The following is a 71787-nucleotide window of genomic DNA, read 5'->3' as shown; positions in this document are numbered from 1 at the left end:
CCAGCTACCCTGCTAGAATCACATGAAGTACTAGCTTTATTAACAACTTCCCACCCCTAGGATTTAGCTGCTGAGTTTCCAGTTCTCGCAGTATTTGGATCCTAGCAGACAGCGGCCTTACTGTGCCCTGATTGGTCCATTTGCTTTGCTAAAATAAATAAATTGTGATGAATTAATACTTCATCAGTTGGGGTTCCCTCTAGTTCATCATCCTTGCCAGTGATGTAGCCCATCATCCACAACCGGCTTGCCTTATATTCTGTCTTCCTCAAAACCAATGCAAGGAGTCCTAGTTTGGGGAGTGTCCTGAGCTGCTTCAGCCACTCAGGCAGCTTCACCAGGCCCTAATGTTAAATGCCACCTTTTAGAGACAGCCACTTCTGCAAGGGGGCTGGTGGCCTGATGTTAACTTGTACCTCTCCCCACTCACACACATTCAGCTAGTTGTCTCTGCACCACGTACCTCCTCCTGCTTTTCCCTGCACTTTCATTGTCTAGTTCTACTTTCATTGTCTAGTTCTACTGATGATTTGGAAAATCATCAACATTTTCACCCTGTCCTTTTTGGATGGTGTATTATGAACAATTACTTTTCAGATCCTTTTTATACATACCTAGGTTTCCCCGCCAAAAAAAAAAAAAAAACGTCCAGTAGTGTCGCTTATTACTTTGACACTTGCTCCTTTGGGCTGAGATGTTTGCTCTTCCCTCTTGCTTGTAGAGTAAGCTCTCTTCTCCTTAGGTTACCTTCCATTTATAACCCTGGCTTGCTTCTACCTCCTGCTGCAGCAGCCAATTAGGTAAGGACACCTAGATGGTTTCTATCAGCTGCTGAGCATCGATAAGATCACGACTTCATGGTTTGAAGAACACTAATATGTGGTGGCCAAGCTACTGAACTGCATCCAGTTCTAGTGAGTTGTAGTTTAATATTGGGACTTATGACAGCTCTGCCCCCAGAGTATGGGGAGTTTTGTCAGTGGAGTGTAGAGTGGATTGTTGTTGTTGGTATCCATATGTCTTGTGAGACAATGGAGTGTGCCTCAGGGGGCAAAGTCAAACCGCTGTGTTAGCAGCACTGAAGTGACTTCCCTGGGGTGCAAGCATGATTAAAGGGACGGTGTGCTTAGTTACATACATACATGGGCGCGGGTGGCACTGTGGTTTAAACCACTGAGCCTCTTGGGCTTGCTGATTGGATGGTTGGCAGTTCAAATCCACACAACAGGGTGAGATCCCATTGCTCTGTTCTAGCTCCTGCCAACCTAGCAGCTCCTGCCAACCTACCTAGGTTCCGCTACATGGGGGTGGAGGAAGGGGGTGCGGTGTGTGTGGGCCGACCCAGGTGTCACCACTGAAGGGGTGACAAACTGGCAGGCAGCCCTCACTGTGGGGCCTGCAACGCACCCGAGCCACACGTCTCTCCTGGGAGTGATGTGGTGGCTTGGGCGCCCACAGGTTCCGCGCTGCCCCAAACAGTCCGCCCACCACCTCCCCCTCAGCTGTAGGGTGGCTGAGTGGGAGGAGGCAGGCAGACTCCTCGGAAGCCCAGTGGTGCATCCTGCCCCAGCTGGCCCTGCCCCCATGGGGGGCTGCCCCTGCCCCTGGGCACAGGGTAAGCACGCTGCCCCAGGTGCCCAATCGGCTTGCTCCGCCGCTGAAGCTGCGGCGGGAAGGTAAATGGCATTTACATGCGCTCTGGCACTCATCCCAGCGTTCCATTACTCCAGAAGTGGTTTAGTCAGGATGGCCACATGACCCGGAAAGCTGTCTGTGGACAAGCGGCAGATCCCTCGGCCTGAAAGCGGGATAAGTGCCGCACCCCATAGTCACCTTTGACTGGACTTAATTGTGCAGGGGTCCTTTACCTTTACCTAACCTACCTACCTACATGCATAGTTGTATTTGTATCCCACCTTTGCACAGTTCAAACCATGCTCAAGGCGGCTTACCATAGCCCTTCTGTTAATGCAATGCTTTCAACTTTCAGTTCAGTATAAAACCAATTGTAAACTAGCTTGAGTTCTAAAGCTTCCATAGGAAATTCTTTAAATTGGACCTTATACGGTACTTTATGTTCAAATATCAAGGAACCTGCCAGCCTAAGATCAGAACTTTCTTGAAAAGAAAAAAACTGTTGATTTCTATGTGGCCAAAGTCATTCCTGAATATAATATGACCAATTATCAAGTGTTATATCTCAGGGGGGGAAACCAGGATCTTGTATGTTTGTCTTCCCCAATTGTAGAAGATAAGGCAAGCATTGATTTCAGGGATGTTGTTTCGCAGTTGCCATCTCTCCAGTGCTGTACCTGTACACCGATGGGCTTCACTGTTAAAATTACTTTTATGCTTTCTGACAAATTCCATATTTTTCCTCTGTGTGGATATACCGTTTGTAGGCATCAGATGGACACATGCTAATTTTGACTCCAACTAAAGATCATTTTGTAGGGAGCACGTCTGTGGGTGTCTGTTTCACCCAGGGCCAGCAAATACACATGTATGTTACACCATTGTTCCATTAACGATGACCACCCTCGGGATAAAAGTGATGACAACTATCTGAAAATATCTCAAAGTAAAATTGACTTGGGCAGAACATTCTCCTATCAGGTTGTTTCAGCAGCTGGCAGCAATAATGTTTTATTTTCCATCTTTGCTGTGCTGCTTACTGAAGGATAAGATTACCACATTGTGCCAGCTTTTGTCAAGACGTGGCTTTAACCAAAGGAAGGTCAACGGGCAGGAAACAGAGATTTCCATCATTTCCTCCTGAAGCCCAGCAGAGCATTAGTTAAAGATGAACAAGTTCTTCTAAAGATTTCTTTAAAAAATACTTCCAGGTTTGCTGCATTCTGGAGGTGATTTGTTCTTCAGCTAAGCTGTTCAGGAACCAAGGTACCACTGTATATGAAATAGGTATACCATAGAGTTGATTGGAGGTTACGTACACAGAGAGAGAGAGAGAGAGAGAGAGAGAGAGAGAGAGAGAGAGAGAGAGAGAGAATGCACTTAATTATAAATCTTACAGTCACATCTTAATCTTCTTTAGAAACTGTATTCATTTTTTTGAATGAGCTATGGCTGCTAAAAGAAACAACCACCTGGAGCTCAGCAAACGAAAGGCAAGAAAAAGTAGGAAGCAAGCAAAGCAAGAGGGGTTCTTCCTGAAATACCTTTGTACCCAGAAAGCAACTGAAGAATAAGAATTTGAGTATACTCTTGTTGAAACCAGCACTGAGGAATAGGACAGGATTTGGAGATATTTCTGGAAAACATACAGAGGGAAAAGAGGATGTCAAGGAAAGTGAGATTACTGCAAATGATGATATAAACTAGCAGAAAATTAGGCAGGAAGAACAATATTGGTGATAAATCATGGAATACTTTATTGCCTTGGTCAGAGTTCTTGCCACCAAAACTTGGCATTCCGTGATAGGGCGTGTTGAATTTTTAATTTTCAAATTCCGGAAATGGGTGAAGGGTGCAAGATGATTTGGGAATTCAAAAGATTGGTTAAAGTAATATAGTTTTGCTTGGTAAATAACTACTTTTTAACGTTTTTGTGGAATTAAAAAAATGTCTCCTTTAATTTTTGTGAAACAAATGTGTGCCAAATTCCATAAAAATCATGAAAAATGATTCCCAAGTACTTGCAGTTACATTATATATTAATAATTATATTATTGTTATTCTTATATACGCTACATGCTTTATATTGAATTGCATATTACAATTACACAACTACACACACAACTAATATTGTGCTATATCTGCATTTGCTTCTTTTACAGGTTGAAGACTCTTCATCGGTGTGTTAAAAATTACTTGTCGGGCAATGCTACTACTACCACCATCCTAACCAGTTAGGATTTACCAAGCTAAATGTTGTCCAGTCACAACAATAATAGCAGATTTGAATTCCTTATGCCCAAAACGTATTTTTAACCCCTCACTGAAGAAATTTGCAATAAATTCCACCCCCGAAAATGGCATACCCTAGTGGCGCAACTGAGAACTTGTAAAGTGCTAGCAATGGATTTTTATTTTTATTTTTTTAAGATTATCTAGCCCTTTTTGATCCTATCATGAATGAGACCACAAGCTAAACATGAGTCAACAGTGTGAGGCAGTGGCAAAAAAAAGCTAATGCTATTCTAGGCTGCATCAACAGAACTATAGTGTCCAGGACAAGAGAAGTCACAGTACTGCTTTATTCTGACCACACCGGGAATACTATGGCTAGTTCTGAGCACCACAATTTAGGAAGGGTATTGATAAGCTGGAATGGGTGCAGAGGAGGTAAACCAAGCCTCATGAGGAACGATTGAAGTAACTGAGTATGTTTAGCCTGGGAAAGAGGAGATATCATAGCCATATTCAAATCTCTAAAGCGGGGGTCAGCAAACTTTTTCAGCAGGGGGCTGGTCCACTGTCCCTCAGACCTTGTGGAGGGCTGCACTATATTTTGGGGGGGGGGGGTGAACGAATTCCTATGCACCACAAATAACCCAGAGATGTATTTCCCGAGAAAATCAGAGGCTCACTATGTCAGGTTCCTATTGGAAGACCGGACAAACGCTAAAACATGAGCAGTGGCAAAGTTTTTATCGGTGGTTGCAAGAACCAATGATCCCTATCTTTAAGTCTGAACAAAATGCTTGTTTAACCTGGAGGTAGGCTGTCTGAATTGTGCATTGCTTTGTAACAATTTGTTGGGTCTCTGGACCGTAATAAAGATTGATGATGATGATTTTAAATAAAAGCATACATTCTACTCATGTAAAAACACCAGGCAGGCCCCACAAATAACCCCAGAGATGCATCTTAAATAAAAGGACACATTCTACTCATGTAAAAACATGCTGATTCCCGGACTGTCCGGGGGCCAGATTTAAAAGATGATTGGGCCAGATTTAGCCCCCAGGCCTTAGTTTGCCTACCCATGCTCTAAAGGGCTATTATATGGAAGATGGTGCAAGTGTGGTGAATGGTTGACACTGCAGTGCATTGTAATTCACAGAGCATTAGAAGGAGGATGTGGGTAGTTGCAGGCCCTCTGGGAATGCAAGAACTCTATATGGAAGCCTTAGATCTAAAGCTATATTTCTGTTGGTTGCATGGAGAAAGTCTACTAGCATTTGCTTGAACATGAGTAGAACTCTCAGGGATCCCAGTTAATCAGGTTCCCCAATCACACCCTGGAGTTTACCTGCATTCAAGTGAATGGGAGTAGAAGCCTCCCACACATCTGCATCATTTTCAAGTGACCTTTAAAAAAAGGTGTTCCTGACACACGTGTTACCAAAAGGACCCAATTGCTATGTGGTTCCTCCCACCCAGGAAGAATGGCAGATGAAGTTGATGGATTACATGGAACTGGCGGAAATGACTGGCAGAATCCGAGACCAGGGAGAAGGGTCGGTGGAAGAAGATTGGAAAAAAATTAAAGTTTATTTACAGAAATACTGCAAAATTAATGAATGTTAGAAGGATGCTGGAATGAAGTTATATGGCTTTAGCAGAAATGTTATAAAGAATTAAGTAAAAATAGATTGTTAATGGGTCAAAGTGGAAAATTTAAGGTTAGATTGTGTTAAGATAAATTATAGAACAAAAATTGAGAAAGATGGAAAGGATTTGCTGAAATAGCTAATTGATTTAGAATACAAAAAAGGGAGGTGTGAGGAGGTCGATGAAACAAGTAAATGAAAGATAAAGATATGGAAATATTGGATGTGCTTTTAATTGTTTTTGTTTTTCTTTTTGTTTTGCTGTATTGTTTTTTTTTAATGTATTGTAAGGTATTGATTTGTTTTGTTTAACTTTTCATTTTTTCTTATTTTTTCTGTAATCTTTAAACCTTTAATAAATATTATTTTTTTAAAAAACAATTGCTACGTGGTTCCTGAAGATTTTGGGAGATTAGAAGAGTTGGGAGATGCTTCTGAGAAGCTGGACCTGGTAGAGCCAACCAGTCTAATCCCAATTTTCCATCTCTCTTACTTTTATGAGGTTGCCTTAGTTCTGACAGTATTTTCTTTGCAGTAGGGCTCTGGCTCAGTGATAGAGCATCTGCTTTGCATACAAAAGGTCCCTGGAGGCTTTCTTATCTATAGGACAGATATGGCAGCTGCTTCTGAGAAGCAGGAAGTGGCATGACTAACTTGTCTAACTCCATTTCCCCATCTTTACCACCTTTAAGAGAGTGCATCAATAGTTCAGTGGGAGAGCACCATGACTGAGCACTTGCAGAAAAACTATGTGCTCATCTCTTGATGACTTTTACTGACAATTGAAGGTGGCGGCCAGAACATAAAAGGGAAACTGGTCTGTATCCCATGACATCAATGAGCCCTACAGTCTTCCCACCACAAAGCCAGAACAACATTGTAAACAGAGCTGTGGGCATTGTTTTATCTTTGGTATTGCCTGGAGAACCTTGACCAAGAAGGAGGTTATTTAGCAATTGTGGAGAAGCTTAAGGAGCAGGATGTCTGGACAGCATTGCCGCATCAAGGATTTTCTCTTAGACCTGCTTCAAATATGATGAATTTTCCATATACTGAGGTCAATTCTGGATAGAAGGAAAAGTGTTCATCCTTCCACATGCGCAAACATTGCAGAAGTGTCTGTAAAGCTGCAATTGTTTCTTTGAACCTTCAGACAGGGTTATACCTCTGGCCTGAGAAGCTCCATTAGTAACAATGCAGGGTCTTTGGTTCAGTTCTTACAATATGATGGGTTGGCCTGATAGCCTACCTGATCCTTCCCCAACTTCTCGCCAGGACAAAATCATTTTGAGTCGTCTTCTCAGAGGAGTTGGGGTGTGGCAAATTCATCCCCACTTGAGGTTGGGAACAACATTGTACTAGGAGATTTTTGCCTTCATTGTAAGTATCCCTCATGAAGAATAAATGAGAAAGCTATAATTCTTAATCAGTTATTAGGAAAGAATTCGGCCAAACCAATAACACATCTACTTGGGCCCCGCTCTAGCAACCCTAATCCATGTTTACTTTAAAGCCCCTCCTGCAAATCATTGTGATTGGAATGCACTGCTAACATAATTCACTGTGATTAAAAGCTAGACCTGTCCTGTCAAAATGAAGGGTTTCACCTGCTTCACCTGTTCCCCTCTATAGCCCTGGGCATTTCCTTAGTCAGTGGTTTCGTTTCTTAGAAAAGAAAAAGGGCAGCAATGAATTGTTGGGGGGAAATAGTCAGCTCAGTAGACTGGACACTCCCTGATCTTCCTCTACACTCCTTGTTAATTGTGCAATCTGACTCAGTAACATGAAATCACACAATTTTTCCATGCTACGCAAGGAGCCAGGGCACATTTATGTATTTGCAAGGCAGTTTATATAAATTGCTCCCAAAACAATCCTTTTTGTTTGGCTTGTTGATCAGAAAATCAAACAATAGAAGCCATTATTTAGATAATAAATAACTTGAGAGAACCAGCTTCAACTTCTAAAGAACAGCTTACATGTCCTTTCTCTTGATAAGGAGAGCTTCAGAAATGTTCTGTGTTCAAAACAGATATGCTACCACTGAAATGGAGCCTTTACCCAGAGGAAAAATCAACCGTGTCCAGAGCCACTGAGCGAGTCTTAGATCACCACCTGTCGAGTTGGATGGCCCAGAGAGATTCAGGGCTGCCAAGGGGTGGATTGTCAAGCAGGAAGAAAAGCTAGTCACTTTCAGGAAAACCCAGAAAAAGGCCAAGGCATAACAAACCACCGCTTTTATCTTCTGGGAGAATGTAGGCATGGGGTGTGTGTGGCAGAATGGGGTATGAGGTTCTCCTTTTCTGCCTGACCATCCTCGTTTCCAATCCACCCACCTACAACATACACCTATGCATTTTAATCATTCATTCATCATTCCATTTGTTTTCTCTCATTTTGTTTGTGCTAATGTCTCTTGGAGTCCCATTGTTCCCACCCCACCCCACTGCATGTGTGTGTTAGTTTCTTGCTTCTCTATTTTAGTTTGCATGCTCAAAGTTTCATATCAGCTGTGGCACAAATTTTTATAATTTCTCTAGAGGGGAAACTAGATTGTTGGGGTCCTGTAGGGGAGCAAGGAGGGAACCAGCCAGTGGACTGATGACCTAAGCTTGGAGGGTTGTTTGTTTGCTTCTGCCCCCACCCCAATGGCTTAGCTTGAAAGAATAAGCTATAGCTCATGGTGTGCAAGTGGAGATTAAATATATTAGACCAATTACCAGATGGCATACTTCGAGAGCCATAAAACAAAGGTGGGAAAACTTTCTCTCCCAAGGGTTGAATCCCCTTTGGGGTTCTCTCAGTGGTGGAGGGCACAGGGCCAGAGACGAAAGTGGGTAGAGAAATGAATGCAAGGTTTGTCTTTGTACAGTAGGCTAGTTTGTACCCCACTTTTAACCGTGGTGTGTCTGGGGCATGGGTGAATCTCCTGCCCATCACCAGTGCTGATTGCCCAACAGGACCAGCTGGGCATGGCCCCACCCAACTCTGACAATGTGGCCAGGGATACGCATGAAGGGGGTGCCGAACTCTGCCCCCGCGCTGGAGCACTATTGGGTCCTGGATGCCCAGCCGCAATGCCACCCACTGGAAAAGGTGAGCGGTCCTCTCTTTATCCTCCAACAAAGGAAGAAAAAGACCCTATAAGACATATAAGGGCACATTCCAGCCAGTCCAAACCATTAAAGGAAGGTACAAAGGAGATCTGGTAGGGGGTGTAGCTTCGGAGAGAGTGTGACCTTGGGAGAGTCCCAAGAACCAGATAGAAAGGATCTCAGAGGCTTACATTCAGCCCCATGGCCTAAGGTTCATCTTCCCTGGCATAGAGGAAAAGGGAATATTTGATGGCACTGCTGTCCTTCCTCTGATCTACAAACTTGTCATACAGTGACTGAGATGCTGCTGTCAAGATCATACTCCTTTCATCCAATTAATAACATGTTTTTCAAGACTGAGATCTTAGGGATGATATGCACCGCACACTGGTTAGCATGCATCTTTTGGGTTATGCGTTTTCTGCTGCAGAAAGAAACACAAAATGCTTTAATAGATTTCCGTGTATCACATCAGCATTTGATTTGTTTTAGAAGGTGTGATAGTGACAGCCCAAGCATAGTAAATGAAATCTAAGTATCTTTTCATGCATGCTATATATTTAAGCGGCACCCAACTGCCAGCGCTGCAGGAAGAGCACTAGGTGACTTCTTAGTTCTTTGTGGGATCTGCAACTTTCCCCAAGAATAAGATGGCCTCAGTAAGCCAGTCCATAATTAAGAACATGAACGGGTAATTTAGTTTAATTTCAGGTGGGAGGGACGTAAGTCCACTTTCAATAAAAGTGACAGCTGCAGCTTCAGTGCCATTCTCATGGACATTTAAATAAGCTTGGTGAATAGCCTGTAAAGAAAGCAAACAAACATTAGTACAGACAGTGACCCAGAGTTAAGTATATGAGAGACTCCTGCTCCTTCAGAGGAATCCATTGAAAGTCTTTGTTGACTTTGTCACTTCTTACTCTCCTGATCTCTTGATCTCACCCTCCCAACCAATCATGTGTGTGTGTAAAGTGTCATCTTGCACCTGTTAGCCTGGAGGAAGAAACTGGGAAGGTTTCCTTATGATCTCTCCTCTCCAAAATGATCCTTAATGATGTGTGATTCCAATGGTCTGTGTCCCATGACACCAATGAGCCCTATGCTGCTCCCAACACAGAGTCAGCGCAGCATTTTAAAGAGTTGTGGGTATTGTATAGAAGCCTGAGGAGCAGGGTGCCTGGACAGCCTTGCCTTATTAGAGATCATATCTTAGACTTGCTTCACACATGATTTTTCATCTATTGAGATGAATTCTGGATGGAAGGAAATGTGAGCACTCTTCCACATGTGAAAAATTGCACAAGTGTATCTTAAGTTGTATTTGTTTTCATGTAGAAGACACTGTGCACATGAATTTTGCTTACAAGGGAACGATCTCCATGTGTGGTGCCACATTCAAGTACTCTAAACCTCAACTTTATTTGAACCCTCAAATATATATCTGACCCAGAAAGCAACATATCAATGTGGAGTCTTACGTTCAATTCTTACACTATGTTGAATTTTGATAAACCTACCTTAGTAACCTTCACCTCAGGCTTCCCAGTAATTCCAGAGAGGTCTGCTTGGTCTGTGAATAATTCAGTTATACCCATTCTACTTAGTATCTCTGTAAGATCATAGCGTCCACGAATCATTAACTTTGGAAGGTGAAGTACTATTCTCCTATTGAAAGTAGAATCAGAGGCTATTAAGATTTCACTCTTAGAAAATGTTTAGATGACACAATTTGTAGACACTTTACAGTTTGGCTAGATAAAAAATGTCAAGACTAAAGTTGTAAAAATAAGCACAACAGTGTAAAAATGCTACCTAATATTCACACAGCTTCAAATTAAAAATGTGTATTTCCTTTTGAATTAAACATTTCCCCCAACTTTTATTATGTTTCAGTCAGAGGAATGGAGTCAATATGGTGGATTTAAGCACACATAGGCCTCTGCTGAATATAACATTTTGTATGTGACTACTGTTCCTTCTCTCAGATGCTAAGTGCATCAGTGGTGGTAGTGGGAGCAATTCTCCCTATGTGGTGCCAAAGGAGACAAACAACCCATCTACAGCCTCAATACACAGTTGCTGTTTGCTTGAACCAGCCCACCGATCCAGAATGCAGTACAGGCTTAGATTATCACAAACAGGCTGCATAGACCACTCCCCTGAGTTTTATTTCAGGGCAGGTTTTCTTTTGGTTTCACTGCCAATCCATGGGTGAATTTATTTACTCTGCAGTGTTTACTAAGGGACGAATCAGGGATAAAAATATAGGACTCTTCTTTTGATTTAGACCATTGGCCCTCCTAGCCTAGTATTGTTGACAACAGGGCCAGCCTGCCCATGCAATGGGCTGAAGCATCTGCATTGGGCAGTGGCACCCAAGAGGTGGTCCCCTTGTGGGCGCTGTACCCACCCTGCCACCGACGGAGAAGAGATGGAAGCAGTGTCAGCAGCTTTCGCCAAGATCTTTTGAGAGCTAACTAGAACCCAGATAAGGAAGGTTTCGCAGGGGGTGGGGGTGGGTTTTGGTGTCAAGACAGCTGTGGGAAAGCACCTTCCCATTTTGCCTCAGGCATTGAAACAGGTTGGGCAGTCTGGGTAATGAAGAGGTGCCAAGAAGGTGAAAAGGACTATCATAGACAATTCAGGGGAGATGAGACTTTGGGACTAGAGAACTTTAAGCATGGTTGGGAAGATTAATAATTGGCCAAGTAGCTACTTTTCAGTCTCTGAACTGAAGCTTAAGATGATCCACCACAAGAGGGAGGGAGGAGGCCTCATCCCCCCCCCCACATTGTAATTCAGTGTTCATGGCAGGTCTCCTCTCTTAAATGTTAATAAAGTTGTGGTCCTGGTGTGTCTTCCTACTTATACTAGGCGTGCACACTATTTGTGTCGCCTGTACATGGCATCTTTGGGTTTGTTTTCAAGCAGTACTAGCAGATGGTAACACCTGTACTCAAAGAGAACTTTGAATATTAAACTCCATTAGAACCTCATTTGTGCCTATTGAATATATATTTATATAACCAGCCTAAGGTTAGTACACGCGCGCACACACACACACACAATCGAGAGTGGTTTTAATGCTTGCTAAATCTAATATTTTAAATATTAAATACATTGTAATTTGTTACGATGTGCTTATTAAATACAGTGGTACCTCTGGTTACATACTTAATTTGTTTTGGAGGTCCGTTCTTAACCTGAAACCTGAAGCACCACATTAGCTAATGGGACCTCCAGAGGCTGCCGCGCCGCCGGAGCACAATTTCTGTTCTCATCCTGAAGCAAAGTTCTTAACCCAAGGTACTATTTCTGGGTTAGCAGAGTCTGTAACCTGAAGTGTCTGTAACCTGAAGCGTCCGTAACCTGAGGTACCACTGTAAAAGGTTGGGTGTATTTTCCCCCCAAAAGAATAGGAAAGTGTTGTCTAGTAGCTTGCATTTTCTATTCTCTGTGAAGACAACAGAAAGCCCTAGATTGTATCATGTTCCATGGACACATTGAATAAGGACTTGAATCTGTATTCTATGCATTTCGCTCTAGAATCAGAAAACATCTGTGCAAGAGATGTGGGCTTATTAGCACTGATGGATTTTGCTTTTCTTCCCCAGAGATCAGGGTTGAACAAAGGGTTTTCCTCCCTGTTATTTAATCATACAAGATGATAACAGCTCTGAGGCTGAAAGATGCGGACTTGCTTCAGGTCACCCAGTGAGCAGGAATGGCTATCAAAGTCCTGCTTGTTCCAGGTGTAATGCCCCCTTTAAAGGTGTGGTGATTTGTCTGCTAGAGCGCACAGACTTACTGTTGCCTCACTGATTTCATCCATTTTAGCAAGACGTCTCTGTTCAGACCGTCTTCCACTTGCTTCAGTTTCCCTTGATCAGGCAGAATGAAGAATGCTATGGCACCGCTTTTGTAAGGGAGCTGCACCACCTCACAGGACAGACTTTCATCATAGTACGTCTTAAAAGTGCTGTCTTTGATCATCATGGGAACTTTCACTGTTGTTTGCTCATCCACGAAGAAGTCTTCGTCTCGAGTGTTCTGACTATTAAAAGGACTTTCCCAATAATCTAATGAGGACAAAAACAAGAGGGTACAGGTCATTCCCATAAGATCTGGTTTGGATGGGTGGGGTATAAATAATAAATAATAATAATAATAATAATAATAATAATTATTATTATTATTATTATTATTATTATTATTATTATTATCTCACTAGGCTTCCAGAGACAGTGAGTCTGCAGAGTTCTGCTAGGAGATCTTGCTTCCACTCCAGCTGCCCTAAAAGTCTGGGAACTGATGGTTCCTGGTTGTTTTTCCTCATTTAATTGGCTTACAGTGTGAAATATTTCTTCTTGATGCTCCATCAAGAAACATGCACTACCCTCAAGATGATATTTGGACCTCAGTTCAGTGCTTCACCTCAGTCTGAGGCTCATTGTAACCTGCTTGATTCAGCTGTCAGTCTATCTGCTTAGTCCACCTCCCCTTCATTATCTGAAGAGCAACAGTGATTGTAACTCCCCCCCTTTTGCTAGAACTTGATGGAATTTGTAGGCATAACAGCCTCTCTAACGTTGATAAAGTCTACAAAGTTGCAACTAATTCCCATTAACTTTCTTATGATGGTAGTGGTAGGGAATTGAAGGGAATTTGCAGGCAAGATCACATGCAAAATTTCATGCAAAATTTCAAAAGGACAGATGCTGTGTTATTTCAAATTTTAAAAGGACAGATGTGTTATTTCAAGCAAAGGCTGATGTTACAATTCTGAGGTGGGCAAAAAAATTGAGTCACTTAAATATCCCCTAGTGCTTTGTGGGTCTGACCTTTGCAAGTATGAGAGCGCTGCCATTTGATCAGAAACCTGCCAAATTGTGAACAAACTGGGCCAGGGTCCTTTGTGCTGCACACTTTAAATAAGACATGGAGGGACAACTAAAAGGAATTTGCTTTCCAGTTAAAACTACAGTGGTACCTCGGATTAAGTACTTAATTTGTTCCGGAGGTCCGTTCTTAACCTGAAACTGTTCTTAACCTGAAGCACCACTTTAGCTAATGGGGCCTCCTGCTGCTGCCGTGCCGCCGCAGCACGATTTCTGTTCTCATCCTGAAGCAAAGTTCTTAACCTGAAGCACTATTTCTGGGTTAGCGGAGTCTGTAACCTGAAGCGTATGTAACCTGAAGCGTATGTAACCCGAGGTACCATTGTATTGCCCCAATTACAAGTTTAACCTATCAATCACAACAGAGCTCTTTCTTCCCTCACCTTTTGCTTTCCCTTCCCCCATCATTTAAGCCAGGAATAATTATGTACGCAGGAAGTTAAGAGAATACACTTTTGTTATGTACTGAGTTGAATAGGATCCAAGATGCAGCAGTCTGATTGGTCCTAGAACAATAGGATCCAAAATGCAGCAGTCTGATTGGTCCTAGAACAATAGGATTCAGAATGCAGCAGTCTGATTGGTCCCAGAACAATGCAGCAGTATGATTGGTCCACAGGAGCCACCCAATCCAGCTCCAGGTGGAAGTGAATCCGCAACCTGATTGGCCTGCAGGAGAATCCTGGAATTAGCCAATCACGTGCGGCCCATTGTGTAAATAATGTTTATAAAGCATATATTGTGGGGGAACTTTCATTCCTCACTACTATGAGCTGAATAAAGAGCATGAAACCCACACTCGACTCTGAGTATATTTCAACTTTTTAGCTGATGTTCGCGAGAAGCTTTTTTCCCCTTTTTTAAAGAGCCGACTCTGCAAAGCACTACAGAGTGCTTCAGGGGCCCTGCTTTGAATTATCCCACCTTGTATGCATCCTGCTTCTAGTCTGACAGGGCCCAAATCTGTCTGCCCTCATGGTTTGGTTCAGTATTCATCTGAATACAGAGGAAACCCATGGTATTTGCCTTATTCTGAGCTAATAGGGAAAGCTCCGGGGTGGCGGGAGACTATTTGCTATGCTGAACGCAGTTTCTGTAGCTCTTCTTCCCAAATGAACCCATCTCATTACAGTGGTACCTCGGGATGTGAACGGGATCTGTTCTGGAGCCCCGTTCGTGTCCTGAAGCAAATGTAACAAGTGATGGCATGTCTGCGCGTGTGCGGGTCGCGCTTTGACGCTTCCATGCATGCGCATGACGTCATTTTGAGTGTCTGCGCATGCGTGAGCGGTGAAACCTGGAAGTAACACGTTCCGTTACTTACGGGTTGCCGCAGAGCGCAACTCGAACGCGCTCAACCCAAAGCACATTCAACCCGAGGTATGACTGTACAAGCAGAAAGAGTGATAATGTTGAAGGTTACCGTATTTTTCGCTCTATTGGACGCACTTTTTCCCCTTCAAAAATGAAGGAGAAATGTGTGTGCGTCTTATGGAGCGAAGATGCCATAGCCCCGCGACCCTCTCCCGGCTGGAGAGGTAACGCGGGGCTATGGCAGGAGCCTCTATAGCCGCCTGTCACCTCTCCAGCTGGGAGAGCACGGGTGGGGCTAAAGCAGCCCCCCGCGACCCTCTCACGGCTGGAGAGGTGACGCGCGGCTATGGCAGGAGCCTCTATAGCCGCGCGTCACCTCTCCAGCCGGGAGAGCACGGGTGGGGCTAAAGCAGCCCCCCGCGACCCTCTCACGGCTGGAGAGGTGATGCGCGGCTATGGCAGGAGCCTCTATAGCCGCGCGTCACCTCTCCAGCCGGGAGAGCACGGGTGGGGCTAAAGCAGCCCCCCGCGACCCTCTCCCGGCTGGAGAGGTGACGCGCGGCTATGGCAGGAGCCTCTATAGTCGTGTGTCACCTCTCCAGCCGGGAGAGCCGCGTGGGGCTAAAGAAGCCCCGCTTACTCTCTCCCAGCTGGAGAAGTGACGCGCGACTATGGCAGCAGCCTCTCCGCTGCGCTTTTCTGCTGCTCCTTGACCTGCTCTTTGGGGCTGGTGGTGGGCTTCCCCCTGCCAGCCCCAAAGAGCAGGTCGAAAGGAACCTGAAGCCTGGAGAGCGAGAGGGGTCGTTGCGCCCCGACCCCTCTCGCTCTCCAGGCTTCCAAGGTAGCCGCCTGAATGCACCTTAAACGGCACCTTGTTTTAGAGCGGGAAAACAAGAAGGGGAAAATTCTCCCCCTCTCTGCGCAGCACCTCCTGCCACTTTGCTGAAGGGGCACTGGGCAAAGAGGGGGAGAATTTTTTTTCTTGTTCTCCCCCCTCTAAAACAAGGTGCGTCCTATTGTCCGGTGAGTCCTATGGTGCGAAAAATACGGTACTTATTGCCAGCAGGGGAATATCATTGGAGAAGGTCATTTTTCCTCCCCCCCCTCAAGTTGATAGACATTGCCATTCAAATGGTGTGCATGTGCTCTGTCATGTGCTCAATTTGGTGGGGCAAGACTTACCTGGGGCCCCCAGTATTTTATTCAAGTTGGCTCTCCTGCAACAGATACAACAGATTGAGCAGTATCTAGCACTAGTGCTTAAGCAGTGGACATTTTAAGTTAGTTACAACACCCTGCAATAATAATAAAGTAAACTCCATCTGACTTACCTTTCATGTAAAGAAAACTTATAATAACCAATATAGCTCTTGTATCAAGATCCTTGACAATATCAGTTATTTTTCCATGGGTTTTCTCCTTTATGTAGTTATTGATTTGGTTCTCGGCTTCTGTAGCATTTTCGAAGTTAGTAGGAAGAACATCAGCCTGATAAAAATATTTGGCATCATTCAAGAACTTTTTCAGCAGCTTAAATTTCTTATTTGGGAAAAGGGTATTCCCAATACTCCGTTGGATTTCGGCCTCAGTACTGTTTAGCTTCTGGATAAGATGACGGAAACCTCTATGAATTTCCTGCTCGCTGATATCTGTCTGGTTAAAGCAAAGTCCTGACAAAAGCTGACTCCGTGTGGTAGATTTGGCTGCCAGCACCAGCAAAGCAAAGGGCATGGAAATGATTGTAGGAGAAAATAAAATGTTTTTCTTATGAGCCTCTAGAGCAACCTGGTGGTAGAATTTAAAGGCAAACTCAGTATTCCCTGGGGCTATCTTCTCATAGGGTAAATTGCCTGGTTGACCGGTCTGACAGTTAACAACAGCTAAGAGTCCAGCAAAAATCAAATACAGATTGAAATGAGGCATTGTGTTCCTCTGAAAGTAACCTGTAAAGAATGACATTTCCGTTACTAGATCCAGTGACAATAATATAGTCATTGCCTGGTTTGCATATAAAGCCAATCTGTGGTTTGTTGAGCCAGAATGTGGTTTGTTTGAATGTCTGAACCTAGTGCACACTAACCATGGCTTGTTTGGGGCAGCAAACCACAGACTGCTTGCCTTACAGACCAGGACTTGCTTTAACTGTTGTTTGGCATTGTGCCTGAACTCCCCAGCCATGTTTAACCATGCTTTGTTTGCCACTACCCCAAGCTCCATACAATTGCCAACCTACAGACACATGAGACAAGAAAATAGAAAAGCAAAGAAAGTTCTGAAGAAAGAAGCCATGGTGTCTGGATACATCGGTACGAGGCGCATCAAACATAACATCCACCCAAACAAGCCATGGATTAGTATTATGTCTGAACACAGCAATTCTCTTGAGGTGTTTGCTTTCCAGATGGCATTCTTTATGATGATTGACCTATGGGAGTCCGTTCAGTGGTGGATCCTATCTCATTGCTGGGACTAGCCTAGAATAGCATTTGGCTTTTTTGCTGCTGCATCACACTGTTGACTCATGCTAGGCTTGTGGTTTACTAAGACCCCTAGATCCTTTTCACCTGTACTACTAGTAATCCAGGCGTCCACCATCTCCAAGTGAATTTTTATTGTTATCCTTACATATTCTTTTCCAACAAATTGTAATAGCACCATACATTCCCTTTGACTCTGCAGAGTCACGACCCCCCTCCCTCCCCACTAATGGTATATTTATCCTCTTTCCATCACGCACATCATTCTCAAATTAGTACTATTATACATTGGAGGTATTATGTCAATCCTGCTAGTGTCTTGACCTCTTTACAATTCTTCTTTAAATATTCGATAAATTTACTCCAGTTATTTTGGTATCTTTGATCTCCCTGGTCCCAGATCCTCCCTGACAGTTTGGCAAGTTCTGCATATTCTGTCAACTTCGCCTGCCACTCCTGTATAGTTGGTATATCTTGTACTTTCCATCTTTGGGCCAGAAGGGTCCTTCTATTTTAATTTCTGTTCCTATTAAGCCTAAAAGACACGCTTCCGGTCTTTTGGGGAAAGTATAGCGGTGAGGGAGGAAGGGGACACCCGCCTAGCCAGCCAGATCAGCCGAATCAACCCTGGCGATCAATGGGGTGACAGATGTCGCAGCCAGATCGCCCTCACATCCAGGCGTCCACCATCTCATATTTGTGCAGCTGGTTTTTCCTACCTAAGTGTAGAACCTCCCTATGGTTGAGCCCAGTTCTCCAATCTGTTCATTCTGAATCCTGATTCTGTATTCTGCAGCATTAGTTCCCCCTCCCAGTTGGGTGTCATTTGCAAATTTAATAAGCATCCCCTCAACAACAAACTGGGGACAGAACCCTGCAGACCCCACTTGTCCCTTTTTTCCCCTGGATGGTGAGGAGCTGTTACTGAGCACTCTTTGAGTTTGGTCAGTCAACCAGCTACAAATCCACCTAACAGTTATCTCATGCAGCCCACAGGTTACCAGCATATATATATATATATATATATATGGAGAATATAATGCAGAATATCATGGGGAACTTTGTCAAAAGCCTTACTGAAATCAAGATACACTACATCCACAGCATTCCCCTGATCCACCAAGCTTGTAAGTTTATATATTTTTTAAAAAATGAAATGAGATTCATCTGTCATGACTTGTTTTTGAGAAACCCATGTTGGGTTTTAGTAATCACAGCATCCTTTTCTACGTCTATGCTTCGTTATCTGTTCTAGGACCTTTCCTGGTATCAATGCCAAGCTCACCAGTCAGTAGTTATCTGTTCAATTTGCATGATTCAAATCTCTGACTGGCAAGCCAGAGCCTGGAATTTCATGCTAATAATTCAAAGTTTATCTTCATCTCACCCTAAGAAAGTGATGTGGTTTGCTGGCACTGCAAATAGTGCATACTTTCCCAATTTAAAATAATATTTCTGTGACAAATTGGGGTTGTGGTCTGGCCATCTATGGAACATTGTTTTAATCAAGAGTGGATTGGTTTAAATTCAGGCAAGTTTAATCTCAAGCTGGGGTTCCATTAAAAGGCTAATTTGAAACATTGATTTGAATCACCTTGTACATATGAGAAACAGGTTAATAACTGAAAGGAATGACCTCAGTTGCAATGGGTATAATGGCACTGTGGTCTAAACCACTGAGCCTCTTGGGCTTGCCAGTCAGAAGGTCAGCGGTTCGAATCCCCAGGACAAGGTGAGCTCACGTTGCTCTGTCCCAGCTCCTGCCAACCTAGTAGTTCAAAGGCATGCAAGTGCAAGTAGATAAATAGGTACCATTGCAGTGGGAAGGTACATGGTATTTCTGTGCGCTCTGGCTTCCGTCACGGTGTTCTGTTGTGCCAGAAGTGGTTTAGTCATGCTGGCCACATGACCCAGAAAGCTGTCTGTGCACAAATGGCTGCTCACTTGGCCTGAAAGCGAGATGAGCACCACAACCCCATAGTCACCTTTGACTGGACTTATCCATCCAGGGGTCCTTTACCTTTTTTACCTCGTCCTTTGCATAGGATCACCTCAAACGTTTGCTCACACCCCACAAGTACACTCCTTAACATTCATCCTTGTAGCACTGGGCTAATGAAAGTATTGCTTTTGCATCCCCCTGGCCCAGAAGCACACATACCAAGTTAAGATTTAAGAAATTCAATAGGTGTTTGCAAGGACAGCAGGAAAATATTCTGGCAACAAGCAACTCGCAGATTTTTAAAAAACCATTTTAAAGCATAGTATTGTATGTTACCTTCATAGATCATATGATGATCTGTTTCCCACTGTGAGAGTTCCAGCAAAGTACCCAAGGTTGTACCTGAAGTTTGAGAGTGCAAGGTGGTCTTTCTCACTCAGACTTCCTGCTTCTATGTGCTCTGAATCTTGACTACTTGATACTTATATGGAGAAATCCTCAATAAAGTCCAATGCAACCTCAGTGGTCAACAAGCCACTCCCTCAATTAAGTGTCCCAAATAACCAATCATATTCTGCAGCATCATGCTACAGCATCAGCAGCATTGCCAGACATTCTCCGAATAGTTTCTTAAACAAAGGAAGGACGTCAGAGATGCCTATCAGAAGCTAGAGCTGGTCTAGCCCACTTGCCCAACTCAATTTCCCCATCTCTCTGACCTTTATGAGATTGCAACAGTTTGGACAGTTTTCCTTTGGGGAAGGACTCCAGCTCAGTGGTAGAGAATCTGCTTTGAGCACAGAAGGTTATTGAAGACCTTCTTTCTAATCAGCAGAAAAGACACGGGAGACAATCCTGAGAAGTCAGAGCCAGCAGCATGAACTTGCCTGTTTCCCCACCTCTCCAGCTTTTACCTGGTTGCCTCAAGTTATTTTTTATCTAAATAATGGCTTCTATTGTTTGATTTTCTGATTAACAAACCAAACCAAAGGGGTTGTTTTGGGAGTGTTTCACATCATCTGCCTTGCAAATATGTCAATGTACAATATCTCCTTGGGTAACAAAGCAAATTGGGGAGGTTCAAGGTCGTCATTCATGTTAATAAGTCAGCTCACATGGTATATATTGGCTCTTCAGCTACCAGCTGATCCAAATGCTCATGCTAAATTAACCTTGTGAGATAATCCAGATCGGAAGACCAGGAGACAGTCTTTTTGGAAGAAATGGGTGGAATGTGGCATATATGCATTATATCAGTTGATAAGCTCAGATGGATAATTTTAATCACTTCCTGTTCTGCAGCTAAAGTATCAATTCACCATGAATGCAAAATGACAATATTTTCAATTACAACATTGGTCGGTGTATTTTTATGGCCTATCTGCTTTGAGTGCTTCAGCATTTCCTATACTGCTGGAGAGAATTACTGGATCCTTACAGAAAATTCAACCAATAACCACTGTTTATAAATACTGAATGCATAGTTAGAGAAATTTGGAACAGGGAATTAGAGAATAGTATACAGCATAAACAATAGAAAAGTGCTTTAGAAGCTGTACAGAATATTTCCCTGAACATGAAGTTGATTATGTAAAAATTAATATTTAGAGTATATGGGACTCCACAAACTTTGTACAGGAATGCACTGTCTAATATAGATAGATATATGAGGTCTGTCAGACTGCTCTTCTTCCCAGACTGAGAGGTAAAATGGTGAAAAACAGGTTATTTATTGGGACAGAGTGACTTTTGCGGCTGTTGTTAAAGCTGCAAAACAACAAAGCTAGTATTAGGGGGGTTATTGGGTTGTTTTTGTTTTTATTTTGAGCATGTATTTTGTTTATCATATTGTGATCTCATCTTGAGAACCACCCTGAGACCTGCGGATATAGGGCAGTATGCAAATGTATTTTATTCATTCATTCATTCATTCTGGTTCACACATATGGTTTCATCCATCCCATATATGCATGCATAAACAACAGTATGACTAATATCCACTATTATAAATACAAATGAATGATACATCATCGTTGTCATCATCATTTGTGTACTGTCCTTCATCCCTAAATTACAAGGTGGTTTACAAGAGAAAAATACAAAATGAGAACACAACATACATAATAAAATAATATTTTTTGTTGGGAGCCGCCCAGAGTGGCTGGGGCAACCCAGTCAAATGGGTGGCATATAAATCTCTCACCTGACACCTACAGGTATGTAATGAAGGCGCCAGGTGAGCCTCCCTGGGGAGAGCATTCCACAAATAAGGAACCACTTCAAAAAAGACCTGTTCTCATGTTGCCGCCCTCCAGACCCGTTGTGGAGGACACACACAAGAAAGGACTTCAGAGGATTATTTCAGGGTCTGTTAATCTGGGGACAAGTAGTCCTTAAAGTATTGTGGCCCTGAGATGCTGCAATCCTGAGCCTACATGCAGTTGTTGTACACACATGCATACTTATTGTACATCTGCATTATTTGCAACCAGTTCTCCTGCACAGGGTGCTGGGAGCCAAGGGGGCACTTACCCACCACATTCCCAAAGCCTAGTAAGTGCTGGGCTTTGGGAAGGAGTTGTGAGGGCTCTGAAAGGGTCCTAGGTTCCTCCTGCCTCCTTCCCAAAGCTTAGCTAGCACTTGCACAGTTTGAAGAAGGAGGTGGGACTCTAGGACTCTGCCAGAGCCTTGCACCTCCTTACCAGCACTGCAAGGGGGTGGGGCACTGCATGAAATTTTGGCCCTTGTCAACTCATAATTCATAAGAACATAAGAAGAGTCTGCTGGATGAGGCCAATGGTCCATCTAGTCCAGATTGGGCAGGTGCTTTGGGACTCTCCCCAGGTAATAACCCTTGCTTTCCTGATTGGAGAACAGTGTTGGATATTCTCTCTGTATGAGAATCATTTGTTCCAGAAACAAGAGAAGAAATTTCAAGAAGAAGCAGAAGGCTGAGACTGTTTTGTCTATGTAATAATAATAATAATAATAATAATAATAATAATAATAATAATAATAATAATAAATTATTTATACCCTGCCCATCTGCCTGGGCTTCCCCAGCCACTCTGGGCGGCTTCCAACAAAATATTAAAATACCGTAATGCATCAAACACTAAAAGCTTCCCTAAAGAAGCCTTCAGATGTCTTCTAAAAGTCTGGTGGTAGTTGTTCTCTTTGACATCTGGTGGAAGGGTGTTCCACAGGGCAGGCGCCACTACCAAGAAGGCTCTCTGCCTGGTTCCCTGTAACTTGGCTTCTTGCAAGGAGGGAACTGCCAGAAGGCCCTCGGCGCTGAACAATGGGGGTGGAGACTCTCCTTCAGATATACTGGACCGAGGCCATTTAGAGCCCTTAAAGGTCAGCACCAACACTTTGAATTGTATTTGGAAACGTACTGGGAGCCAACGTAGCAAGGATGTTTTCTGTGGGAACTGTTCTTTGGATGTGTGCAGTGTGACAGGAAGTACTGATAATGGTTCTGTGTAACTTGTAACGTGTTGTGAGTCACTTGCATGCACCTTGTGGTGAGAGAAGCAGAGTGGGAGTCTTGGACTTGTTGGACTCTAAGCATGCCTTGACCATGGCAGTGGTGAATGTCTGTATATATTTGCTACCAATATGCTTTTATGCCTGTCAAGTAAACCTCTACACTTGACTGAATCTTTGTGGCGTCCATGAGTGTTTATTGCCTACTGGTGTACCTTCAACCCCGAAGACGCTTCCAAGGAAGGAGCTGCTTTGAGATGTAACTCTGCCAAGTATGGATACGGGCATGCACACACAGTGAAAGTTATGCCGGACCCAATTCTTCTAAATCATGCATCAGAGGCTGATGGATTGATCCAACAAACAGAAAGGTGTATGCATGTAAAAACTAGCCTTCTGTGCAAAGATAATATTTGCATTCATTGCTGAATCTTTGCCTCTGACCCTGCCCATCATGAGCACTTGCCCTGTCCCAGGATGCCCAGAAGGGAACGCTGACCTTGGTTTGAAAAATGCTCCCCTCCCCTGCACTAGGGAGTCATCTATTTGGGCAGCTGATATATATATGAATAGGGTGATAGAATGGGTCTGAAGCTACCACTGTTTCCCAAATTTGCAGGTAATGCTGATTTGATGGCACCAGTTGGCCTTTTGCCCTTCCTTTCCTCCCCAAGTAACCCAGTAGTGCAGCTGAACTGAGAAACAATAAACAAGTCAATTTAGTGCTGTTCAGACCAATGAGTTTATTGAGTACATGCTGATTAACAGTCAGGTGATCTTGGTCTACAGCTACTTCTCTGTAGGATTGAAGATCTTCGCCATGAAGAGGATACTGTTAGTAGGTTCATCAACAACCATGGTTATAAAAGGCTCGTTGAACTTAACGACAGTAGGCATAGACATTGGCACCATGTCCATAGAAGAGGCTGCTGCGGCTTCTGTTCCTCTCTCATCTATCATCATCATAGCCTTATGAAGGGCCTGTGCAAAGGAAAGATTGGGGGGGGAGAGAATGTCATGCTGCCAATGGATGGATAAAATGCAAATGCGTTTTCTTGGACTAGGGGTGGCTCACAGTTTTTTGAGATTGAGGGAAGCATTCTCATATGCCCAAACTTCCAAGAGCCAGAAGCCCCACACTCTTGAACACACACCCTCATATGAGCACACACAGAAGACATACACAAAGACCATTTTTCCTGATGATGAGGGAGGAGGTGATTTGCATCACCATCGGGTTGTCCACACCAGCAGTGAGTCTACTTCTTTTCTTTCTTCTTCTTTGCCACTGCCACCAAAATTGGTGGGGGTTTGGGAGGGGGAAAGAATCAACTTGAGTGGCACTAGGGTTGTCTTTGTTATTTATTACATCTTTTAGTTGCTTTAGACCAAAGAAAACAAATGCTCAAAGCAACTTATCAAGAAAAACCAGGTGTGCATTGTATGCTTCCTGACACAGGGTTGGATCCTGAGCTTGCAAAAGGGTTCTGTTTGCAAAAGGGCCAGTTTTCACAAGTTTCCTTGTCTCCATGCAAGTCCCTTCCAATTTCCTGTGAAAATTCACCAGCATTTTAGTACTTCTCCCCAGGGAAGTTACGTTATTAAAAAGTGACACCAGAGGGCACCCAGGAACTGGCAATAGGAAAAAGTGTGTTGTGATGGACAAAACAAGGTAGTGAACACACTTATATGAGCACACACAGAAGACACACATAAACACCATTTTTCCTGATGATGAGGGAGGAGGAGTGTGTTTAATCTACCAATATGCCATGTGACATTTTAGAATGATATATCTAATATTGTTCTAATAACGTTAAGAAGGTCAGTGTAGATCCAGCCAAAGACTGTGTCCCTAAACAGACTTAGCAGAGATCAAGCCCACAGTGAGCTAAATATGTATAAGATTGCCCTGCCAGGTACACATATAAATTCCTTGGTATCCAAGGAATTGGAATTTACTGTGCAAAGTAGCTGGAACTTTGTCCATTATCTACATGCCATAGTTGTCTTAAAGTGGTGGAACAGGTCATTCCATTGTTTTTCAGAATCTCTAGGAACTTTGAGTGCTTTTAGAGGCCCTGAGTTCATAGAATCATAGAATCATAGAGTTGGAAGAGACCACAAGGGCCATCGAGTCCAACCCCCTGCCAAGCAGGAAACACCATCAGAGCACTCCTGACATAGGTTGTCAAGCCTCTACTTAAAGACCTCCAAAGAAGGAGACTCCACCACACTCCTTGGCAGCAAATTCCACTGTCGAACAGCTCTTACTGTCAGGAAGTTCTTCCTAATGTTTAGGTGGAATCTTCTTTCTTGTAGTTTGGATCCATTGCTCCGTGTCCGCTTCTCTGGAGCAGCAGAAAACAACCTTTCTCCCTCCTCTATGTGACATCCTTTTATATATTTGAACATGGCTATCATATCACCCCTTAACCTCCTCTTCTCCAGGCTAAACATGCCCAGCTCCCTTAGCCGTTCCTCATAAGGCATCGTTTCCAGGCCTTTGACCATTTTGGTTGCCCTCCTCTGGACACGTTCCAGTTTGTCAGTGTTCTTCTTGAACTGTGGTGCCCAGAACTGGACACAGTACTCCAGGTGAGGTCTGACCAGAGCAGAATACAGTGGCACTATTACTTCCCTTGATCTAGATGCTATACTCCAATTCTGATGCAGCCCAGAATTGCATTGGCTTTTTTAGCTGCCGCGTCACACTGTTGGCTCATGTCAAGTTTGTGGTCAACCAAGACTCCTAGATCCTTTTCACATGTAGTGCTCTCAAGCCATGTGTCACCCATCTTGTATTTGTGCCTCTCGTTTTTTTGCCCAAGTGCAATACTTTACATTTCTCCCTGTTAAAATTCATCTTGTTTGTTTTGGCCCAGTTCTCTAATCTGTCAAGGTCGTTTTGAAGTGTGATCCTGTCCTCTGGGGTGTTAGCCACCCCTCCCAGTTTGGTGTCATCTGCAAATTTGATCAGGATGCCCTTGAGTCCATCATCCAAGTCGTTGATAAAGATGTTGAATAAGACCGGGCCCAAGACAGAACCCTGTGGCACCCCACTAGTCACTCTTCTCCAGGATGAAGAGGAACCATTGATGAGCACCCAATGTTCTTTGTCCTGGGGCTAACTAACAGAAAATGTTTACCACTCTCACCAAATGACAACACCTGGATTTTTTGAAGGACACCATGATGCTGAAACAAGTTAGCCTGGTGATATGCAGATGCAGAAATTCAAGCCTTCACAGCTTCTACCATATTCATTCACAAATAAAAGCCCCAACTTACGCCCGAGAGCCTGTGCTGAGGCTGCCCTGTAATTCCAGACAGGTCTGCTCTGTCAGTGAATACATCAACCACACCCATGGTGTACATTATGTCTTTCAGGTTAAGCTCTCCACTCGCCAAGCATCTTGGAAGATACACATCTACAGAGCTATTCAAGAATAAAACAAGGGAGAAAGACAAAGAAGAATTTATTAATCATATGAGAAAATACCATGCATATTAGGCTGTGTATATTATACAGCAGAATGAAGTGGTAAAACGGGCTTCCCCTACTTCAGAATGTAGATGGGTGGCTATCTATCTCTCTATAATGTACCATTACATGTAAAAATCCTTGCAAAGAGAGATCCAGCAGAGCAGGCTAAGGACTGAGCTAGAATTTTTTTCCCCTGCCAGGCTAGCTTTCTATTTTCAAGGAGGGGTAATTGTAAGGGGGAGTGTTCAAAAGTGGTACCCTCACCTGTAGTCCAAAGTGAAACCATCCATGTTACCTCCCTATTCTCATGTGCAAACCCAGGCTGCATTCACACGGCAGTTTATTCCATTTCCCCAACATTTCCCTGCCTGTTAATTTCTGCATTTGATTGCAGCTTTCATGCAATGTAAAAAAAAAACACTTTCAGAAATCTGGCTCAAGTTTAGGGCTCATTCTGCATTATTTGAAAATGCTTATCTTCTGGAAGCATGTAACATGAAAATGAGTGCGAAATCTGCACTATATTCTGCTATATTCCCAGAAGACAGCTTCCTAATCTCCATGTGTAGAGGCGGCTACCTGAACACCAAATGCCAGGAAGGGCTGCTTAACAAAGAGTGTGCACCAGGAACAAAGGTACAATTTGGACCCTGATCTGTACTTTGTCACAAAGGCCACCTCAGTCTGAAGTGCCCCAAAGGCTGTCTGGTTTTGCTTTATGTCCAACACTGGGGGAGGAATGGGACCACAAATTCTCCATCCTTGCCATCAGCTTTCTTAAAGGTAAAGGGACCCTTGACCATTAGGTCCAGTCGTGACCGACTCTGGGGTTGCGGCACTCATCTTGCTTTATTGGCCGAGGGAGCCGGCGTACAGCTTCCGGGTCATGTGGCCAGCATGACTAAGCCGCTTCTGGCAAACCAGAGCAGCGCACGGAAACGCCATTTACCTTCCCGCCAGAGCGGTACCTATTTATCTACTTGCACTCTGACGTGCTTTCGAACTGCTAGGTTGGCAGGACCTTTTGACTGGCAAGTCCTAGGCTCTGTGGTTTAACCCACAGCACCACCCGCATCCCATTGAGTGTCCAACATCTTGAGTCGCAGAACACTGGAAGATGCACATCTTCCAGGCTGTGTACCTGCACAAAATCATGTGACCTGTGTGAGATCACATAACCCAAAAGACACTTTTCCAGGGCAAGATCTGCCATGCTCTCATACAATAAAACAGGATGTCCCAGTTTTTTCTGGGACACTTGTGGGGTGTTGTATGTCCACCCGCTGCATGCATTTGCTGAAGTAAAACAAGGATGGGGAACTTGTAGACCTCCAGAAGTTGCTCAGCTACAACTCCCTTCATCCCTAGCCATTGGCCAGGATGGCTGGGACTGATGGGAACTAGAGTCCAGCAACATCGAGAGGGCCTCAGGTTCCCCACTGCTGAAGTAAGGCCTTTCCTTCAAAAGCTCACCCCACAATTGTTCTTATATATCTGAACCTGAGCTGCTTGACACCAGAGTCAAAAGTTGAAAGCTGTTACCTCCGTGTGAGTATTCTCTTCCAAGTCCGCAAAGCTCCACACGACAAGCTGTTAGCCACCCTCTCCATCTGCCCCTTGTCAGGTAGGATAAAATAGGAAGCGGCATGTCCTTCGTAAGGCAGCTTCAAAACGGTGCACAGTCGCTCGTTGTCATAGCCGGTTTCAAACATGCCCATCTGAAACATCATTGGCACTTTCACAACCGTGTAAGGATCCACGTAGAAGTTCTGCTCTGTCGTGTACTTTGGGTCAAAGGGCTTCTTCCATTTGGCTTACGGAAAAGAAGAAAGGGATATATTTTTTTTAAAGTGGCATAGATACTTGTTACTCATTAGAACAATTCTACTCTTGCATAGACCTCTTTGCATGCAAGAAGCTGCAGGTACTTTAGGACACTCAACATTTCTTGACCTTGGCTAGATCTTTAGTCCATGGGATTTTGTCTTCTTTCTCTTTACCTTTCATTTCTCCAAGTTGTATCCAATGTTAGTTTCAACATCTCTGAAATATAGTTATAGTACATGATGTAATTCATCACAACCTAGGCCATAGAATCATTGCATCACAGAATCGTACAGCTGGAAGGGACCTGAAGGGACATGTAGTCTAACCCCCTGCAATGCTAAAGCATCCATGACAGATGGCCATCCAATCTCTGCTTAAAGACCTCCAAGGAAGTGAAGATCACAACCTCCCGAGGGAACCTATTCCACTATCAAACTGCTCTTACTGTCAGAAAGCTCTTCCCGGATCGCTTCTCGGCCTTTTGGCTAAGATCAAGTGTAGTATCTGTTCTTAACAGTTTAATATCTGATATGTCCTCTATTTGAGGACTATATATAAAATGGATTTTTGGAGCTGGGAGATGGAATAGGGGCTTGCACCATCCACTCCATGCATCGACCTGGTATTGCAGTACCTCCAGGAACAGTGCACCTCCCTCTGGAGGGAATGTTACTGGTGCAAAAAATAGATAAAATTTAAATTCCTTGTTGTTTTATGCTCAGCTATAGTTCATCTTTTTTCCTGAAAATATGCTATTTTTTTCAATGTGTGTAAGCTCGATTTGATTTCTTATATACTGTATCTCAAAGAAATATACCCGTTAATAAATATATTTGTAAAAGAAAGAAAGAAAGCTCCTCCTGATGTTTAATCGGATTCTCCTATGTTAGCTGACATAGTTAAAAGAAACGAAAAGTTTGCACGTAGGCCCATATGGCTGTGAATGGCATCTGCTAAACAATCACAGATATCATAAACTGAGGTGTGTATATTGAATTCACTTTTGAAAAAATCAGTTCATAACTTCCAGGGGCGGGAACGTAAACACCAGTGTGTGCCCTTTTAGAACACTATTTATCAAATAAATTATTATGGTGTCCAGTTAATTTTTTAAAAAACTGAGTTGCCTGTTGAGACCTCTGCTCCTTGCATTATCTCAAAATGCAAAGTTAACAAGCGGCTTAAATCCAGAGACAATGGAACTGTATCATTTCAGGCTGCAGTTAAGAAGGGGTTCTATGGATGAATGCTCCTCTACACGCACACAGACAGACACCTCTGATTTAAGCAGATGTTGGGTGGCTATCTGACAGAGATACTGTAGTTGTATCCTGCACTGTAGGCTCCCAACAAAAAATAGTAAAAGCACATGCATTACTCAGGGGTAACCTTTAACCAATGACCTTTAAATTACTTTTCAACTCATTATATCCTATGAATGTCATGGTGGTTTGAAGGCCTTGGTTTTGTATTGATTAGCTGTTTGTCCAACCTAAATTTAACAGTTCTAAAACCTCACTAATGAATAACACCCTGATATCTTTTCATGGTTGTATGTGGTTGAATACAACTTCAGTATTTGGCTAATAATTCATATATGGAAACATATTTAATTATTTGTTCCACTTTTTCATCTAAATCAGAGGTTGCTGTATTTCTCCCCTTCTGACATTGTGCCTAATTTAAATACTTTTACTAAGTGCTCTTTAAATACTTTTACTAACTTCAGTGAACACACTAAGGAATTCCGGGCATTTTACTGGCCTTGGAAGTGCAGGGCATAAGAAAGACAGAAAGACAGACAGAACGAGAGAGAGAGAGAGAGAGAGAGAGAGAGAGAGAGAGAGAGAGAGGTTAGAACATTGAATTAGGTTCTAAACTGAATTGAGGCTGCCTTGCACAGTCATAATTACTGAGGTCACCTAATAACAGATCTATTGCATAGAATACCGTGAAGCAGGAATTGGTTGCCTGACCAAAATTCTCTTCCTCACAAACAAAAGCAAACATCAGTGCACAGGATGAAGTTCTACTTTGGAACTATGTGGGAAGTGACAAGTATCTAGGATTAGCCATAAGGTGAGGAAAGGAGATCACAGGGCAGGCCCATTAGCTTGTCTTACCTTTCATGTAAATATAGCTAACCAGTAGTATTTCAGTAATTGGGTCGACTCCATCGACGAGCTTAGAAATCTTCCCATGGGTTTTCATGTTGACATATTGATTGATGTGCTCCTCAGTTACTGCTGTGTTCTTAAAATTTTCCATATAGATCTCTCCTCCATAAATGTTCCTGAGCTCCCTTAGGAACTGAGGTTGTGGGTGCAACTCATTTTGCACAAACAGACAATTCCCCATTTCCATTTGGAGGCCTGAACCCCCGTTGCTTAGCGAGTAGATGAGGTTGTGGAAGCCTTCATGTATCATCCTCTCCTGAATCTCTGCTGGCTTGAAGTCAAGTCCTCTAAGGATCTGATCTAAGGTGTTGGCCCTTGCGCCCAAAGCCAGCATCGCAAAAGCTGTGGAGATACACATGGGAGAGAAGACGATGTTCTTCTTGAATGGACTGCCCCGGTTGCCTCCATTAGAAGAAACCTGCCTGAAGAACTTGAATGCAAAGTCTGAATTGCTGTTGACCAGGACCTGGTTTGGAGTCTGTGTTCTTCCTCCATTGGGTTGGTTTTGGCGGTTCATATCTTGGGGGTTGCTCTCATAGTTGTCACACCTGTTCATGTAACTGCTGGGATTCACAGAATTTGGTAGGTTAAGATTGTTAGCCAGGATCCCAGCAATTAAAAAGAAGAGGAGGGAAATCGCCATTTTCCCCCTTTAAAAAAAAAAGAGGGGGGAGGGAGAAATAAAAAAACACATTAGTTAAATTAACTCATTATTTTCAGCTCCTCCTCCCCCCAAATCTAGTGTGCTATTTGCACCATTGGCTGTAAACCATGGTTACCCTGAATCATGCAGGGGCAGAGGTAGTAGCATCCTTTTGGTGGCACTGCCCTTGTTGTTAGAAGAGGAGGAGGAGGAGGAGGAGGAGGAGGAGGAGGAGGAGGAGGAGTTTGGATTTGATATCCTGCTTTATCACTACCCAAAGGAGTCTCAAAGCGACTAACATTCTCCTTTCCCTTCCTCCCCCACAACAAACACTCTGTGAGGTGAGTCGGGCTGAGAGACTTCAGAGAAGTGTGACTAGCCCAAGGTCACCCAGCAGCTGCATGTGGAGGAGTGGGGAAGCAAACCCGGTTCCCCAGATTACAAGGCTACCGCTCTTAACCACTACACCACACTGGTTAGGATAGAGAAAAGGAAGGAGGTGGCAAGGTTAGGGGCACTTCCCCTGAGCTGCCCCAATTTCACCGCTGCCACCTCATCCCACCTCAATGAATACAGCACTCCCACCTTCATTATAATTCAGCAGATGGAATATTGGGTTCCATTATAGAAGACTTGCAGGCTCTTCCCTGTTGAACTTTGAAGTCCACTTACAGGAACATTAGAGCATGAGAAGAGCCTGCTGGATCAGTCCAGTGACTCATCTAGTCCAGCATCCTGTTCTCACAGTGGCCAACCAGATGCCTGTGGGGAATCCTCAAGCAGGACCCACGTACAAGAGCCTTCTCCTTGCCCCTGCAGTTTTCAGCCAACCAAATTCTACTATGGTCTATTAATTATTGCAACATTTTTTACAGAGCATTGTGCATGCATAGTTTGCCGCAGCTTCCAGTTCCTTTGCATTCCCCTTTCCCCTTACACTTAATAAAAATACTGGAAAACATCAACTGTGATATGATTTTATGAATAACTACATCGTGAAGGAGGGACGCAGGTGGCGCTGTGGGTTAAACCACAGAGCCTAGGACTTGCCGATCAGAAGGTCGGCGGTTTGAATCCCTGCGATGGGGTGAGCTCCCATTGCTCAGTCCCTGCTACCACTGCTCAGACTATGCTACCACTCAGTGGATTTGTAACTGGCTGACTGACCGAACCCAAAGGGTGCTCATCAATGGTTCCTCTTCATCCTGGAGAAGAGTGACTAGTGGGGTGCCACAGGGTTCTGTCTTGGGCCCGGTCTTATTCAACATCTTTATCAACGACTTGGATGATGGACTCAAGGGCATCCTGATCAAATTTGCAGATGACACCAAACTGGGAGGGGTGGCTAACACCCCAGAGGACAGGAACACACTTCAAAACGACCTTGACAGATTAGAGAACTGGGCCAAAACAAACAAGATGAATTTTAACAGGGAGAAATGTAAAGTATTGCACTTGGGCAAAAAAAATGAGAGGCACAAATACAAGATGGGTGACACCTGGCTTGAGAGCACTACATGTGAAAAGGATCTAGGAGTCTTGGTTGACCACAAACTTGACATGAGCCAACAGTGTGACGCGGCAGCTAAAAAAGCCAATGCAATTCTGGGCTGCATCAATAGGAGTATAGCATCTAGATCAAGGGAAGTAATAGTGCCACTGTATTCTGCTCTGGTCAGACCTCACCTGGAGTACTGTGTCCAGTTCTGGGCACCACAGTTCAAGAAGGACATTGACAAACTGGAACGTGTCCAGAGGAGGGCAACCAAAATGGTCAAAGGCCTGGAAACGATGCCTTATGAGGAACGGCTAAGGGAGCTGGGCATGTTTAGCCTGGAGAAGAGGAGGTTAAGGGGTGATATGATAGCCATGTTCAAATATATAAAAGGATGTCACATAGAGGAGGGAGAAAGGTTGTTTTCTGCTGCTCCAGAGAAGCGGACACGGAGCAATGGATCCAAACTACAAGAAAGAAGATTCCACCTAAACATTAGGAAGAACTTCCTGACAGTAAGAGCTGTTCGACAGTGGAATTTGCTGCCAAGGAGTGTGGTGGAGTCTCCTTCTTTGGAGGTCTTTAAGCAGAGGCTTGACAACCATATGTCAGGAGTGCTCTGATGGTGTTTCCTGCTTGGCAGGGGGTTGGACTCGATGGCCCTTGTGGTCTCTTCCAACTCTATGATTCTATGATTCTATGATTCTATGATTCTATGATTCTATGATTCTATGCTCCTGCCAACCTAGCAATTCAAAAGCACGTCAAGGTGCAAGTAGATAAATAGGTACTACTCTGGCAGGAAGGTAAACAGCATTTCCGTGTGCTGCTCTGGTTCGCCAGAAGCGGCTTACTCATGCTGGCCACATGACCCGGAGGCTGTATGCTGGCTCCCTCGGCCAATAAAGCGAGATGAGCGCCGCAACCCCAGAGTCGGTCACGACTGGACCTAATGGTCAGGGGTCCCTTTACATCGTGAAGGAGCTCATGTATACACCAGCAAGCAATGGCATTAAGATTTATCATTTGTTTTCGTTTTGTTATTTTGCAGTGTATTATCAACCTTCATGTGCACAGCTATAAACGAGAGGGGCCGGGGTTGGGGAGACAGGTGTAAATTAACTGAAGGAACCGAAAGCTGCAGCAAGCAGCCCTTGCACCAGTTTTGGAATTAAGTTGAGAAAATTTTCTCGTTAAACCTGAATCCAGGACGAATGACACTCAGGGAGAGACAACCCTGGAACAATAAAACAAAGGAATGGAATTGGAGTGGGAGTGGATACTCCCCCTGTTTCAAACATTATTTAATACGTTGCTAAATAATATATTATTAAGAATCAGGCTCTTGTTCCATGTTGCAGATAAAAGTAGAAGAGCCCAGTGGTACAGCATTTGTTTGGCATGCAGAAGGTTCCAGATTCCACCCCTGGTATCTCCAGGTACTGCTAGAAATATCTACAGTCTGAAGCCAATACTCAGCTGGATGAGTAAATCATCTATGTTCACAGAAGCTGTTACCTCTACTTTCCTTGCTAAGGCAGGAGTAGAATTGTTGACCATAATGCTATACCAGCTTCAACCAGTGGATGCCACTACAGTATGTCTAAGCATAAACTATCTCAATGAGTTCTTGTAAGACTCAAATGAGATAAGCTTGTATTGGCCATGCTGAGCCACTGGAAAGGGTTGTGACAGGAGACCAGTGGACCATATATATATGGTCAACTTGGGGGAGGAGGGTGAAGATCCTAGAATCATACAGCTGGAAGGGACTCCCGAGGTCCAACCCGTTGCAATGCAGGAATCTCAGCTAAAGCATCCATGAAGTTGTCCTGTCTGTACAAGGATTTCTGCTGAAGGGCTCTCACTGGAAAATGTTCCCACATGTGGAATAAAGTGCGCCTTATTCTGCAGTCTCCCCAGTACAAAGATATTTTGACAAGCTCACTAGGTGACTTGCTTTATTGCTTAATGGTTCATACAGTTAAACTCTCATTCAAACTTCAGAAGTGTTAATTGCTTCTATGCAGCCACCCAAGAACGGTTTGGTGTAGTAGTTAGGATACCAGACTAGGAGTGGCGAAGCCCATGTTTAAATCTCACTGGGTGATCTTTGAGCAGTTGCTATTTCTACTCTAGCCTACCTCATATGGTGACTGTGAAGATAAAATGGGTGCAGAGGGGGAAAACTTGAGCTCCTACTAATTGTACTCTAGTTTTGCGATGATGTAGTTGGTTTGATCAGTGGCATAGCATGAGGGGGCCACAGGGGCAGCTGCCCCACGTGCAAAATTCCTAGGGGGCACAAAATTTCAGTACCCAGTCCTGCATCAATACAGCTGTGCGCTTCCATCGCTGAGCTTTGTTGAAACTGGCTTCTCCATGTGAACCAGGAAGTGACCTCTCCAGACAACGGAATTACTCTTCTTTTCTTATCTCTGTGGCTACAATCTCCTGGGTTACACAGGCGCTATTAGGCAGTTGAATGTGCATGCACACTCCATCCGTTTCCCTCCCTTCCATGGCCCTGGGAGCTGGCAACCCACGGTATGCTACTGATATTACCTTGCATGTGACTCAGGTGCTGGAGAAACGTAATTACTCTCCTACCCTACTTCTGGGTTTCTCATTTGTATCTGGTTGGCTATTGCAAGAAGCAGGACTTTGGACTAGAAGAAGAGTTTGGATTTGATACCCCACTTTATCACTACCCGAAGGAGTCTCAAAGAGGCTAACAATCTCCTTTCCCTTCCTCCCCCACAACAAACACTCTGTGAGGTGAGTGGGGCTGAGAGACTTCAAAGAAGTGTGACTAGCCCAAAGTCACCCAGCAGCTGCATGTGGAGGAGCGAGGACGCGAACCCAGCTCACCAGATTATAAGTCTACCGCTCTTAACCACTACACCACACTGGAACAAGACATGTTTCAGGCTGCAATCCTAACCCCATTTACTTTGGAGTAATCCCATCTAATTCAGTAGGCTTTACTTCTGAATAAACATAGATTGACAGCCTTTGTCTGATTCAAAGGGCTATTCTGGTGTTCTTTGAGCCTTTAATAGCACCCTCCACACGGCCCCAGGTGCTGGCCACCCACGCTACGCCAGAGAGTTTGATCACTCTTTTTTATTTCAACGTATCAGAAGGTCAGGGACGCGGGTGGCGCTGTGGGTAAAAGCCTCAGCGCCTAGGGCTTGCCGATCGAAAGGTCAGTGGTTCGAATCCCCACGGCGGGGTGCGCTCCCGCTGCTCGGTCCCAGCGCCTGCCAACCTAGCAGTTCGAAAGCACCCCCGGGTGCAAGTAGATAAATAGGGACCGCTTACCAGCGGGAAGGTAAACGGCGTTTCCGTGTGCGGCTCTGGCTCGCCAGAGCAGCGATGTCACGCTGGCCACGTGACCCGGAAGTGTCTGCGGACAGCGCTGGCCCCCGGCCTCTTGAGTGAGATGGGCGCACAACCCCAGAGTCTGTCAAGACTGGCCCGTACGGGCAGGGGTACCTTTACCTTTATCAGAAGGTCTACCAATTTCATTCTTCATCTCTCCACTTTTCTTTTTATTTTCTTATTATTTCTTGATAACATACCTTGTACAATACTTCCAATAAAAATTTATGATAAGATCTCTCTCGCATAAGGATATTCTTCCACACTAGCTTATAAGAACTTTATGAAATTCACCAGCAAGTCCGCATTTCAATTAAGTAGGTTCATGAATTTCAGATATCTAACACCGTGGCTAATAACATATTTATCACAAATCCCAATTTACTAAGAGAATTTTACTTACAGTTCAATCAATATTGTCCTGCCACTCTCTCTGTGTCTTCACCACCGCTCCTTCTTCTTTGATCCCTTTGGATGCTGGAGAAAGCAAAGCATCCTTTGACACTGGCAAACTAGTTTATCTGACTCATAGGCACAAAGGGAACTAGTTTTACTAGATGCCGAATTGACATGTGACTTTATAATGATACAGGACTGTCTGTCTCCTTGATATTTGGGAACTGGTTTTCATCAAACTGAATCCCTTTGTGAATGCATAAATAAATAATCAATCCACACCTCAATTGTCATGATCTTCCAGCTCATTATAAACAAAAGGAACAATTTTGAAAATGGCAATTAAGCCCAAGCAGTGTGGATTAATTTGGCAATGACAAGCACTATCTAGAAGGCAACAGCCCCATATATCTAATTATATCCCTGTGCACTTGATATTCTTTGAAATGGGAATCGCATTCTTCAAAATTAGTGAAAAAAATATTTTGGGTATAACATTTGAGAAATGCACAACACCTATTCATGTGATGAAGATTTCAAAACTATCTGTTCATGCTTGGTTGATGTAAAAGGATGAGCTTCAGTATGTGAACAGATGGAAAGCATAGCATTGTAAACAAGGCTATAAAAAGTTGCATCACTTGGTGAGAGACATGTTATTGAACCAACTAGAAACTGTGACCACGGGGCTATCAAGCTCAATAAATATGTATGTCACTGGTGCCAACAAAAGTTTTGTTGTGGGTGCTCGGCGCTCACACTGCAGGGCCTCTGACATGACTTCCAGGGCCTCACGAAGCACCGGAAGTCGCATCGGAGGCCCACGAGGCCTTGAACACCACCTCAGAGGTCTCGTGATGCCTTTTGACACAACTTCCAGTGCTTTGAGAGGACTTGAAAGTCATGTCCCAAGACCTTGTGGGGCCTCCAACATGACTTCTGGGGCTCCCAGGCACTGCTATGGTGCATTGCCTGTTCTGCTGGGCACCCATAATCTGGTGCCCAAGTCAGGGCCCCTGGTGTATGTGGACAACTACCAAGGAATTCCAATGTATTTGAGTTTGAAAGAGGGCACTACCACTAAAAATGGGGTTGGGAAGCAGTGTAGCATTCTGTCCCCACAGTAGCCAACCAGATCCCTTTGGAAAGCCCAGAAGCAGGACATGGTAAAGCATGAGACTCTTAATCCCAGAGTTGTGAGTTCAAGCCCCACACTGGGCAAAACATTGCTGCATTACAGGTGGTTGGACTATACGACCCCTGTGGTCCTTTCCAGCTCTACAGTTCTATGATTCCATGAACACTAGAGCACTCTCCTGCTTGTGTTCCTTAGTAACTGGTACTCAGAGGCAAGCTGACTCTGATACTGAAGGTCATAGAGCCATCCAGGCCATCATCGTCATAGAGAATTCCATATGTGCTGGGTTCCTGTTTTCTGTCCTGAATCTCCCAATACACGACTCGATTCTAGTACTTAGTGTAAAAATCCTTCTCTATCAACTTTCTCTGCACCGTGAACATAACTTACCCTCTGCCTCCTTACTCATCCTTTCTCTAAAAATCCCAAAGAAGGGGTTCCCTATGAGGGAATGTTGTAGCATTTGGCGAGTAAGAGGCAACATGATGGAAATGTATAAAAGATTCCTGCGTTGCAGGGGGGTTGGACAAGGCAACCTTTGTGATCTCTTCCAATTCCACAATTCTTTGATTCTGTGAAAATTTCCACCTCCGACTAAGAGCAGGAGGATTAAAGCTTTTCTGGTTCTGCTTCACAAGCAACTTCCCTGCAGGTTATTGTAAAGAAGAACCCTGCAGAACCCACTTTTAGGTCTGTGGCTTTGATTCAACCCTGAGGGGTGCTATTTCACAAGGGTCTTCCCTGAATGGAACACCCTGGTGATACATACCCCAGCAGCTTTCCTGCCTGATGCCCTGCTCCCTGAAAATCCCAGATCACTCTGGCATCCTGACCCAGCCCAGAGTGATCCACCACAGCCCATGCCCAGATCTCTTTGAATCGGTTCAGTTGGGTTTTCTACTGATTGTGGCTCACAGCCCTAATATATTACCCAGTGGCGTGGCATGGGGAGGGGCACAGGGGAGGCTGCCCCAGGCACAAAATTATTAGGGGTATAAAATTTCAACACCCAGTGCTGCCACAACACAACTGCGTGCTTCCATTGCTGGGCTCCATTGATAACGGCTTCTCCATGAGAACCAGGAAGTGACCTCTCCAGACGATGAAACTGCTTCTTTCCTTATCTCTATGGCTGCAGTCTCCTGTGTGACACAGATGCCGTTAGGCAGTTGAATGTGCCATTTTCCAACCTCCACGTGGCCCCGGTAGTTGGCAAGCCATGCTACGCCACTGGTATTACCTTTAGAATCAGCAAGGTGCTGGGGAAACACAATTGCTATCATGGAATCATAGAACTGTAGAGTTCATAGAATCATAGAATCATAGAATCATAGAGTTGGAAGAGACCACAAGGGCCATCGGGTCCAACCCCCTGCCAAGCAGGAAACACCATCAGAGCTCTCCTGACATATGGTTGTCAAGCCTCTGCTTAAAGACCTCCAAAGAAGGAGACTCCACCACACTCCTTGGCAGCAAATTCCACTGTCGAACAGCTCATACTGTCAGGAATTTCTTCCTAATGTTTAGGTGGAATCTTCTTTCCTGCAGTTTGGATCCATTGCTCCATGTCCGCTTCTCTGGAGCAGCAGAAAACAACCTTTCTCCCTCCTCTATGTGACATCCTTTTATATATTTGAACATGGCTATCATATCACCCCTTAACCTCCTCTTCTCCAGGCTAAACATGCCCAGCTCCCTTAGCCGTTCCTCATAAGGCATCGTTTCCAGGCCTTTGACCATTTTGGTTGCCCTCCTCTGGACACGTTCCAGTTTGTCAGTGTCCTTCTTGAACTGTGGCGCCCAGAACTGGACACAGTACTCCAGGTGAGGTCTGACCAGAGCAGAATACAGTGGCACTATTACTTCCCTTGATCTAGATGCTATACTCCTATTGATGCAGCCCAGAATTGCATTGGCTTTTTTAGCTGCCGCGTCACACTGTTGGCTCATGTCAAGTTTGCGGTCAACCAAGACTCCTAGATCCTTTTCACATGTACTGCTCTCAAGCCAGGTGTCACCCATCTTGTATTTGTGCCTCTCATTTTTTTTGCCCAAGTGCAATACTTTACATTTCTCCCTGTTAAAATTCATCTTGTTTGTTTTGGCCCAGTTCTCTAATCTGTCAAGGTCGTTTTGAAGTGTGATCCTGTCCTCTGGGGTGTTAGCCACCCCTCCCAGTTTGGTGTCATCTGCAAATTTGATCAGGATGCCCTTGAGTCCATCATCCAAGTCGTTGATAAAGATGTTGAATAAGACTGGGCCCAAGACAGAACCCTGTGGCACCCCACTAGTCACTCTTCTCCAGGATGAAGAGGAACCATTGATGAGCACCCTTTGGGTTCGGTCAGTCAGCCAGTTACAAATCCACTGAGTGGTAGCATAGTCAAGACCGCATTTTACCAGCTTCTTTACAAGAATATCATGGGGCACCTTGTCAAATGCCTTGCTGAAATCAAGGTAGGCTACATCCACTGCGTTCCCTTCATCTACCAGGCTTGTAATTCTGTCAAAAAACGAGATCAGGTTAGTCTGACATGACTTATTTTTCAGAAATCCATGCTGACTATTGGTGATCACAGCATTCCTTTCTAGGTGCTCACAGACTGTTTGCTTAATGATCTGCTCCAGAATCTTCCCTGGTATTGATGTCAGACTGATTGGGCGGTAATTATTTGGGTCCTCTCTTTTCCCCTTTTTGAAAATAGGGACAACATTTGCCCTCCTCCAGTCTGCCGGGACTTCGCCTGTTCTCCAGGAATTCTCAAAGATGACTGCCAGTGGTTCTGAGATCACATCTGCCAGTTCTTTTAATACTCTTGGATGCAGTTCATCTGGCCCTGGAGACTTAAATACATCTAAACTAGCCAAGTATTCTTGTACTATCTCCTTAGTTATTCTGGGCTGTGTTTCCTCTGCTGAATCATTTGCTCCAAATTCTTCAGGTCGGGCATTGTTTTCTTTATCGGAGAAGACTGAGGCAAAGAAGGCATTGAAGAGTTCAGCCCTTTCTGTGTCCCCTGTTTGCATTTCACCATCTTCTCCTCTGAGTGACCCCAGTTGGAAGGGTCCACAAGGGTCATCTAGTCCAACCCCATGAAATGCAGGAAGCGTTTGCCCAGCATGGGGATCAAACCCACAACCATGAAATTAAGAGTCTCATGTTCTACCAACTGAGCTATCCCTGAGCCTGCTAATGGGTTTCTCATTCATATCTGGTTTGCCATTGCAGGAAACAGGACCATGGACTAGATATATTTTAGGCTGCAATCCTAACCCCATTTACTTTGGAGTAATCCCATCAAATTCAGAAGGCTTTACTTCTGAGTAGGCATAGTTAGATTGGCAGCCTTTGTCTGATTCAACAGGGCTCTTCTGGCGTCCTTTGTGCCTTTAATAGCAGCTTGATCTGCTGGAACTATCAAGTGGCGCTTTCCCAAATGCAATTCCCTGATAACTGCTGCAGATCAGGCTGCTGTTCCAGAAACAGCAAAGCCCTTTGAAAAGTTGACCGTGCACGTTAGTGAGTCCCTCTCCATAATATGGATGAAAAGAAGAAAATGCACTGAAGGGTTTTAATGCTTATTCTGACTGGTTAAATATAGGAACATAGGAAGCTGGAATATATCAGTGTGGTGTAGTGGTTAAGAGCAGTAGTCTTGTAATCTGGGGAACCAGGTTCGCTTCCCCGCTCCTCCACATGCAGCTGCTGGGTGACCTTGGGCCAGTCACACTTCTCTGAAGTCTCTCAGCCCCACTCACCTCACAGAGTGTTTGTTGTGGGGGAGGAAGGGAAAGGAGAATGTTAGCCGCTTTGAGACTCCTTAAGGGAGTGAAAGGTGGGATATCAAATCCAAACTCTTCTTCTTCTTCTTCTTACCATTGGTGCATCTAGCCCAGTAATGTCCACACTGACTGGCAGCAGATCTCCAAGGTGCCTCTCCCATCCCTACCTGGAAATGCCGGACTTTTTGCTTGCAAAGCAGATGCTCTACCACTGAGCTTCCCAATATGCTTGTCAAATGGTGCTAACAACATAGTTCATATCTGTTGGTCCTTGCCAACAATGGGAATCATTAGGGGCTTATATTCCTGCTAACAGGTCAGATCCACAGTTTTAGAAGCCTTTGGAAAGAATTTTTTTTTAAGTGGTTAGCTATGAGCAATGGGGTTCTAAACAGCAGGTTTTAAACTGCCAGATGACAGAGGGCTGGAAATGAAGTTTCCCAAGGCAGAAGTCGAGATGCTATGACAGGTGGCGCTGGACCACAACGCACAACTGCAGGAACCCTGGAAAATAGGATTTTGTTTCATGAAATACAAAGCCCTTCCTTAAAGTGTGCCAAACCCAGGCATGGACCAAGTATGCACATGTTTGCAAAGGGAATCTCATCATATGCCTTCCCACTTAAACCACAACATCTCCTCAGAGCTCTAATTAAAGAAGGAGGCAACACCCTCTGGCAAACCGACTCGCACTAAGCCGGAACTGTGTTTGCTTGATGGCCAAAAGAGATGCCAAGTCTATTGATAGCACCACAAAGTGCTTGTCGTCTGATGTAAGATGTACAGTACCCATACGGCATTCAGTAGTCTCTGTGTTGTTTTCAAGATAAAATGTCTGTTCTTTTTTAGTGAAGTACATTTGCTGTTCAATACCCTATGGGATTCTTTATTTTCCATCCCACTTTCTTATCTGAGGAGCTCAAGGTGGCATACATTGTCTTCCCCATCCTCACTTATCTCCCACAGCAACCCTGTGAGGTAGTTTAGGCTGGGAGAAAGCAATGACTGGTCCAAGGTTACCCAGTGAGCTTCATGGCCGAGTGGGGATTTTAACCCTGGTGTTCCAGGTCCTAGGACAGTGTTTCCCAAACTTGGGTCCCCAGCTGTTTTGGGACTATTCCCATCATCCCTGACCACTGGTCTTGCTAGCTAGGGATGATGGGTGTTGTAGTCCCAAAACAGCTGGAGATCTAGGTTTGGCAAACACTGCCCTAGTATGACACTGTAACTACCATACCAAACTGGCTCTCTATTTTTAATAGTACAGTGGTACCTCGGGTTACATATGCTTCAGGTTACAGACTCCGTTAGCCCAGAAATAGTACCTCGGGTTAAGAACTTTGCTTCAGGATGAGAACAGAAATTGTGCTCCGGCGGCGTGGTGGCAGCAGGAGGCCCCATTAGCTAAAGTGGTGCTTCAGGTTAAGAACAGTTTCAGGTTAAGAACGGACCTCCAGAACAAATTAAGTACTTAACCCGAGGTACCACTGTAGTAGTTGTATCCAAAGATATACATTCATGAGAAAGACTTTGGGAGTAAACCCCAAGGGAAAATCCATACCCACTGCCTTGCAGGATACCTTTGGGAGGAGAAAATGCTAAGGAGGAAACCCTACACATATCTGGAGTGGAGTCCCTAAGACAGTTGGATAGTGCCGTGTATGCCTCTTTCCAGCAACTCCTGCAGCCAAGCTGGTGCCAAACGGTTTTCTTTTCTTTTCTTTGGACCACATCAATGAGGCTGAGACGGAGCTTCTTGTCATCCGGGCAGCCCAGGACCCCCATACGCATTGACCTGGTTTGTGCCCTGAGAGGTTTGCTAACACAGCAAAAACAATGTGGGAGGCAGCATTTAAAAGTTACTGGTTTCTGCAGCCACAGTAGGAGCTGTGATTTTCCATCAGTTTGACATCACCCCCAGATGCAGGTAAAGAAAGGTAAGGACCCCTGGACAGATAAGTCCAGTCAAAGGCAACTATGGGGGTGAGGCGCTCACCTCGCTTCAGGCTGAGGGACCCAGTGTTTGTCCACAGACAGTTTTTTCAGTTCATGTGGCCAGCATGGCTAAACTGCTTCTGGTGCAACAGAACACCATGATGGAAGCCAGAGCACACAGAAATGCAGCTTACCTGCCTGCTGGAGCGGTACCTATTTATCTACTTACACTGGCGTGCTTTCGAAGTGCTGGGTTGGCAGAAGCTGGGACAGAGCAACGGAAGCTCACCCCATTGTGTGGATTCGAACCACCAACCTTCTGATCAGCAAGACCAAGAGACTCAGTGGTTTAGACCGCAGCACCAGCCACTCCCTTGCCCCCTGGATGCACACTCCATTGTCTCTCAAGACAGACAGGTGCCAACAAATATCCAAAGCATCCAAAATAGTGGCATTAGAGTTTCACTGGTGCAGCAGCAATTCCATTTCCTCTCCCCATCCCCACCCTGCACCCCAAAATCTTGTCTGGAGGGTCCCCATCACTCCAGAGCTGATTTTGAGGGGGACTGCAGAGGAATGGAGAAGAGGGATAAGGTGATATCTTACTGTTAATATGCCCTGAGCTTTCCAATGGGCTCACAGTTTTTTTCAGAGTATGCATGCATTTTTCCTGTTATGCACTGGCTCAAAAATCACAACACAGAGGAAGGAAAATTTAAATGATTGTAATAAAATTAATAAAAATAGCTGCTACAGAGACACAGGCAAATAAAAAGTTAATTACACATCTACAAATCATTAAACCAGAAGATACTTACAACTGTCTGTCAAATTATAGAGACATGAGGTACACTTAAATCAATATTAGGAAACATTTGCAAAAAACCTCTAATTTGAAACTTCATATTTGCACTGTAACACATCTTCATTGATCTTAAAGCATAAATTTGGACTATGCATTAATAAATTGTGTCCAATTCTCCCTAAATCACTCGTTGTTTTTTCTTTTCTTTTGTTACAAATTCCCTTAGTTCTCATCAAAAAGTGGCTTACATCAGTTTCCACCAGTTTTTCATAAATGTTAATAGCCTTTCTCCCTGGGGGCTCACAGTCCACGGCAATCAAATAATTTATGGTATAAAAGGCCCCAAATGAAATGAAAATGTTATTCTAAACATGAAACCTTTTTTAAAAAGATAATATATACCATACCTTAAATGGCCAGTCCAAAAGTCATCCAAAGGAGAGATGGGTTCGTTTGTTTTTAACCACCTTCCAAATATATTTTCCTTATTAAGCTGCTACAGAGTGGACTGGGTTGGGTAGGGGAACAGAGCTCAGTTCCCCGGAGTAATGGTGGTGATCTCTCTGGAGCTCTGCCCAGGCGGCAGAGGGCTCTTCACTCCCAAGTTCATGAGGGCTCTTCCTTTCCACCAGCAGCATCAATGATCAGCCAGTAGTGGCAAGTGAGAAAAGTGCTGCAGAGAGCAATGGGATGGGGGAAATAGCAGAAAAAACTGTCTGCAGAAGTGGACAAATGCCAGCTCTCTTGGCCTTTAAAGCAAGATGAGCGCCGCAACCCCAGAGTCGTTCACGACTGGACTTAATTGTCAGAGGTCCCTTTACCTTTACCTTTACTTTTAGTCATAGTCATTTAGTGCATGTGGCACTTTACAGAGTAAGCTAAGCAAAAAAAAAAAAAGAAGAAGAAGAAAGAAAGGTCCCTGCCTCAAGGGGATTACAATTTATTTTTTCTTTTGGGGGGGGCAATAAGGGAATGCAAGAACTGAGGATATTATTTATTTTATTACATTATATTTGCATTAAACCTGTCTTCTAGTTATTTTCCAGACCTGCTTAGCTTCATCAAGATGGCGGCCTCATGCGCCTCCAGCTCATACTCTGGGTAAGAAGAGATCAATGAGAGCAAATGCATTTCCACATTAGGAAATTGTGATATTGCAAACATATTGCAATATTCACAATAGCACTTTCTGTATGGGTAGAACTAGAAATGGTTGCACTGAAAATTATATCTGGGCTGTGCAAATTCCTTTTAATACTGTGGAATTCTTGTGCTCTGTTTGCAGTAGGTTGAATTTCATTGTGAAACTTTGAAAATGTCTATAAAAGTTTTAATTATATAAAAAAGAATGCTTAACTTGTTCATCATAGCATTACAGATATGAATTTCTGGTGTGCAATCCTGGGAATGGGGGGACCTCAACATATATGTATGTATGTATGTATTACAGGCGACCAGGGTTCCCTGGCATTCTTTTGGACTGGGGTGGGGCAGTAGTGTAAGAATTAAGTCCCAGGTCCAATATCTAGCATTGGTTTGGCAAGGACACTTGCCTGAAATGCTAAGTCAGTGTAGACAGTATTGAGCTAGATGGACCAATGTTGTTGTTGTTTAGTCGTTTAGTCGTGTCCGACTCTTCATGACCCCATGGACCAGAGCACGCCAGGCACTCCTGTCTTCCACTGCCTCCTGCAGTTTGGTCAAACTCATGCTGGTAGCTTCGAGAACACTGTCCAACCATCTTGTCCTCTGTCGTCCCCTTCTCCTTGTGCCCTCAATCTTTCCCAACATCAGGGTCTTTTCCAGGGAGTCTTCTCTTCTCATGAGGTGGCCAAAGTATTGGAGCCTCAGCTTCACTATCTGTCCTTCCAGTGAGCACTCAGGGCTGATTTCCTTAAGAATGGATAGGTTTGATCTTCTTGCAGTCCATGGGACTCTCAAGAGTCTCCTCCAGCACCATAATTCAAAAGCATCAATTCTTCGGCGATCTGCCTTCTTTATGGTCCAGCTCTCACTTCCATACATCACTACTGGGGAAACCATAGCTTTAACTATACGGACCTTTGTTGGCTATGTGATGTCTCTGCTTTGGTCTGAGTCAACATAAAGCAGCTTCCTATGTTCCTGTGCAATAAATGAAGAAGGCCAAGGATTAAGCAGATACACAGAATGAGCAGCAGTTGTCTGGATACCTTGTTCACATCCTCAAGCTGCAGAAACTGAACAAACAATATGGGACCAGATGGAGCTCTGAGCATTTCCATAGACAGGCCTGATTCGACTGCTGCATTCAAGTTACAGTGGATGCAAGGGATTTTACCCTCCATCTGCCTTCCAAGCATGCCACAGCAGGCCTCTGTGGGTTTCTTAACATCACCAGATGTGCCAAATTTCAGTAGGCTGCAAATTACCCAGAAAAGCTGCCCTAGGTAGCACAGTGAAGTTGCAATGGTGTCAGAAAAGAATTATTGATTTGCCAACATCACAGCCACTGAGTAGGCTTGAGAGTGAGCTCTCAGGAGTGTTGAAACTCATCCAGCATAAATCATGCCATTTCACTTCTAACTCTCTTCCTACTTGCTTCCTTCTCCCCAGAATATCAAAGAGCTTATTGGGCTCTGCTCAGTAGAAGAGGGCACTTAGGAGAAATGATGTCAACCAGAGTGACCAAAACTTCAACAGGGAGCACCAGCCATGACAACCAGAAACTCCTCAAGGGCTCTCTGTAATCCTGTGGATTTTATAAACTCCCTGGGCCAGATTATCATAACTGGTTCCCCCACCCCTGCAGAAGGGAATGGCTGTGGTGATCGTAATAATCCATGACCTGATCATGGATGAGATCAACAAGAAATGATCTGACCATGACAAGAGAGTTAGAGTGAGGAAAGCCAGCCTCAGCCTCCCTGTCAAGGCATTTTCAAGCATGACCATGGAGGGCCCCCAAGACTAATAAATAATAAATGATAATAATAATAAATAATTTTTATTTATACCCCACCCCTCATGGTTCAAAAACCGGGCTCAGGGTGGCTAACAACAAATTTTAAACACTTAATTATAAAAGCAGCATAAAATACAGTATAAAAACATGAATAACAATAAAAATCAAAAATCAATTTAGGGGAAATAAGCATTTGATAATCCCCAGGGCTAGCTGGCTGAATTGGTCCTACTTGGGCCAGCAAGGAGGCCAGGGGAGAATTAGCTGTGGGGTCTCAGAGTGGGTAATCTTCATCAAAGGGGAGGGGAGGGAAGAGAAGGGAAATAAAAGATCAGGCTGAATTCAGGTGGAATAGCTCTGTCTTACAGACCCGACGGAAGGTTAAATCCCGAAGGACCCTAGTCTCATGGGACAGAGCATTCCACCAGGTTGGAGCCTTCACTGACTAACAACCTGGAAGTGATCAACACCCAACCTCTGTCACACCTTATTCAGGCTGTCTGCTGGGCAGGGCAGTGGGAGATGTTCCAGAAGAATCCCAAAATCATCCTGAGTGCCCAACACAAGATACACTCAAAACCGGGACACAACCAGACTCTGCGACAGACTCACAGAGCCACTGAGTGCACCGGCGCCATAATGGGTGAGGGAGTTGCCTGTATATGAGATTGCTTGAAAGGTGGAACAGCAACACCATGCCAGGCCTCAGTGGGATGGGAATGAAAGCTCTTTTCAAGCTATTAGAAAGCATGCTTTGTAAACATGCCCAGGGGTTGTAGCAGCGCAGCGCAGCCCCCAGGCTCTGCCCCACACACCTCAAACTCCACTCTTTCTGAGAAGCAAGGGAATCAAATCCAGGTTGGGATTATGACTGAGCATCTCAAAACTGGAATGCCTCCCTCGCCAGCATATTGCAAAAATTGTAATCCTGTTCATCAGGAGAGGAACCTGAGATTCAGATATCGGGCATTAGTTTAGGATGAACGCATCATCCTGTGAGCCTGAAATTAATGAAAAACAAAACCAAATCCAGCCTTAGATATTCTTCTGCTTTGTTCTCTTTCTTGTTTATCTGCTTCAACCTCACCTCATAAATGTGTGCAGTGATAAAAGACACCTTCAACATTATTCCTCTCAGTTGACTGGAGAAATGGAGATGTTTTCCGATTAGGTGCGTTATTAAACGTGACGGTTGTGCACCGCAAAGGAACTTTATTACTGCTGAAGTCATTAAATTCCCCTCTAAAGTTTTGCATTTGCCTGCAGATTGCAACAAAGGGCTCCTGCCGTGCTGCGATCTTCCCGCCTTCAGAAGCTGTCAGAGGTGTGTGAATGACATGCCGCTTATCTTAAGAGTCCCCCACCACCACCACCACCAGAGGATAAGAAGATGGTTGTGCTAATTCAAAAATTCAAATGTCAGCATGTGGGAAAATGCACTGCTATTGAAAGCCTTTGCATGATTACATTTTATGGTACACAGTAGGGAGAAGTGCTGACAACTTAATAGTGTGTGAAGTATCAACACCTGACCTTGTACGGTAACGCTTGGTGAGGAGCTTTCTTTTCTAATTTTGATTTTGACTAAATTAGGAATATGTGTTAATCATATGCCGCCACACTTAAAAAAAAATATGTTTACATCCTCAACTATTACCTTGCTATCATGAAACAAAACGTAGAATGCTAATCTGCTTTTTGTCATACACTATCTTATATTTTTATTTATTTGTATTTGTATCTCAATGTGGCATACTTTGTTTTCCTCCTCCCCATTTTATCCTCACAAGAACCCAGTGAGCTTCATGCCTGAGTGGGGATTTGAACCTTATTCTCCCAGTGTTGGGGACTGACTGGACCATGAGGCGTGGTGGGAGGTGCCAGCCGGGGAACCACCAAAGGAAATCCCAAATTGATTGATTGATTGATTGATTGATTGATGATAGATATTTGAAGATGGCTATCATATCTTCTCACAGTCTCCGCTTATCCAGGCTAACCATACGTTCCTCATAAGGCTTAGTTTCCAAACCTTTGATCATCTTCGTCGCCCTTGTCTGCACTTATTCCAGCTTGTCAATATCTTTCTTAAATGGTGCTGCCCAGAACTAGCCAAAACTAGCTATTACTTTCCTTGATTTGGACACTTCTGTTGATGCCACCTTAAATAGGCTTCATATGGTTTTTATGCGTTGCAGGCCACCATGGGAAGACAGCATATTTTGAATGGCAGCATATAAACTCATGCATTAAAAATTAACAAGGCAGTTTCCCTACTGCAAAGCAATGAGACAATCTGCAATCTTCTGGAGCTGGTTCCCTTCAGTGACACATTCTGTTCTCCTCTATGTGACTCCATTCCTCTACATTTTAAAGGAAGCAACATGATCCAGCAGCTTTGTTTCTGCAGGTCTTAATAAGACCGAAACTTCCCACTTATCCCCACACACCTGTATCTTGCATCTCCATCGCCCTGATGCATGAGCCAAACATCTAGATCCCTTTGTTTCTTAATGAAGGGCTGTGGCACAGAAGAAAATAAGAAGCTCAGTAATTAGTTTTTCACAGTCAATTTGACAGGAAGCAGCTGCACAGAAAAACTAGGAGGCCTTTTGGTTGAGGGTGTTTGGATGGGTATCAATGTCCAGTAGATAGGTAGCTGGAAATTTCTCCTTCAGTTTTTTTAGCTACCCACCATCAGTTAATGAGAACAGAAACTGCATGTTGAAATTATCAAAGGGAAGAGAAAGCTTTGGGCTAATCCTCATGGATGGACTATTGCAGGGCTTTTGTTGCGCTTACTTTATTGCTGAAATGTCTGAGGGTTGTTTGTGAGATATGTATGTATGCCTGCATATATGTATATATGTATTTGATTTATATACTGCCCTTCATCCCTTTTTTAAGATGGGAGCTGCAGTCCATCCAAACAGACCATTCAATTTACCATCCTTACCAATCTGAAAAGTGATGCTAGTGTTTAGGCTTAATGATCATAATTGTCGAACGATTGTTCATTTTACACTCTTGCATGGTTTTTGAGGTTTTCTTAGCCTTAAGGACATTTTATACTTTAGCAGAGCAGCTGGTGAGATTTTGAAGACTGGGGAAGAATGCAGAGGAAAGAAAAAAGTCCTCATGAAAATTCAGCAGAGAAATTTAGTATGAATCTCTCCTAATAAACCCATCTTTGTATGCTGTTCTAATATGCACATTTTTTGCAAAGCATTTCCTCTTAAATGATGCATCTTTGTACGCTATTTTTCACTAACATATACACATTTATGCCCACTTTTCCCTAGTATATGCATCTTCCCTATTCTTGTATGCAATTTTGTCTTATATAGACATTTTTGGAAAGCAAGTTCCCTTAATATGGGGTATTTTGTATATTATTTTCACTAACATGTGCGTTTCTGTGCACACATTTTTGTAGGAATTACTTGGCTGCAGACCTGCGTTGCTAATTTCATAGCAGTGCAAATTTCAAAGGAAGTCTATGATTGGGAAAGTGAATTAGGTGAGTATAAATGTGAAATGAATCAAATCTTTGATATACGCTCTTTCCATAATTTTAGGCTGAGCCCAGAGAGGCAACAATTCCATTCATAACTTCAATCAATATAAAATAGAGCCTTAAACTAAAACTATGGTGAAATGTCTGTAACAAAAATGTGAGGTTGACCACCTTAGTTTGTATTGCTGCACCTGAAAGAAACCTGGCCTTGCTTTTGCTTCCCTTATGATGGCACATTGCTGTTCTTCAACTGAAACCATTAAATATATTCTGGTTTCTGTTACTTCCCACCATCACCACCATCATATACTTTATATCCATGTTTCCTCTTTAGCTAGGGGGTTTGGAGAGATAAGTAGATTCGCTTTCAAGTTTTCTGTGTTGTTGTTTTTTAAAGCCACATTCCAAATTCAACAATTGCAATGGCCAAAAGACACATTTTAAGGATAGCACGTCTATTGTGAAACTGTGCTCCTAATCTGCCATTTGAGAATCAAATTAACTTGATAAAAAGGCAATGCACAAAGCCACATTTCAAAAAGTAGCACAGCTGTCATCTTACACCATGCGTTCTTTAGGCTGCAAAAAAAAACTTCATCCGTCTCTGTATCTAGATTGAGAGATTGGCCCAGAACTGGAGACTTTGCATACATCCCCCTTCCAAATGTACCCCAAAATTGTTCTGAAACAGTGGCAGAGGGCCTGCTTTCCACTACGAAACCAGCACTGACAATCCAGAAATAAGGAATACTTATCTCCTCCTGGCAAGAAATTGCTGCCTAGCATGCCTTCGACATCAGTCTGCAGGAGACATGGGGATAGCTCTTTGGAACATAATAAGGGAGAGTAGAGAGGAGGTTGGGGGAGCAAATTACTTCCATAAGCAGCTATTGCGAGCACTGTATAAAAGTACCAGACTGTGTACAATGTATTGACAAGACTTACGAATGCACACAACAAAGTACTTACTGATAAAGACAGGCGCAGAAAACAGAGCACAGCTCTAAATAGAATACAAGCCTAACCTAAAATCCTAGGGACAGAATTGAAGGGGTGTAAGGAAAGTGACAGTGCCTGAATAATTAAGACTAAGACTAAGGCAACAAACTATTTTATTTTATTGGGATTGGGACTGATCAGGAAAGGATGGAAAACAAACAGGTGGAAGGCTGGGTAGGGTACTGTGAAGGAAACAAAACACAAACTGAACATACAGGTATGCCACCAAACATACAAAAAGTGAAGGCAGTGTGGTTAAAATAAAAATGCATTTTTATTGTATTTTTAATATTTTGCTGGAAGCAGCCCAGAGTGGCTGTGGAAACCCAGCCATATGGGTGGGGAATAATAATAATAATAGTAATAGTAATAAATAATAATAATAATAATAATAATAATAATAATAATAATAATAGACTTCACCTTTCCTCCCCCAAAACATTTTGGGAGACGGTTGAATAAAATTCTAGCCTGGCATTGGAAGGCAGAGCTCTCAATGATCTACGCAAGTCTAGCTCCACTTCTCCAGCCATCCTTGTGTTCTCCATAAATGATGTTGTGATTAAGAAATAGATTGGAGAAATAGTCTTTCTCTTGGAGAAATAGACTGGCACAAATTTTCCGCAAATCATTTTGGATCCGCCAAACACACTTGGGGATGCTTCGACCCAATCCAGATTCAGCACAAATCAGTATGAATCAACCTACCGTAATTTGGTTTGCGATTCAGACAAGCCCTGTTATCTACCACTTGAATCAAATGTGCAGATCCACATTCATTCAGAAGCAGGACCTGACCGTGTCTCCACTTGCATGGACCCAGCCCAACCGTTCAGACTGGCAAGCTTCTGGTTATAATTGTTTGCTTCTTGTAGTGTGGTGGTGGGGAAGATTATGCTTTTCTGTAAATGGGTAGTATGTATGTCCACTTTCAGTGTGCATTATTGTGTTTAATTGACTTATTTATTTTGTACTCTTGTGTGTTTTATTGTTGGGAGTTGCTCTTTTGGTAAAAAGTGATGGGCAAATGAAATTATTATTCCTTCAAAGAGCTCAAGAAACAAAACATGGTTCTCCCCCTTTCCCATTTATAATTACAACAACTTGTAGGAAAGTAAGGGGCAGCGACTGGCCCAAGGTCACCCAGTGAGCTTCATCATCATCATCATCATCAAACCTTTTATTGGCATCACATACAAACATCCAAAACAAATCAATACAGAATTTTCTAGAACTAAGGTTCTAGAAAAAAAATTTAACAGTGACTGAGAGAGAGAGGTTTCAGAAGGAGACAGGATTAATATTGGTTAAGAAAGTGAAATACCTGGGGGTTAATATGACTGCTAAGAATGTGAATTTATTCAAAGATAATTATGAAAAATGTTGGATGGAAGTGAAAAAGGATTTAGAAATATGGTCAAATCTGAAGCTTTCATTGCTAGGCCGTATTGCTGTGATAAAAATGAATGTATTGCCAAGAATGTTGTTTTTGTTTCAAACATTGCAAATTTTGGATAAAATGGACTGTTTCAAGAAGTGGCAGAGGGATATTTCTAGATTCGTCTGGCAGGGCAAGAAGCCCAGAATAAAATTTAAAATACTAACTGATGTAAAAGAAAGAGGTGGATTTGCCCTGCCAGACCTTAAACTTTACTATGAATCAGCCGCATTTTGCTGGCTGAGAGAATGGCTGCTTCTTGAAAACACAGACATTTTGGACTTAGAAGGTTTCAACAATGTATTTGGGTGGCATGCATATCTGTGGTATGATAAGGTCAAAGCACATAAAGCATTTAAAAACCATATTGTAAGGAAAGCATTGTTTAATGTCTGGACAAGATATAAGGACCTACTTGAAAATAAAAACCCCAGGTGGTTGTCACCGATGGAAGCGAAGGCTCAGAAAAAGCTCAATATGGAGGCCAAATGGCCGAAATATGGGGAAATTCTGGAACAAGAGGGAGATAAATTGAAATTGCAGAGCTTTGAAAAACTAAAAAACAAAGTGAGAGATTGGCTTCATTATTATCAAATAATGGAGGCATACAATTTGGACAAGAAAATTGGCTTCCAGGTGGAAAAATCAAAATTGGAAACAGAACTGTTAGATCCCAAAACTAAGACTCTGTCAAGGATGTATAACTTGCTGTTGAAATGGAATACTCAGGATGAAACGGTGAAATCTGCTATGATTAAATGAGCACAAGATGTTGGACATAATATTATGATGGCTGACTGGGAACAGTTATGGACCACAGGTATGAAGTTTACGGCATGTAATGCCTTAAGAGAGAATATTATGAAAATGATGTACAGGTGGTACATGACACCAGTCAAGCTTGCAAAAATTTATCATTTGCCCGATAATAAATGTTGGAAATGTAAAGAAATTGAAGGTACATTCTTTCACCTTTGGTGGACGTGCCCAAGGATTAAGGCTTTCTGGGAGATGATATATAATGAAATGAAAAAGGTATTTAAATATACCTTTCTGAAGAAACCAGAGGCCTTTCTCCTGGGCATGGTCGGCCAATTGGTGCCAAAGAAGGATAGAACTTTCTTTATGTATGCTACAACAGCAGCAAGAATACTTATTGCAAAGTATTGGAAGACACAAGATCTACCCACCCTGGAAGAATGGCAGATGAAGGTGATGGACTATATGGAACTGGCGGAAATGACTGGCAGAATCCAAGACCAGGGAGACGAGTCGGAAGAAGATTGGAAGAAATTTAAAGACTATTTACAGAAATATTGCAAAATTAATGAATGTTAGAATGATGCGGGAATGAATTTATGTGGTTTTAGCAGTAATGTTATAAAGGAGTATGTAAAAATGGGTTGTTAACAGGTGAGAATGTAAAGTTACAATATATTAAGATAAATGATTAAGATAAAAACAAAGATTGAAAGGATTTGCTGAATTAACTAACTGAACTGGAATACAAAAAAGGGAGGTGTGAGGAGGTCAAGGAAACAAGTAAATGAAAGATAAGATATGTAAAAATTGATCTGTTTTTAATTGTTTTAATTGTTTCAGTATTTTGTATTTTTTTGTTTTCTTTTGTTTTATTATTTTTTCTTATTTTTGTAATTCTTTGAAATTTTAATAAATATTACGTACTTTAAATATATATATATAATTACAACAACTTGTAGGAAAGTAAGAGGCAGCGACTGGCCCAAGGTCACCCAGTGAGCTTCATCATCATCATCATCAAACCTTTTATTGGCATCACATACAAACATCCAAAACAAATCAATACAGAATTACCACTTCCCCAGTGCTAAAAGAAAGGAGGCAGAGCAGTCTATTGTCACATCTCCTGGTCTCCAGGGAGATCAGACATCTGCAGTGTATTTTGATGACAAAAAAACCAAATAGAGCTATTTAGCCACTAACTTGGTGAGCTCCTGATCATTCCCCAGTAATAGAAAATGTATGACCTCCGATTCTGGTTTCCATTTGGGGATACAGAGTTGATCTAGAAATTGCTGACGGAGATCAGCATATAGTTTACAACTGAGAACCATATGTCTAAGGGTTTCCACCAGGTAGTCTTCACATGGGCAAGTTCTTTCTCCTTCATGGCTGAGTGGGGATTTGAACCTTAATCTCCCTGGTCCTAGTACAACATTGGGTTGGACATGAAACTTGGGTCGCTGAAGGTCCTACGGTTCATATATGTGTTGGGTGAGGATGGGGGTGTTGGATGCACCCTTTTGGGGTAACTCTGCCACTGTTGAATGACACGTTTCCAGTAAAGATAGTGAAACAGCTATCACAAAGTTAGAAAGGTGTTTGTTTTCCTAAGCATCTACAAAGATTCTATTTTTAAAACTTTCTAACTCTTTCTTTCATCCAAAGCGTGTGTGTATTTATTTTGAATGAATAAGGAGCCCTAGGATTTTAGTACTCTGATGAGAATATCTTTCCAGAAAATGTTCATTCATAAACAATGCTGGCATTGGCAACACTGCCTTATGGCGAGACTTTCATAACCATTGATTTTGGCTTAATGTCTAACTTAGGCTAGACAGACTTCTGGGTAATCAATCAGCACCTCCTAAAGTCTCTCTTCCAGCTGGATAATAATTTTGTGTTGTGGAAAGTTGCCTAGATACCTGGAATGAGTCAGCTCAGTTCACAGAGAATGGAGACAACACACACCCATTGATGCTTATGTAGGCCCACAGAAGTGCAACAACCTGTTAGTGCGACATGGGCTGAAGTGGTGCAATGACTAAACCCATAAAATCCATCCCTTTAGCACTCATGAAGAACTGTTTGATTTCAGACTGCCTTTGTTGGTCCAACCACATCAAGCCTAACCATTATTTTATAAAACAATGTAGACAGGAAAGCATGCCTTGGTAAAGGATGGAGTTTCTCTTAAGAAATGCCACATTTTTAGTCCATAATCAGTTATATGATGTAGTGATGGAGTGCAAGCCTGGGGAGTGCAAGGACCTATGTATGTAGCTCAAAAATGACAAAGGGCCACTTATCCAAAGGAGAAGTATGGGGCCTGTTTCCCCACAGATAACATGGCCATAGCCTAGCAATAGAGCATGAAAGTGATGTGCTTAATTGCCCCAGTGGGTAATAGGGTGGTAACCAGAATCTCCTCTCACTGACCAGGGCAAGTAAGGACTTCACTTTGAGAACACATGCTTTGAATGCAGAAGGTCCTGGGTTCATTTCCCTGCATCTCCAGTTAAAATGATCAAGAAACAGGTCATAGAAAATGCCTTTGTTTAGGACGCTGGCCAATCAGAGCGGACGATTCTGGACTTAACTGACCAATGGTCTGAGTATGAGGCAGCATCATATTTCTAGGACAAGGATGGTCTTCCAGATGTGTTTGGACTACAACTCCTATCGTCCCTGACCATTGGCCATGCTAGCTATGGCTGATGGGAGCTGGGGTTGGTTGAACAGCACATGGAGGGCAATGGATTCTCCATCCATAGTCTAGAGCAGTGTTTTCCAAACTTGGGCCTCCAGCTGTTTTGGACTACAATTCCCATGATCTCTCATCACTAGTCTAAAACATCTGGAGACCCAAGTTTGGGAAACACTGGTCTAGGGTGTCACAAGCCAATGCAGAACAAATTTTATTTATAGAATGTATAGAATTATTGATAGAATTGAGTTTGGGACTTCTGTTGTCTGTTTGTCATCACCCGTGGACACCTGCAGTACACTGAAAGTTCTGGCCACTGTCATCACAAATGGTGGCCGAAGAGGATGAGGGAGACCTGTATGCCTACCAGTCATAACACTGACTGTCCATTGGTAGGTGCATAACATATACTCATCACATTAATTTCTCATCGCATGCCATGAATTTTCTGGTGTCAGAGGCTCCAATTCTTTTGTCAAGAAGACAGTTGAAACATCAGTCTAGACGAAAAGCTTTGCATACTCAGAGCTGCCTACCTAATTTAACGCTACTTGCAATTGATGGCTCCACACTGCAATGAAAACAGTTGAAATGCTGCAAGACTCTCTGTTGTTGTTTCTGTGTTTGTTTGTCTTGTGCAGGAGCTATAACAAAGGTCCACAACAGACCAATTATTGGGGGAATTGTGTACACTTGAAAATGTTGGCAGCATTAAAATAAATTCAACAGTGTAAATAAGTTTTCTATGGACGTAATAATGGAATGGTTTAGTTTATGCAAAAGATGCAGGGATTTATGATATGCAAAATTAACCATGGAAAGAGAAGAAGGGTATATATATATATGAATTATAAGAATGCAAAGTTGGCATAACAAAAGCCTGCTGGATCAGGCCAATTGCAATGGCCAGTGTTTTTTTCCTAAAAATTTTTTTTTAGAGGTACTCTTATTTTGACTCAAGAAACAAAATTTAAAAATTCCTTCCAGTAGCACCTTAGAGACCAACTAAGTTTGTTATTGGTATGAGCGTTCATGTGCATGCACACTTCTTCAGATACGTGCATGGCACTTTCTTTGCCTCATGCAGTGAAATGGGACGCTCTGAAATGCCACTACTCCAAACAGGGGTCTGTGAGTGGGTGTGGAGACCACCCTAGTATAAAAAGGTAAGATTTACATTCATTGCCCCTGACCACTACTGGCATGTGGCCCCCATGTAGCTGCCTCAAAATGAATGTGGCCCTCAGGCTGAAGGGGGGGACCTGCTTCATGACAGCTTCATACAGCTATACTTTGTGCTACCTCTGGGCTGTTTGTCGAGATGGAAAGAAGACAAAACACCAACAAAGGAAACACCAACTTTAAAGCAAATGAACTATGTGGAACTGGTGAAGCTAACCGCAAAAATCAGAAACCAACATGACGGACTATTCATGAAAGAATGGAAGCCCTTTTGGAATATCTGAAAAAATATTAAAATCAGATGAAATTGGGAGCAGGATTTGAACTATTAGCTTCGGAAGAAAAATGATAATATTTGAAATAGAATAATTTTTAGCAGGGGCAATTAGAATAAGATCTAGAATTAGATTATTTGATTATTGATGTGAACCTCCAGAATGTATTTTGTATAGTTAAATTTTCACCTCTATCTTCAGTACATTTTATTTTATTTTATTGCTATGGCTAATAGCTGATGCAAATAATTATTCTTCTTCTTTGTCCCTAGGTGAAATGTTTATTAGAATGCAGCATGTAAATGGGCTGGGATTAAGAACAGCATGGGGGAAAAGGTGGAAGGTCAAAGTTTAAAGAGGAATGTGTAACAAACCTGAAATCTGGAATTTATATGTAAATATTTTAAGGTTTAATAAAACATTGAGCTAAAGAAGAGGCTTCACAGGTGCTTGCCGAAAGCATCGCCATGAGAAGACACAGGTGAAGAGAAGCAGCAGGAGCTACACACTGGAATGGCTGCAGGTGGCTTTGCTCTTGGCTCATCTCCTGGCTTTGAGCTTTCAAATGACTTTGGCATTTCTCCTGAACTTCCTATTGATTTCTGGAAGAGGAGTCAGCCACCAGCTTCTGCTATTGATTTTGGGTGGGCGGGTGCCATCCCACAAGCCCTGCAGCTCTCATCCAGAGCAGCTGGCGTCTGGGCGAGAGCGACAGAGGAATGACAAGCAGACTGCCTTCAAAGGAACTCGGTGGCCCCTTCCCCACCAGCTGCGCAGGCTTCTCCTGGAGGGAACGCCAAGGAATCTGGCCCTTTTCCCTGTGCTTTTTCGGTTCTCGGTATCCAGCCCTGCAGCAGAGCAAACTTCTCTTTTATTAGCCTTGGGGTGGCTGTGGCAGCAGCCGCCATAAGGAGGCTTCTTTGTGATCAAATGTGTGGTCACCGACGGGTGCTGGTTCCTTTCCCCCTTCGTCCCTTTCATGGTTTGCTTCCTTTTAATTCCGTGCTTCCGCCAAGAACAGCTTTCTTCTTCTTTGGCAATCACTCGTAGCTGAGTAAGATTGTCTTCCATAAACACAGTTTTAAGAGTGAGTCCGTAAGTGACTGTGGAGGCCAGTTCTGGATCTACACATCCTTCCACAATGGGGACATAGGTTTCCGAGCAGGAGATGATCATGGTGAGGGTTTGCCAAGTGTGCTTTCTTCTTAGCACGTTTCTCCCTTTTGTCCTGAGTTTGAGTCTCTTCAAAGCCCATGATGCCTTTGGTAAAAGCTGTTCTTCAGTTGGAGCACTCACAGGCCAGTGTTTCCCAGTTGTCGGTGTTTATATTATATTTTTAAAGATTTGCCTTGAGACAGTCTTTAAACCTCTTTTGTTGACCACCAGTATTACACTTTCCATTTTTTAAGTTCGGAATAGGGTAGTTGCTTTGGAAGACAATCATCAGGCATCCGCACAACATGACCAGTCCAACGAAGTTGATGTTGAAGAACCATTGCTTCAACACTGGTGATCTTTGCTTCTTCCAGTACACTGGCATTAGTTCGCCTGTCTTCCCAAGTGATGTGTAAATTTTTTCGGAGACACCATTGATAGAATCTTTGGAGGAGTTGGAGATGGCGTTTGTAAGTGATCCATGTTTCACAAGCATACAGTAAGTTTGGTAGTACAATAGCTTTGTAAACAAGCCAAGAACAGCACTGAGCAAAGCACACAAGAACAGAGGGAAAGCCTTGCTGCCAGTAGCCCATCTAGTCCAGCATGGGATTAAAATAAATATAATGATAATAGTAAATAATAAATAATCTTAGCAGTACAGAGGCAGGAGAGGGAAGTTCCTATACAATTTAAGTTTCTATAGAATTTAAGAACTAGTTGCAAGACACAGCCACTCAAATCAATCCAGGTTCACTCCCTGACGCAAGCTACACACAAAGCTTTGTCAGACATGCCTTACTGAATTTGGACTCCACCCTATCCAATAAGTTCAGGGTGGCTTACAACTTTTGTTAGTCAAATCTGTTGGTTGCAGCTCTGGCCTACTTTCCTCTCTCATTTCTGTTAATGAATCTGTACATTCAATCCATAATTCAGCTGCAACAGAAATCACACAATGCAATTGTCCTTGCGTGAGTCATGACCTATAAAGACAGATGCGTCTGCACGGCCTTCCATCAGAGGAGCCCAGAGCAATTTGCAGACAAATGAAGATCTCCCAGATCATACAAGAACAACCCATGTTCAAAGTAATGGATAGCAAACTGGTTATTCTATAGTATTAGAATAAGCTGCAGAGAAAGAGGATTGGCGTTGAAGCCCAAGAGAAATTGGGGGGGGGGGTACCTGTGAAGCCCAAGTTGTATGTGAGCACAATAGATGAGAGTGTAGAAAACGGATGAGGAATCTTTCATGATTAAGACCTTTTAATTATTGTCCACTGGTCATCTGGCAGTGTTGAATTGTCATTTATTTATTTATTTAACCATATTAGTTTTGCTACATAACATATAATTTATTTTTGGTCTTCTGAACAAGCAAATTAGGATAAGGTGGCTCTCTCACTCATCCAGCAGGTTCCCAGCTGAGCTGGGTTATGCCAACGTAAGTCTCCAAACCCAGCTCAGACAGCAACTGGCAGGGCATTCACTGGCATAAGCCTTGAAATGTGGGCATTCTGGGGGAGTGAGGAGGAGCGGCAGGGCAGGGCATATGCTGGACCCTAACTCCCTTCAGCTCAGTCACATGACCTGTCAACCTGGAGGAGCGTCCGCTGTCAAAAAGGGTGATATAAGTCAAACTCCATTGTCAAAGCTTGTTTCCCTTCTGCCAGGCTTAGGCAGACTCAACTGTAGTCCCGCCCCCAAATGGAGTCGGGATCTGGTATGCTTTATGTCAACTTAATATAAGACAGCATATACCATGCTGCTTTCTCCGCGCTTAGGATTGCTCCCTTAATATTCCTCTTAAAACAAAATCAGTTGTTTTCACGGAATTCAAGAAATAAATAGATCCACCTTGTTTCTTGAAAAAGGAATTCACCAATTTACTGAAAGTTTCATGGGGCGCATTTGAGGATTTAACTTCATTGTAGCTTCGTAATAGTTAATTAGGAGGCCTATTGCTGCTGTAAAAGGAGTGCAGATTCAAGTTCAAGTTAAGTTCATGAAACTCTCTGGCTGGCTTTATGCAAAAAACCATCTACAAGTCTAATGTGCTGATAAACATCAACGAAACCACAAGATGTCTGCATGGCAGTATAATAGATGTGACGCACAGTGGCAAATAATACTTATTTTTACACTGAGCATTTCCGTCACAGGAGTATTGTTGAATAAATTATTCAATATGTCAAGGGTTAGATGAAGACCAAGTTCAAATCTGCACTTAGCCTGCAATCCTGATTCTGCAGAGTAAGTCCTATTGAACTCAGTGTTTTTTGAGTAGATGAACATAAGATTGCAAGTTAACCATTAAGATCCCTAGGACGCAGGGGTGGCGCATGCCGATTTGCATGAAATCTCGCCAAGATCAAGTGAGATCTTGTGCACTCACAAGACACTTGCAGCACTTCTGTGTTGCCAGAGGAGCGGGTGGGGGGCCCTGTGGGACTGCCACCTTTGGAGCTTCTGCCACCTGAGGCAGCTGCCTCTGTTTGCCCAATGGCAGAGATGGCCTCTGCTTAGAATGGATTCTGCAGTCTCTCTGATTAGCTGCACTTCCTGATCTGAAAAAGGCCCATGGGGGGAGTTATATTACGAAGGGTGGGGTATAATTTTTAGAAAATAAAACCAAGAGAATAGGGTGGGCCATCAAGCATATATCTCAAGTGTCAAAGGCCGAGGTAAGGTAGTGCATCTTCAGCATCTGATGCAAACTATGAAATAAAGGTGCAAGACATGCTTCTGTAGGGTGGAAATCCCATAGCTTAGGGATTTGGAGAACACCCTCTCCTGGGACCTCCCCCTCTCCAAAATAAAAGTCAGGAAAGGGCAAGGAGGCCCACCAAGTGCCTAAATTACAGGGGTGTGGGGTAGGCCAGTTTTTTGCTTTTTGTGGTGCCCTGCAGGCTACAGAGGTGGCACGATTTGCTTAAAACCAGAGCGTGGCCATTTTGAGTGCAATGTTAATCCTTGTATCAAGCACTAATTAGGATGCCCTTTTGTTTGTTGACTGTTCCTATTTACAGATACAGGTAGGTAGCTGTGTTGGTCTGCTATAGTTGCAGGGTGGGGGTGGGAATTCCTTCCAGCAGCTCCTTAGAGACCAACTAAGTTTGTTATTGACATGAGCTTTCATGTGCATACATGGGTATCTGAATAAATGTGCATGCACACGAAAGATCATACCAATAACCTATTTACAGAGAATCTCTACCTTACTCATGGCATGAAGGACATAAAGAGAAGGGGGGAGAACAGCCCAAGATAGTTATCAAAATGGAACGATCGTTTTCCTTTCCTTTCAATGGGTGTGTGGCAGTATTTAGGGTGACGACAATTGTTGGGAGAGTCCTGTTTTGGAAAAAGAGATTTGAATGGAATGCAAACAGCTGTGTTAGGGAGTCCCAAACAATGGAAGCCTGGAAGCTGGAATATGTGACTGGCAGCAGTATGGGGTGCCAGAAGTCGCTGTGGTGTGAAGGGTGTGAGAAAAAGGAGTCGGAGGAAATATGAGAGGAAGGAAAGTCAAGGGAAGAGTTTCTTCTTGCCACACTTGCCAAGCAAATGCAAATCCTTCTGTCTCTGGGAGTGCATAAAATCAGGAGTGCTTTTATTCCTCTAGCTTCAGGCATGGTTCTAATTTAGGGGATTAGCTGTACAATACGCATTCATGGGCAGGGTGCAGTCGTGATACTTGGTCCACCCAGCTGGGAACGACCATTCTTGCAATGGTAGGAGCTTCCTAGTCTTGACAGCTGACACTTTGAGACAGAGATGTACGAACATGCCTCAATCCAGTCTGATATTCATTTGCTCTTTCAACTGGTATTTTCCATTCTGCAGCAATTGCTGTATTTTGGACAAGTGTGTGTTTAGTGTTCTCATAGGCTGGAGCGGCGGGGTGGGGTTGTGGGGGTGCAACATGGTAGATACCACATCTCAGACATGGATAGATATCTGCAAAACAATAACTTCCCCTGAATGTTCCTTTTCAAAGTTAATGAAGTGGCTAATGACCCATCACAAATCCAGTTATGGCTGCAGCACCAGATATACGTAAAACTAAACAAGCTATAGGGATGCAGGTTTAACCACAGAGCCTAGGACTTGCCAATCAGAAGGTCAGCAGTTCGAATCCCCATGACGGGGTGAGCTCCCGTTGCTCAGTCTCTGCTCCTGCCAACCTAGCAGTTTAAAAGCACGTCAAAGTGCAAGTAGATAAACAGGTACTGCTCCGGCGGGAAGGTAAACGGCGTTTCTGTGCGCTGCTCTGCTTCGCCAGAAGCGGCTTAGTCATGCTGGCCACATGACCCGGAAGCTGTACGCCGGCTCCCTCGGCCAATAAAGCGAGATGAGCGCCACAACCCCAGAATCAGTCACGACCGGACCTAGTGGTCAGGGGTCCCTTTACCTTTAAACAAGCTATAGCTTAGGACCCCACTCTCTTGGGGCCCCCCCAAAAAATTAAAGGAAAAAACTGGATACTTCTTCTTAATTGTATTGCAGTTCAACAATTACTTTGATAAAATACATATTTTGTTATGCAAGAATGGCTTTAGATACCTATTATGTCCATAAATTACCATACAGCATATATTCAACACAATAAACAGCGACAAATTGTTGTTGACAAAAGACAGCTGGACATATAAAGGGCCCCATTACCTTCAGTAGCTTAGGGCCTCATCAAACCTAAATCTGGCCCTGTATGGCTGCAAACTTAACCACAACTACTCAGAAAAAAAATACTATTGAATTCAGTGAGGCTTACTCCCAGGTAAGTGAGGTTAGGATTTGCAGCCACCTTTGCTGCCTTAACGGTTCAGTACAGGCACCTCCCCTCTTATGTGTTACGTTCAGGGGTCCCACACACATAAGTGAAATGTGCACAAGTGGGGGGCACCCTAGAGAGTCCTCCTGGCTTTTCTTATTTTGTACCATTTTAAATGCATTTTAAATAGGTTGACAAGACCTGAGCCATAACCCTGGCAACAGTTTCTGGTTCAAATTACATTCCAGAGAAGATCAAAAGTTGGAAAATTATGAACTTCCTCTCTAATGGCCTACAGCTTTTCGTTTCTCATTAGGATAATTACTCACTGTTCTATAAATCAGTTAAAAATCTTAAAACACCATCAGTCAAGATGATGTGAATTATACTGTTCCAGAAGTACACCCTCTCTACTGTCATTTAATTATTTTTGCCATTTTAAATATTTGCTATTTTATTTATATTTGCTATTTGCTATTTTAAATAACAGCTGTATTCCTCTACAATGAAATTAAAGTACACCTTTATTAAGATACCATATGAACTTCAGAAACAATATCAATTGGTGCTTCTGACTTTGCAGATTTCCTTTTCTCCAGGCTGCCAGTATTTCGCAGGTGGGATTCGTAGGAATACTGGAACTTTCTGTTTTCCCAGTTAAAGGGGATTAAAGAGCTCTGCGGGCCTAAGGAAACAACAACAACAGCTCGTTTGCAGTTAGAAGGTTGGTGGGGAAATGCAGTGAAATTTGAGGGATAACTGAATGATTAACAAGAAAACGTGCAAACATTCTGTAAGGAAATCAGGATGAATGTTGAAAAAACAGGTCATGTAAATTTAAATTTGTGCCCTGAGTTTTCACATGTACACAGCCTATCCCAAGATAAGTTTGAAAGTAACAATGCAGCTATGCTCTTCCCAAGGGTAATTTTTCTAGACAAAAACCTTACAGTGCTAGCCTAAACATGTCTACTCAGAAGTAAGTCCTCCTGAATTCAGTGGTGTTTACGCCCAGCTAAGTGGGGGTTGGGATTGCATCACAAGTAATGAAGTGATTTCTGATTTAACTTTCATTTAGCTTTGATTTATTTACTTGAGAATTTGATAGAGCAATGGTAGCCCATTGGTGGTGCACAGACCGCAGGGAGTCCATGTAAACCACCCACGGGGTCCGCACAGTTTTAGGCGCTATGCTCTCATGCAGGTCATGTGTTTCACATGGAAGTGCAACCTGGAATACGTATGGTCTGGTTTTGCACTGGGACATGTAGGAAGGTATAGTGGCACCATTCACATAACAAAAGCTACCACAGAGACATCAACATTCTCAAAAGTAGGGGGTCCATGGCTTAGCTTTTGGAAAATAGTATTTAGCTCATTTGGAACCACAGTGCTGGATGATCTGCTTGAGAATAAATTGGATGATATAACTGGGGATTTAGTAGTTGAGATTTTTAGGCTTATTAGACAAGAGAATTATTTCACGTAATGATGATGATGATGATTTATTTATACCCCACCCATCTGGCTGGGTTTCCCCAGCCACTCTGGGCAGCTTGCAGCAAAATATTAAAAATACAACAAAACATCAGACATTAAAAACTAGTTGTTTATCTCCTTGACATCTGATGGGAACGTGTTCCAGAGGGCGGGCGCCACTACCAAGAAGGCCCTCTGTCTGGTTCCCTGTAACCTTGCTTCTCACAGTGAGGGAACTGCCAGAAGGTCCTCAGCGCTGGACCTCAGTGTCCAGGCAGAACGATGGGGGTCGAGACACTCTTTCAGGTAATCAAATGATACAGTTGGTGAATTCTCTGTTAAAATGCCTGATAAATGTTGATCTGGTTAAATTTATTCTTATCTGGTTATATTGACTTTAGATCCTTGTCATGAAACCCCAGATGATTTTCTTGGTGGATGTTTAATGGATTACCTTTCCCAGGAAGCCCTGAAGAGGTACCCTTCCATCTTCAGCTGACTTGCAGAGGGGTTCCCTGCAGCACACGGCTAAACCATGGAACTCACTCCCAAAGGAGGCAGCAATGGGACCATCAATTTGGATGGCTTTTAAACAGGATTGGACAAATTCATGGAGGAGAAGGTTATCAGGGGCTGGTAGCCATGATGGCTATACAGTACAGTGGTACCTCGGGTTACAGGCGCTTCAGGTTACAAGGGCTTCAGGTTACAGACTCCGCTAACCCAGAAATAGTACCTCGGGTTAAGAACTTTGCTTCAGGATGAGAACAGAAATTGTGCTTTGGGAGCGCAGCAGCAGTCGGAGGCCCCATTAGCTAAAGTGGTGCTTCAGGTTAAGAACAGTTTCAGGTTAAGAACGGACCTCCGGAACGAATTAAGTACTTAACCCGAGGTACCACTGTACTCTTCATTGATGGACAGAGACAGTAATATTTCTGAACATCAGTTGCTGAGGATTTCCCACTGTTGCCACTGTGAGAACAGGATGCTGGGCTGGGTGGGCCAATGGCGTGATCCAGCAGGCTATTCTTATGCTGACAGCTGACAACACAGCTCTCCCCCCCCCTTTTTTTTTATACAGGGAAAACACAGCAGTGGGAGTGGTTGCAACTCTGTGTAAGGAGGTGCTAATCACTTGGCTAATTGGCAGGGTGGAGTGACAGGAATGAGGATGTTGCAAAGATTTGGTTTGGAGGAATGTAAACTATGCAAATGTCCTCTAATGCAGTCCATGAAACCTGCAATGTCTGAGTAAAGGGCGAACTGCAATATGGTTCTGATTTTTGCAGCAAAGTTCCTTTCACTTTCTCTAATAAAAGAATGAGTCATTTCGACTGTATCTCCTCTGATTGAGAGCGTGGAGCCATTCGAGAAAGAGATAATATTGCTCACTGTTTAATGTCACGAACGGGGCGGTGGGGGGATGATGATGACGACGACAACCAAACATGGCTTGAAATAATATTTTGTAACATTTTGCCCAATGCTGACTGGGACGAGGGTTGATTGCCTGGGGAGACAGGTGCTCTCGGCTGAAATTGTTGGGCGTGGAAGGCAAGAAAACAATAATCTAAGTTGGAAAGTGCTTTGCAGGAACGAGTTCTTTAACGACTGTTTTGTAAGATAAGCCAGCGCATCACTCAAATAATTGGTGTTGTTTGTCAGGATGGTGGGGGAGGCGAGGGAGAGCAATAAACAAACCTTCACAGCTGCAAACAAGTGCAGAGCGAAACTGAATTATGACTTGGGTGGCTCCCAAAGTGGGTGGAGCCCTCTCTAGGGGGGCAGTGGGATCACCTAGGAGGGGTGCAAGGGGTTGGGAGGCAGGTGCTGAAGATGTAAATGACTATCAGACTTAGAAAAGCTGGTGTCACTGGATCAGGTTCATCAATTTTATAAGAATAAGAATAAGAATAAGAATAAGAATAAGAATAAGAATAAGAATAAGAATAAGAATAATTTATATCCTGCCCTCCAGTAAAATAAATACACCATTCTAAAATCATTTCATTATAAAATTAATTCAAATCAGATTAATGGCAACCATTGGGCTAGAGTTCTGTGAGGATTGCCAAAGGAGGGGGTCAGGCTGTGCCTTGGCCAAAGGCCTGGTGGAACAGCTCTGTCTTGCAGGCCCTGCGGAAAGATGTCAAGTCCCGCAGGGCCCTAATCTCTTTGTTGAATTAAACTCAATATTTTTTAATTCATCATCATCAAACCTTTATTGGCATCACATACAAACATTCAGAATAATTAGGCCATTGCGATCTCGTCGTCATTTCAACAGTACAGTCATTTGCCAAAGGGAAGAAGAAGCAAGCAATCTATTTCATCTCTGTGGGTCTCCAGCAAGGGCAGGATCCTGTAGCGTACTTTGGTGACAAAAAAAATCAAATAATAACTTAGCTAATGTCTTGGTGAGCTCCTGGTCTCTCCCCTGTAATAAGAAGCATATAACCTCTATCTCTGATTTCCATGTTGGAATACATAGATGGTCTAGAAATTGTTGGCAGAGATCATCATACATTTTACATTTAAGGACCATGTGAGCTAGAGTTTCCACCAGGTGGCATCACACGGGCAGATCCGATCTCCTGCCATATGCGCAAACCTACCCAAAAGAGGTTAGAAGGATTAGAATTTTTAATTGGATTGTCACCTCCAGAATCTGACTCCAGATTGTCACCTCCAGAATCCACAACCGAATGTCCCAGCGGAGTACACACTATACTTTTAAGAATTCCAGACACTGTAGTTTGCCCCCTCACAGTCACTACTCCCAGCAGGGCTGGCGCAAGACATTTTGGACCCTGAGGTGAACTACAAAATGGCGTTCTCCACCTGCCCACCAGGGAACAAGGCAGGAGTAAAGCTCCACCTTGGGATCAAGGCGAGGGATCACATCAACCTTACCCAGTAGAGAGCCAGTGTGGTGTAGTGGTTAAGAGCGGTGAATCTGGTGAACCGGGTTCAATTCCCCGCTCCTCTACATGCAGCTGCTGGGTGACCTTGGGCTAGTCACACTTCTTTGAAGTCTCTCAGCCCCACTCACCTCACAGAGTGTTTGTTGTGGGGGAGGAAGGGAAAGGAGATTGTTAGCCACTTTGAGACTCCTTTGGGTAGTGATAAAGTGGGGTATCAAATCCAAACTCTTCTTCTTCTACCCAATGGTTGAAGCGGGAATCCAAGGCTGCTGTGGGGCAGAAAGGGGCCTGCTCTGAACCATGCCAAGCAAGTGCAGAGCCCAGGTGACCCCAGAGGGCAGCCCCCATCATTTTCCCCCTGGGGCAGGAGGAGACCAGCAGAGCCTCCTGTCTGCTGAGAGGCCACTGTAGAGGCAGCATGGGGAGGGCAGGATAGAGGAGGAGGCAAGTCTGGCCTCCAAGGTGTGTATCACAGCAGCAGTGGGCTGCACCTGCAGCCCCTGTGGATTCTGCCACCTGAGGCGGTCGCCTCACCTTGCCTCATGGGCAGGCTGGCCCTGATGCCCAACCACCCCTCTCCAACTACAGTACCCAGAAGTCTTTGAGGAGGAAAATGTGCTTCAAGTGTACTTTAAAGATTTAGTGTGTACGCATGACCTTTTAAAATGTGTTGGGAAGGGGTTATTGGGTCGCTTTCGTTTTTATTTCGATTGTGCATTTTCGTGTTTTTATCATGTGTTTTTTATCTTGTGAACCACCCTGAGACCTGTGGGTATAGGGCCGCATATAAATTTAATAAATAATAATAATAATCACCAGTTGTTGGGGATCATGAGCAGCATTGAGCTGTTGCCCTCATGTTCTGCTTCTGAATTTCCCACTGGCATCTGATTGGGCTCTGTGGGAACAGAATTCTGGGCCAGAGGGTAGGACTCAAACCAGTGGCTTCAAGTTACAAGAAAGATTCTGACTCAACATCAGGAAGAACTTTCTGACAGTGTTCGACAGTGGAACAGACTCCCTCGGGAGGTTGTGGACTCTCCTTCATTGGAGGTTTTTCAGCAGATGTTGGATGGCCATTGGTCATAGATGCTTTAGTTGAGTTTTCTGCATTGCAAGGGGTTGGACTAGATTGCCATTGGAGGTCCCTTCCAACTCTATGATTCTATGATTCTAGATCAGGCATAGGCAAACTTGGCCATCCATATGTTTTGGGGGACTACAACTCCCATGATCCCTAGCTAACAGGTCCAGTGGTCAGGGATGATGGGAATTGTAGTCCCAAAACATCTGGAGGGCCGAGTTTGCCTATGCCTGTTCTAAATGAGTCTTTGGTTAAAACTAGCGGGTTCTTTTAAATTTACAGTGATGATGGTGTTTATTGTATAATAATGCAGCACATAAGGAATGTGTTGTTCTGTTATGCATAATTGCATTAATTTTGTTGAAGTAAAAAAAAAAGATATAATTTTTGAAAACCAATGAAAAGAATTCGGCACATTTTGAACTGTGAACTCTGTGGTGATGTGTGGAAATACTGCCATCTGCTGGCACAGCACAGAATATACCATAGGGGACAGAAACCTGTGGATTTAGATATTTTCCCTTTACTTCCATGAGCTGAGAAATAGTAATCATGTTCAGAGCCATATCAGACAGCAGCCTGAAAGTATGTCCCTGGGGTTCAATGCCAGGCACAGACACCTGAATGGCATTTAGCTCTCTGGTGCTGCTAATTTAAATTCTGACCACATTGCTTGATTAAGGCAGCTAAGCAAAATTTAAGACAGCATCTTAAAAAGCAGAGACATCACCTTGCCAACAAAGGTCCGTATAGTTAAAGCTATGGTTTTCCCAGTAGTGATGTATGGAAGTGAGAGCTGGACCATAAAGAAAGCTGATCGCCGAAGAATTGATGCTTTTGAATGAATTGTGGTGCTAGAGGAGACTCTTGAGAGTCCCATGGACTGCAAGAAGATCAAACCTCTCCATTCTGAAGGAAATCAGCCCTGAGTGCTCACTGGAAGGACAGATCGTGAAGCTGCGGCTCAAATACTTTGGCCACCTCATGAGAAGAGAAGACTCCCTGGAAAAGACCCTGATGTTGGGAAAGATTGAGGGCACAAGGAGAAGGGGACGACAGAGGACGAGATGGTTGGACACTGTTCTCGAAGCTACCAGCATGAGTTTGACCAAACTGCAGGAGGCAGTGGAAGACAGGAATGCCTGGTGTGCTCTGGTCCATGGGGTCACAAAGAGTCGGACACGACTAAACGACTAAACAACAACAAGCAAAATGGGTTTTGTGGCAACCTTTTAAGCTTAATTTTATTACAGTTTCTCCTTGCCCGCCCGCCCCCAAACTCCCAAACTAGGAAGATCACATCAAATTTGGGCTGCACCATAAGGAACCACACACTTTGCTTTTGAAAGGACAGCTCCTCAAATAATATCGAAACTGTTATTTCATCTGATACCGGACTGGTCTTTCTCTCACGCCAGAAAATCATTGCTTTAAAATGTTTGCTGAGGCCACAGCCCATTGAAAACTGTGTGTGTGCCTCTCAACATGGGTACTCTGGTGAAGGATGAAGGGCTAGGGTTTTTGCAAGACATGGAGGGATTCTGGAAACAAGAATAGTGTGTAAGGGAAGGAGGCATTGCTAAGACTTCCAGGCAGGGGCGACCCACCCTGTTTTGCTGCCTGAGGCAAAACATGAAGATGCAGACCCCCACCCCTACTGACCCCCACCCCCCAGCGAAGCCTCGCGTCCTCGGGTTGTGCAGCAGGGGCAGGTGGAGCAACCATGGGGGCACTGCCCCATGGGTTTCCACCGCCTAAGGCAGCTGCTTCAGTTCACCTCAGAGGTGGGCTGGCCCTACCTCCATGCAGATGCAGGCAAAGCAATCACACCCATTTAGAATCCCTGGCTTGGTTTTGTTCTGGTCCCCCATGATATTCTCATGAGGAAGCTGGTAATATGTGGGTTGAACAAGGTAACTGTTGGGTGGAATTGTAGCTGGTTGACTGACCAAACCCAAAGAGTACTCATTAATGGTTCCTCATCATCCTGGAAAAAAGTGACAAGTGAGGTGCTGCAGGGTTCTGTCCTGGGCCCGTTGTTGTTCAACGTCTTTATAAATGACTTGGATGAAGGAATTGAGGGGATACTCATCAAAATTGCAGATGACACCAAACTGGGAGGGGTAGCTAATGCCGCAGAAGACAGAATCAGAATTCAAAATGACCTTAACATATTGGAAAACTGGGTGCAAGCTAACAAAATGAATTTCAGTAGGGACAAATGTAAGGTTCTGCACTTAGGCAGGAAGAAACAGATGCACAAATATAAGATGGGGGACACCTGGCTGACTAGCAGTACATGTGAAAAGGATCTAGGGGTCCTAGCTTAACATGAGTCAACAGTGTGATGTAGCAGCAAAAAAGGCTAATGCTATTCTAGGGTGCATCAACAGAAATACAGTCGTACCTTGGTTGTCAAATGCCTTGGTACTCATACGTTTCAGCTCCTAAATGATTGAAACCCAGAAGTGAGGGTTCTGCTTTTCAAACATTCTTTCGGAAGCCGAACGTCCAATGCAGCTTCCGCTATTGTTTCTGGCGCACCTGCACAATCGGGAGCAAATCGGAAGCCGCGCCTTGGTTTCCAAACGTTTCAGAAGTCAAACAGACTTCCAGAATGCGTTCTGTTCAAAAACCAAGGTACAACTGTATAGTGTCCAGATCAAGGGAAGTAAGAGTACCACTTTATTCTGCCTTAGTCAGACCACATCTGGAATACTATGTCCAATTCTGGGAACCACAAT

General features: G+C 43.6%; 2 protein-coding genes and 1 non-coding gene across 4 annotated transcripts; 1 reads left to right on the top strand and 2 right to left on the bottom strand.

Moving 5' to 3' along the window:
- Window positions 1-9213: 9213 nt before the first annotated feature.
- Window positions 9214-16746, bottom strand: LOC128402336 (alpha-1-antitrypsin-like). The gene is made up of 4 exons (XM_053366338.1): window positions 16155-16746; window positions 12420-12690; window positions 10129-10276; window positions 9214-9413 (listed from the first exon to the last, which is right to left on the bottom strand). The coding sequence occupies exons 1-4, from the start codon at window positions 16744-16746 to the stop codon at window positions 9222-9224; spliced, it is 1203 nt and encodes a 400-aa protein (XP_053222313.1). The 3' UTR covers window positions 9214-9221.
- Window positions 16747-23454: 6708 nt separating this feature from the next.
- Window positions 23455-36275, bottom strand: LOC128407461 (serpin A12-like). Of its 2 annotated transcripts, none has more exons than XM_053375848.1 (5): window positions 36148-36275; window positions 30169-30872; window positions 27761-28031; window positions 26023-26170; window positions 23455-23712 (listed from the first exon to the last, which is right to left on the bottom strand). In XM_053375848.1, the coding sequence occupies exons 2-5, from the start codon at window positions 30863-30865 to the stop codon at window positions 23521-23523; spliced, it is 1308 nt and encodes a 435-aa protein (XP_053231823.1). In that variant the 5' UTR covers window positions 30866-30872; window positions 36148-36275; the 3' UTR covers window positions 23455-23520. The 2 variants fall into 2 exon arrangements, with proteins under 2 accessions (XP_053231823.1, XP_053231832.1); XM_053375857.1 differs by lacking the exon at window positions 36148-36275 and adding an exon at window positions 34680-34767.
- On the top strand, window positions 28511-28701 carry LOC128403161 (U2 spliceosomal RNA). Its single transcript, XR_008327882.1, has one exon. It is a non-coding gene; the product is annotated as a U2 spliceosomal RNA (small nuclear RNA).
- Window positions 36276-71787: the final 35512 nt, after the last annotated feature.

Source organism: Podarcis raffonei, chromosome 1, assembly GCF_027172205.1.
Source record: "Podarcis raffonei isolate rPodRaf1 chromosome 1, rPodRaf1.pri, whole genome shotgun sequence".
Lineage (NCBI taxonomy): Eukaryota > Metazoa > Chordata > Lepidosauria > Squamata > Lacertidae > Podarcis > Podarcis raffonei.
This window is presented reverse-complemented; position numbering and strand designations above follow the sequence as displayed.

What these genes read in the sequence shown, in the direction of transcription:
- LOC128402336 (XM_053366338.1), bottom strand. Translation starts at nt 16,746, where the DNA reads ATGCCTCATTTCAATCTGTATTTGATTTTTGCTGGACTCTTAGCTGTT. An exon ending in AAGTTTTCTTTACATGAAAG is followed by an intron (nt 12,691 to 16,154) that starts GTAAGTCAGATG and finishes TGTCCTCATTAG; the next exon opens with ATTATTGGGAAAGTCCTTTT. An exon ending in CTGAGGTGAAGGTTACTAAG is followed by an intron (nt 9,414 to 10,128) that starts GTAGGTTTATCA and finishes CTTTCTTTACAG; the next exon opens with GCTATTCACCAAGCTTATTT.
- LOC128407461 (XM_053375848.1), bottom strand. Translation starts at nt 30,865, where the DNA reads ATGGCGATTTCCCTCCTCTTCTTTTTAATTGCTGGGATCCTGGCTAAC. An exon ending in TAGCTATATTTACATGAAAG is followed by an intron (nt 28,032 to 30,168) that starts GTAAGACAAGCT and finishes CTTTTCCGTAAG; the next exon opens with CCAAATGGAAGAAGCCCTTT. An exon ending in AAGAGAATACTCACACGGAG is followed by an intron (nt 26,171 to 27,760) that starts GTAACAGCTTTC and finishes ATTCTTGAATAG; the next exon opens with CTCTGTAGATGTGTATCTTC.